This window comes from Salmo salar, chromosome ssa10 (genome assembly GCF_905237065.1).
Source record: "Salmo salar chromosome ssa10, Ssal_v3.1, whole genome shotgun sequence".
Lineage (NCBI taxonomy): Eukaryota > Metazoa > Chordata > Actinopteri > Salmoniformes > Salmonidae > Salmo > Salmo salar.
In genome coordinates, this window is record NC_059451.1 from 90,048,550 (window position 1) to 90,117,530 (window position 68,981).

The 68,981-nt window shown below is 39.7% G+C and overlaps 2 protein-coding genes across 10 annotated transcripts; one reads left to right on the top strand and one right to left on the bottom strand.

The window, feature by feature from the left end:
• Positions 1 to 2,991: 2,991 nt before the first annotated feature.
• Positions 2,992 to 15,576, top strand: LOC106561144 (repulsive guidance molecule A). Its single transcript, XM_014124789.2, has 4 exons — positions 2,992 to 3,617; positions 6,854 to 6,972; positions 9,393 to 9,910; positions 12,346 to 15,576. The coding sequence occupies exons 1-4, from the start codon at positions 3,604 to 3,606 to the stop codon at positions 13,048 to 13,050; spliced, it is 1,356 nt and encodes a 451-aa protein (XP_013980264.1). The 5' UTR covers positions 2,992 to 3,603; the 3' UTR covers positions 13,051 to 15,576.
• Positions 15,577 to 19,047: 3,471 nt separating this feature from the next.
• On the bottom strand, positions 19,048 to 60,288 carry LOC106561145 (chromodomain-helicase-DNA-binding protein 2). 9 transcript variants are annotated; one of them, XM_014124796.2, is made up of 40 exons: positions 60,071 to 60,288; positions 58,428 to 58,491; positions 58,221 to 58,280; positions 56,529 to 56,581; positions 46,295 to 46,520; positions 45,980 to 46,066; positions 45,701 to 45,762; positions 38,512 to 38,628; positions 37,670 to 37,825; positions 37,425 to 37,558; positions 36,959 to 37,184; positions 36,759 to 36,859; positions 36,524 to 36,565; positions 36,223 to 36,404; positions 35,950 to 36,074; positions 35,546 to 35,762; positions 35,356 to 35,445; positions 34,996 to 35,186; positions 34,672 to 34,860; positions 34,380 to 34,539; positions 33,992 to 34,144; positions 33,249 to 33,320; positions 32,670 to 32,819; positions 32,292 to 32,440; positions 32,085 to 32,181; positions 31,834 to 31,926; positions 31,537 to 31,710; positions 30,787 to 30,965; positions 30,519 to 30,700; positions 30,278 to 30,416; positions 29,183 to 29,333; positions 28,951 to 29,067; positions 28,642 to 28,764; positions 28,330 to 28,464; positions 27,985 to 28,098; positions 26,982 to 27,160; positions 26,707 to 26,806; positions 21,633 to 21,837; positions 21,238 to 21,496; positions 19,048 to 21,100 (listed from the first exon to the last, which is right to left on the bottom strand). In XM_014124796.2, exons 6-40 carry the CDS (start codon positions 46,064 to 46,066, stop codon positions 20,800 to 20,802), a joined length of 5,151 nt encoding a protein of 1,716 aa, XP_013980271.1. In that variant the 5' UTR covers positions 46,295 to 46,520; positions 56,529 to 56,581; positions 58,221 to 58,280; positions 58,428 to 58,491; positions 60,071 to 60,288; the 3' UTR covers positions 19,048 to 20,799. The 9 variants fall into 9 exon arrangements, 8 of the variants coding, with proteins under 8 accessions (XP_013980271.1, XP_013980267.1, XP_013980266.1 ...); XM_014124792.2 differs by lacking the exons at positions 56,529 to 56,581; positions 58,221 to 58,280; positions 58,428 to 58,491; positions 60,071 to 60,288 and adding exons at positions 51,490 to 51,558; positions 51,939 to 52,485; XM_014124791.2 differs by lacking the exons at positions 56,529 to 56,581; positions 58,221 to 58,280; positions 58,428 to 58,491; positions 60,071 to 60,288 and adding exons at positions 51,490 to 51,590; positions 51,939 to 52,485.
• Positions 60,289 to 68,981: the final 8,693 nt, after the last annotated feature.

Genomic DNA, 68,981 nt, shown 5'->3' on the forward strand with positions numbered 1-68,981 from the left:
GCAACATCCTAGAGGAAAACCTGGTTCAGTCTGCTTTCTAACAGACACTGTTAGAGGAGATGAATTCACCTTTCAGCAGGACATTAACCTAAAACACAAGGCCAAATCTACACCAGAGTTGCTTACCAAGATGACATTGAATGTTACTGAGTGGCCTAGTAACAGTTTTGACTTAAATTGACTTGAAAATCTATGGCAAGACTTAGCGATGGTTGTCTAGCAATGATCAACAATCAACATGACAAAGCTTGAAGAATTTAAAAAAATAACAAGGGGCAAATATTATACAATCCAGGTTTGCAAAGCTCTTGGAAAGTTACCTAAAAAGTCTCACAGCTGTAATCGCCGCCAAAGTGCTTCTACAAAGTATTGACTTAGGGGTGTGAATACTAGAGGTCGACCGATTTTATGATTTTTCAACGCCGATACCGATTTATTGGAGGACCAAAAAAAGATGATACCGATTTTAATTAGACAATTTTTATATAATTGGACAATATATATAATATTGACAATTACAACAATACTGAATGAACACTTATTTTAACTTAATACATAAATAAAAATCTATTTAGTCTCAAATAAACAATGAAACATGTTCAATTTGATTTAAATAATGCAAAAACACAGTGTTGGAGAAGAAAGTAAAAGTCAATATGTGCCATGTAAAAAAGCTAACGTTTAAGTTCCTTGCTCAGAACATGAGAACATATGAAAGCTGGTGGTTCCTTTTAACATGAGTCTTCAATATTCCCAGTTAAGAAGTTTTAGATTGTAGTTATCATAGGAATTATAGGACTATTTCTCTCTATACCATTTGTATTTCATATACCTTTGACTATTGGATGTTCTTATAGGCACTATAGTATTGCCAGCTTAATCTTGGGAGTTGATAGGCTTGAAGTCATAAACAGCGCTGTGCATCAAGCATTGCGAAGAGCTGCTGGCAAACGCAGGAAAGTGCTGTTTGAATGAATGCTCACGAGGCTGCTGCTGCCTACCACCACTCAGTCAGACTGCTCTATCAAATATCAAATCATACACTTAATTATAATATAACAAACATACAGAAATACGATCCTTAGGTCATTAATATGGTCAAATCCGGAAACTATCATTTCGAAAACAAAACGTTTATTCTTTCAGTGAAATACGGAACCGTTCCGTATTTTATCGAACGGGTGGCATCCATAAGTCTAAATATTGCTGTTACATTGCACAACCTTCAATGTTATGTCATAATTATGTAAAATTCTGGCAAATGAATTACGGTCTTTGTTAGGAAGAAATGTTCTTCACACAGTTCGCAACGAGCCAGGCGGCCCAAACTGCTGCAAATACCCTGACTCTGCTTGCACAGAACACAAGAGAAGTGACACAATTTCCCTGGTTAATATTGCCTGCTAACAATTTATTTTAACTCAGTATGCAGGTTTAAAAAATATATACTTGTGTATTGATTTTAAGAAAGGCATTGATGTTTATGGTTAGGTACATTGGGCAACGTCAGTGCCTTTTTCACGAATGCGTTTGTTAAATCATCACCCGTTTGACAAAGTAGGCTGTCATTCGATGATAAATTAACAGGCACCGCATTGATTATTTGCAACACAGGACAAGCTCGTTAAACTAGTAATATCATCAACCATGTGTAGTTAACTAGTGATTATGTTAAGATTTATTGTTTTTTTATAAGATAAGTTTAATGCTAGCTACAAACTTACCTTGGCTCCATGCTGCACTCGTGTAACAGGTGGTCAGCCTGCCACGCAGTCTCCTTGTGGAGTGCAATGTAATCGGCCATAATCGGCGTCCAAAAATGCAGATTACCGATTGTTATGAAAACTTGAAATTGGCCCTAATTAATCGGCCATGACGATTTAAGTGAATACTTTTGTAAATGTGATTTTTCTGTATTTCATTTTCAATAAATTTGCAAACATGTTTAAAAACATGTTTTCACTCTGTCATTATGGGGTATTGTGTGTAGATGGGTGAGGAAAATTTTTTTAATCAATTTTGAATTCAGGCTGTAACTATATGAATGCACTTCATGTCCCCAGTGTGTCAGGTTCAGATTGATAAATGTGATGGACTCAGAAATGTTGCACTATCTACAGTAGGACATAGCAGCTATCCAAGAGAAGCAATATATTTCTCATGTTTGACATGGCACTCAATGCACAAGTTTATAACACCATTTGAAGAACTGGGCTACTTCCACTGACATATTTAGTGGTTCATGTCTGGTAATATGTTCAGATTCATAGGCTACCTGTTTCTGATGCCAGCCCATTCTGGGTATTTTTCTGTCTAGCTACATCTGGAAAGAAGGCATAATAGCCTACACCATTGGAGCTTAGCAAATGTCTGTCCCATGACTCAGTGATATAGTTGACTCCAATCACCTGTTTGATGGATTTTCCTGATCACAGAGCGGTTGAGGCAGTGAGAGCCTTCTCCCTAGAGGGATGGGGTTGGAGCCCGGCCTTGTAATGGCTCTCTAGGAGGGGGTGGTCTGGTCACTCTGCTTGAGTTTGATCCTAAAACACAGGTGCAGTGTAATTCCCCTATTCCCCCCTCTGTCTTTGAATCTGATCCATCCGTTACCTTCCTGTTTCTAAATTTGGCCATATCCAAAGCTAGTTTTTAATATCTAATATATAGTCATGTTGGATTTGGACCCAAGCTCTAGTCTTGCTGTACTACTGTACTTGCTGTTTCCCTTTCTCTTTTAATCTCAGTGAAGTGAATGGTAGGCTATTTTGGCATAAATGTCAAATATTGCCTAAGGTAGCCTACTAAAACAGAGTATGCATCATTATTATTGCCATTTGATAACATAGTGGTTATAGTGTAGTTATTGTAGTGTAATCCAGAGTGGTGGGAGGTACGAAATGTGAAGGAGGAGCATGAATCTTAGTTATTGTGGTTTATTAAAATTAGTTGCAGCTGTTTATGCATAATATTTGGAGAATAAATCCCCAGTCTAAACACTCGCAAATTGCCTGAAACGGCGCGAGGTGTCGGGGGACTGAAGAGGGGTCCCAGCGGCGTCCTGTAGAGCCGATCATTGTCTCTCACACTTTCTAAGTATCCATTACACAACAGTGAGCAACGAAAGGAGTCGGGCCAGAGCTATCAGCAGCCCATGAAGCAGCAGCGGTGCCCGGAGGGCTCTTCCTCTCAACGTCAACGAGAACCAACTAAACTGAGAGCAGGAATACAAGCGTAAAGATGAGAACAACTGTTAATTATGGTAATATTTTATGAGACGTGAACGTTTATATCGTGGGAACGTTCAGTCGACGGGATGAGGAAGAATAGTATCCAAGTGTATGAGAATCAATGAGTTGATCGGGTGCTCTATTTCAACGCGAATTATTGTGTGCAAAAAATCACTTTGATTTCACACTCCTTATTTGAGACACCATCGAAGGAAACCATGAATGGAGGTCGGCATTTTCCACCAATTTAAACAACGGTATATGCGAAACATTTGGATTACTTTGCCGCACAACACCTATTTTGGGTGGAATTTCGGACTCGGACTTCTCGCCTTTGCGCCTTCCTCGCGTTCAGCAGCTAAACTTGGAGGGATCCATGCAGTCGCAAAGGTTGGTATTGGTCGTTTCTCAACAGCGAACAATTAGGCAATGTACAGTGTTTTTCCAGGCTAAAATCCAACATTATATTTTCGTGGAGGCTTCTCATGATATTTCTGTCAATGGGTCATTTTATTTTGAATTTTGTGTTTTTGACAGTGGACTATAGGAGACTACTTCTATTGTCAAGCGTAATGGTAATCTATATTGTGTGTTGATTACCCTTATAATACATTTGACAGGCATTGTGTGCTACAGACTTTCTTTACATTTTTGTGGCAAAAAAACGGCAATAGCCATAGTAGGCCTACAGACTACAAAAGTGAACTTGCAATGCAAGTTGTCCAGCTGTAATAACATGTTTTAAATGTTATTAGGCCTATAAGCATTGACATAGGGTATGGCATTGCTACACAACTAGGCTACTTGTATAGCCTAAGGTCTATGGGTTATAGTAAAATCATAATGGTCTTAATATGATTCTATTAGACAATATCGTTCGCTTCTCCTCTTTCACAATGCTAAAATCAAACCCTTTACGAATGCATTATTCAGGAAAAAAATGGAATTGGAAACCTATCAGAAAACTTCCAATGGAGCGCCTATCATATTTGTGTTTTGAATAAAAAGAACATAGAACATGGGCTTCTTTATTCGCTGTGATAGAAAGGAAATGGGGTGGTAGGCCTATCAATGTTGATGACTGACAGACAGTTGTGGGCTACAGTTGCACTAAACCGCCAAATAATAGACCTGTGCACACATTTAATGACAGATCAACTTGTCCCGGCACTCATAATGCCATGTGCGTTTGTCATGATGTGAGGCTTGATATCTAGAGTTAATACAGGCGCCATCTGTTGGAAAGTGTGAAGTATCTTCACCCGGTGTCGTATAAGCCAGATCATACAGTATGTGGCTATGGGCCAGATGCATTATCAGTATAGGTCTATCTCCCCAAAATATATAAAGAAAACATCTGGAACGCTAGGAATTTTATGAATTTAAATCGACATTTAGGTCTAGGTATTTTAAGCCTAAGGATAGTCCCTACGTTTATATTTCAAGGTCAGTGATGACTAAAATGAAATCAAAAATCATTTTGGCCAATGAGACATCTATTTGTTCTATGGACTGATTTAGCTTGGGGGGAGTTTGGTTTTAGCTGGCCTTACAGGAGGCATTACATGGGGGCTTTATACTGTAGGTCCCTGTTGAGATGTGATATTGTAGCCCTACAGTGAGATGTGATTGAATGTTCTACATGTCAGTTACCACACTACAAGTCTAGGCTACATGTCAGTTACCATACATTGTTAAGCAATCCAAAACATCTTCCAGTCCTTACAGAACATAAGTATGTTAAGAAACAAAGCACTATCAATGTAATATCACTCAAGTGGCCCAACTAAATGTCTAAACACATCCATGTGGTTTCAACAAACTATGCCGTTTTAATCTGGTTTAATAATCATATTCACTTATAGCCGTTGTTCTATCTCTTTCCAGACAAATAGTTAGTCTGGATGGTGTTTGGGGTTTTCCAGTAGGCTAATGTTCCCAGGGTTTTTTATCAACCCCAATAGACTAGTATAGCCTACACAGTATGTATTTATGCCTACATAACATCTTAGCTGGATATTATTCTTAAGTATTCTCATTGAAGTGCAATGGTGCATCAATATGTTCAATGTCTTAGGGCATCAGCCACCTTAATTGCCTGACATTAAGGATAAAAAAATGGATCAACATGGTCAGACATATTTTACACCACACAACGGACTTGACTTGCTTCAGTGACATTTCTAATGTAGACCTACAGAGCAAACAGTGTTGTGGAGAGCAGTATTGTACTGATGGGTGGTTGATCAACAGGTGTAGTAGTTCTTCATACAAGTCCTGGTGCATATTGCCTATTCATTATCCAAATCATGACATAATGTTTATAACTAATAGACAGACAAAAAAATTCTTAATGAACATCTGCTTACTTGTTTCTCAATTGTTTGCTGGCTGGCGTATGTTTTCTTTCAATTGTGATTTCATAAAGATGTTATGTATCATGTTACTAAAAGGTCAGTGCAAAGCATCAATGTTTGCTCCAATTTAAACCATAATAGCCTTCTATGTGTTTGTATCATCTGGATGATCAAATACCAACTATTGTGTTATGGAGGTTTCATTGACAGTGCACCAACCAGCGTAATATATCTTACTAGTTATTTGACACAGCTAAAAGAACATGTTTTGTTTGAGTACCTTTTTTGAGGAGAAATGCTATTATCCTTTTTTGCTGTTTATCTCCATTTTAAATTCAATTTCAATTCTACACAGATTGTCATGAATAACATCGGACAATAATTCTGTGTAGAAGTAATTCATTTTTGTAGGGAGTTTGTTTATTTCATCTAAAAGTGTTAAAACAGTGTTAAAAAATGGTTTGCAAAGATCTCCCAACACAATATTAAGTAGGTGTTCCTACATTTTGGTATACTCAGCGTATAATCAGTCATGTTATCATTGATTATGAGTCTATTAAAGAAATGCCACAAAGACATAACACAATATGAGTCAATAATACAGTATTAGCCTAAAGGGCGTATAGCCTACATGCTTGTAAGTGGTAACTTTAGACATAGCCTATTTGACATTGTCACGTATATGTTAATTTGTCTTTTGTACTACTATTAGCATGGTTAGCAAGGTTAAACATTTTCATAATGGACTAAGTCAAGGCGCAAGAGAAGTGAAATTCACCCATGCAGACTAACCTCTGCCCCAACATAGATTTACGCAACATAGAAATAATATTATTAAGGTTAGCATGTTATGTAGCAGCAAAGCAAAACACTTTTGTTCCCATCATACTGTTGAGGCCCAACGTGCTATACTGAACAAATCTACACGTTGAGTTGTAATTTGAGACTCAGGAGGGACCGAAGGCTTTAACAACGGCTCCTCATTGGTCCGGTGAGTAGTATAGACTGCACCTTCTTGACACTCCCTAAATTCAAGATCGATTGCCAGCTTTTACTGTTTGCTGAGGAATTCGAGTGCATTGAATCGGCTCCTAGAAAGAGGGCGAAAGTTACTTCGAGATTTCGAAACAAGTACTTGATCGAGGACATGACTGTATTACGTGACTTCAGATCTCATGTAGCCTACTGCTCCGTGTTATTCAACAAGATAGACGATAGGAATATCTCCTAATTCATTTTTCTTCCACCTTCTTGATTTGATTCGACCAGGGAGAGGAGAGAAGTGCGACCCCGTGCTGGATGGACGGTTATGGGGAAGGGAGTAGCAGGACCTTCGGCGCTTGAAGTCGGCAAGATCCTTGTTTTGTTTCTTTGCCTGTTTCCTTCTGGTAAGACTTCGCAAAACTTAGAGATACTATTTAAATCATGCGTGTTAACTGTATTAATATGATTATTATCTAGTTATTACAACCCTTGTTTTGCCCTATGGTAACCATTTGCAGCTCACATAGCATAAACAACCTGCCAGATGGATGTATAGACATGTACCTACATTATTTGTCAAACAAGACAATTAGTTGAGTTTATCAACAAAAATGGAAGACTGACTTTATAAATTGCATGTCAACACTGGTAAAACATATAATGTCAGAGTCCTGTGGAATCGACTGTGTCAGTACGAACCGCCAATGGTTTCGCGTTTCTTGTGCTCCATGTTGTGGTATATTCGTAATAAAAGAAATCGTCACATGGGAGTAAGACTTTTTTGTTTCTATTGAATAATTTTACACAGCTCAAGCCTATGCTACTCAAGCGGTAAACCCCGTAGTTGTGTTATGTTTTGGGGGGAGGGGATAGGGTTTATACATTCTAACCCTCTTTTCTAAAGTAACCTAACGGTACTTGCCTTTTTCTTTTTCTACCCGTATTGCGTCGGTCTAAAGAAAGTAAAGACAAATAGTTCGGGAAACCCATGAATCCCTGAATCACAGGCGTTTAGCTTATTTTTGGTTGGATGAACAATAAGCAATTCGTAACCATGCTTAGGTTATTTATTATTCGACCTGCATGGATCTTTCTAAGCAACATTAAAACACCTTGATATAACACAGGTTATAACGGTCTTACTTCAGCCCTTCTTCCTTTTTATGAGATCTCCATGGCCTCGTAGAACTCAATTTCCACATCAAGTCATTTACCGCCAAACAAAAAAAGTGATAATGCAAGTGTTAGTTGTTGTTGACGTTTATTCCAGATTAAGATTAGTTTATTGCCACTTATCAGATGCGTGATAATAAATGCCTTTTGTTGCTGTGACTGGGAGGAGGGAGTGGTGTCTGTGCTGTGTGGGGGTTGGAATAGTTGTGGTGGAATGGTAGAGTCATCAGTATTAATAACTGAAAGTGTGACTTCTAAGTGTTGTATAGTCATTGGTTAATAAGTTCTGAGGGAACGTTTGGTGCAGCAAAGTTACATGTAGACTCGTCCTAAACTGAAGTTTGTTTAATAGGGTGAAGTTAGGAGATCCAATTGTATTGGTATTTGCTTTGAATGACATCTATTCTTTCCTATGTAACCCCCGTACCATGCCACCCAAAGCAACTTCAATTTCAGGTCATGTCATTTAAGTCCTGGGGAATGCCTGTTGGAAGTTGCATTACTCTTTGATTAAGGCCTTCTGCAATGGACAGGTGGATATCTTATATCAAGTTTGACCTGTGGAATGGTGAGGCCTCTCTTCTGTTCCGCTCTCTGGTCCTGGAGCTAGTTTCTTTCCTGTCTGAACCCCCAGCCCCCCCCCCACGCCACAATCCATTGCTGATGAACAACCTGATCCCCTTACACAGGGCAAATTTATGACTGCTGGTCTCTTCACAATAGCAACTTACATTGCCCTCATTCAGAGCCGTAAGTCTACCCCCTCCCACATTGGCTCGCACAATCTCATACCCTTTCCAGTTCGCCTCAACAATAGCTAAATTCTCAAAATAATAATTTCCTCACTCCGTTCTGGCTTTTAACCATGCAACAGGAGGATGTAGTATAGATGCAAACATTAGGTAGCTGTGAATTTATGCAGTTAACACTTCTGAGTAGCTTGTTTTGACTAATTAATGATGTGTGTGTTGGTGTTTTTCCTAATGTAGCCCCCAATATCCCTGTTGAAATCAAATTTGTATATTTTTTATGACACCAATTATTATTTTTTATGATGCATGATCTTTTGCAGATTCACTGAATCTCTTGGAAAAGGTAAAACTCATTGTGTGCTGTATGAAGTCTCAGAGCAGACTTGATTTGTAATGAAGTGTGCATACACATCCAACTGGGCTTACACTCGTTGAATCAACTTTGTTTCCACGTCATTTCAATGAAATTACATTGAACAAACATGGAATAGATGTTGAATTGATGTCTATGCCCAATGGGATGATGGAGTTGGCAAACTGCAGCCACTTGGAATCCACATATTTGGTGGAATTTAGGTTTTCGTTACACTTGAAGTCAGTTATTTGATGGAAATAAATGCTCAATTTGTCTCGAGACACTGAAAAAACATGGAAAAACTCAAAGAATGCTGCAGGGCTTTTTTTTGATTATAGGAGTCTAAAGACTGGCCATTGCATAGGTTATTGTATAAGGGTTTCAAACACACAGATAAGACTGTATAACACATACTTTTCCTGTTTGTTTAGTACATTAATTGTTTGACACAATGTTTAGTGATTGGATGAACAGTCCATTGTGGGTATTGGTTTGCCATTGTTGTGTGATCTATGGTCCTAATGTTTTCTTCTTCTCTCTACAGTGAGTCTGCAGTGTAAGATCCTCAAGTGTAACTCAGAGTTTTGGGCCTCCACCTCAAGCTCTGGCCCGGAGGAGGAGTTCTGTACGGCACTGCGGGCGTACAACAACTGTGTACGCCGCACCGCACGCACTTGCAGAGGCGACCTGGCCTACCACTCAGCCCAACATGGCATAGAGGACCTCATGAGTCAACACAACTGCTCCAAGGAGGGACCTACAACCCAGCCTCGAGCCCGGACCCCCGCTCCACCCCCACCACCACAGCTCCAGCCTGACAGCCAGGAGCGCTCCGATGGGCCGGAGCAGTGTCACTACGAACGCAGCCTTCCTCGCCATTCCTCGCCACCCAACTACACCCACTGCGGCTTCTTTGGAGACCCACACCTCCGTACCTTCAGCGATGACTTCCAGACCTGCAAGGTGGAGGGCGCCTGGCCACTTATCCATAACAAATACCTGTCTGTTCAGGTGACCAACACACCTGTCGTGCCTGGCTCCTCTGCTACGGCCACCAGCAAGGTGAGAGGAGCCGCTACATCTCTCTATCATATTGAATCAATGTGATATTGACTGTATGTTGGGTACAGCACAGTTACAGAGTGTCTGGTGATGCTTGACATTGCTACTGATCCAAGTATTCTGTGATTATTTCATTGCTACAGACTGAATCCTTGAAAACTACTCTCTTGAAGTAAAATTTCACAACTTTCCTTATCATAGAAATACCAACAGACCTTGCGTCTGATAACACTGGTCTTCTCACCACTGTGGAGGAGTGTAGACATGCATCTAAGTAGAGAACAAAAATATAGCAAAAAGATACAGGTAACTGCCAAAATAATGGAAACATTTGAGTAAATGAAGGATACAAAGTATATTGAAAGCAGGTGCTTGAACACAGGTGTGGTTCCTGAGTTAATTAAGCAATTAACATGCCATCATGCTTAGGGTCATGTACATAAATGCTGGGCATGCAGGTCATTATTTTGGTTACCATGGCCATTTTAGGAAAGGGAAAGTTTTGTTGTCTCCTGACCAAGGCTGCTACTCCTCTGTTTTGCCCTTTTCTTACAAAGAAAGCCCTTTCAGGTAATGGGAGAGAATATTTTTGCTTTGTTTGAAACACTGAATGGAATGTTGTTGGACAAATTGTACTGCAGTGATTTATTTGTAAGAGCTCTCAAATCAAGAAATATTATCTTAAGTAAGACCTTCGTATGTAAGAGGTTGTGGGCCTCTTTAATGTGGCCAGAGAAGTAGGAGCAGCCGTGGGAATGTTTTACTGTGGACTCTGGTTAATGTTTGGATCAGTTCCATCGCAGACCAATAGGCAATACACAGAACAATTGTTGGGATCCTGATAAGGTTTACAAATTATGTGCCAGTATTATACCCGCAGTATAAACATCATGTGGACAGCCAAGTCTAATTTTAGGCCCACCCTATGTGTAGCAGTCCATACCCTAGCATTGTGTGTATGTTAGTTAGAAACTGTTGTTTTAACTAAGTGCTCAAGCCATGCAGGAAACTGCAGATATTTTCTGCACATTAGTTGGCCCTGATACCTCATAAATTATCATTGTTTTGTTTCTACAGTACATTGGACGGCCTGGAGGGCCACCCCAGAAATGTATTTCATTAGAACATGAGGCGAAAACAAAGATCCCTGAGCATTTGTAGTCTGCAAAGTCACTTAATATTAGGTCCACATTTGGTACGATTTTGGCAGTCGTGGTTGTGTGACCAATAAGCCTCCGTGCACTGTATCCTGACTGCAGGGTTTACACTGACATTTTGTCCTCAATCACATAAAGAGAGAGACCAATTTTCCATCATCAGACCTAATGATGCACTTTCAGCATTCTGGCTTTTTTCTGTGTGCTTAAGGTAATGATATTTTTACACAGCTGTACTTGGAAGCAAATTACACAGCTTTTGAAGTTATTCAGTCTGGACAAAGGGAAAACAAGGCAGAAGCCTATGCCACCTGTACAAACAAGACTGGGTATTGCTGTAGCTCTGTTTCATATGGGCTCCTGCTGCAGTGTATGGAATGGTCTGTTGTATGCACTACCTTCATTCAAGGGATGGGTTGATGAAACAGTTTGTTTCTTTATGCACAGGGGTTTTGTAGAGGTTTGTTCATATTCTTAGATCATGTTATCCTTCGAAAAGAGGGGTCAGTGGCAGGTTAAAAAAAAATGTTTTGGGAATGGTGGATTGTGGGGTGGGAGGATTGAGGGGTGGGTTGGGGGCTGGGTTGGCAGATGACTTGACTGGGTAATAACAGGGCATTTTGGTGCTCTACTTCCCGCCCCTGCCCCCTATTTGAGATCAGAGCCTATCGGCTGTCCCGGGGTCTCTTCTGAGACAACGGCTCACTGGCGTCCTAATGAAATCATGCAAGCAGAGAAGTGACCAGCTTTAGTTAATTAGCCACAGAGCAGAGCACGCTCTCCCCTCCTGGCTCAGTGCCACTCCCTGGAGCACAGTTCTGGGGTTCACAGGCAGGTTTTTCACCACTATGAATGGCTCGTCTTTGTGTCTGCACACTGAGGCCCGATTTAACATGGCCTATACCCGTGTTTTCTGAGAGCGTTTACTTTGGCCTCCCCCATGTTGAGGCAGAGCTGAAATGTGACACTGAACTGGGGTGGTGGTGTAGATGGGTCTGCATTACACAAACTACTGGTGTTCTTAATGCCAAAGCACAAAGATTCCCCTCAGTCATTTGTGTAGCCCTACCACTAACTCTTGTCCATATAAACATGTAAATATAGAGGTTCCATACATTGTTTTTTAATTCAACTGCTGTTCAATGATTTAATATTTTGATGTCTATATGTACCTTGCTATTTTCATCCTCAAAAGGCCTGACACATATTGAAACATATTGGCTAGTGTTGTGCTGACTGCTAATTCTAATATTCTCCCTTCTCTCTCTCTCGGTACAGTTGACAATCATCTTCAAGAACTTCCAGGAGTGTGTGGACCAGAAGATGTACCATGCAGAGACAGATGAGCTGCCTGCGGCGTTCGCCGACGGCTCCAAGAACGGTGGAGACCGCCATGGGGCCAACACGCTGCGCATCGTGGATAAGGTGCCTGGGCAGCATGTGGAGATCCACGCGCGCTACATCGGTACAACTATCGTGGTCCGGCAGGTGGGCCGATACCTGACCTTTGCTGTGCGGATGCCAGAGGAAGTTGTGAACTCTGTAGAAGACCAAGACAACCAGGACCTGTACCTCTGCCTGCACGGCTGTCCCGCCAACCAGCGCATCGACTTCAGGACATTCAGGGACCGTGCTGTGGAGGGCCACGGCCCGGCCAAGAGCAGGACGGGCAGCCAGTCCCATGGGTTTACCTATCAGGCTGCCATGGCCAAGTGTAAAGAGCGCCTCCCAGTGGAAGACCTGTACTTCCAGTCTTGTGTGTTCGACCTGCTTTCCTCTGGGGACATCAACTTCACCATGGCCGCCTACTATGCTTTTGAGGATGTGAAAATGCTCCACTCCAACAAGGACAAATACCACATTTTTGAAAAGAATGCTTTCGGGAGTAATGCAGCACCGAGGGGATCAGATATGTTCTCGCTAGTCCTCCTCAACTGTCTGGCTATGTTGTTGTGGATTGAGTGCTGCTGGGTTCATCTATAGTGCCCTGCCAACTTCATCCTCATTATGCTAGCTGTCAGTGGGTGTGAAACAGTGCCCTCACCGTGTCATACTTCACCTCTACTGCTCTGTTCTCAGTGGCTGGTGGCCAGTGTAGTCAGCAGGGCCGTCCATGCCTCTGAGGGGTCACAGCAGCCCATTTGCAATCAAACTCATCCCAGCCCATGGTCTCATCATTGTCGTCATCATGTGTTGACTTACATCTGGGGGAGAGGTGAGCTCTCTGTGCTCCCACCTATCATTGCGTTCATTCAGCTGGTTAAGGAGTTGTCCTTTGATTAAAGGAGCAGTGGTGAGAGAAGAGAGCCCAGGAGCCCCAGCACTTTGGATATCCAGCTGGGATTAAATCCTACATTCCCACTGGGACTGCATGCCTATGAGAAGCAAGACGAGATGATCTCTTACAGAAAGAAGAGTTTGCTGATCTCCTCTCCTCACTTGTGCCAAGCCAGTGGAGCTCTCTGTGGCTCATGGGTCTGGGCTAGAGGACATGACAGGGGCTTTTGTTAATGTCTGTCCAGAAGGAGCTCACTGTCTGATGAGCTTCCAGCTTTGGAAAAGCCGGAGCTTTTTGGAGAAAGTACTCGGGCCAAAAGGATGTCAAAGCAGTGAGTGACAGTCTAGTCTGCTGTGGAGGTTAATAGGTCATAACGCCAGGTCTTTTGTAAGATTGTGTGTGTGTGGTTGTGCCCCTCTGTGGTTTAGTGTGTCCGCCAGAACAGGCTGTCTTGAATATTGGCGTTTAAAGTGTTAATTATGATAATTGTATTTTTTGTATAGGGTGTAATTAAGATGTTCATAAGAAAACAGCCCTTTACAAACTTTACCAAGGGCACAGATAATGCAGAAACCCAGATCACGTTTACAGAGTATATCTCATCCCTTCATTCAACCGATCAATCAACCAACCAACATGTACCATGGCCAAGAACGGTCTTTTGTGAGTTATTTCTCTTTTTCTCGGCAGTCAACAGTTCCCCGCAGATGTAGGTATCATGGCCATGTATTTGGTTTGAGAAAGATAGTCTTTCTGACCACTCTGTAGAGAGTAGGTCCTGTATCAGAGGAGGCTGGTGGGAGGAGCTATAGGAGGACGGGCTCATTGGAATGGCTGGAATGGAATAGCTGTCAAATCTAAAAGCAGCACCCGGCGTTATACCTATTGCGGACATTGCTATTGGATGCGTCTAGTCGCATAAGTAGAAATCCTATGCAGCTGTTTCAAGTTCGAACACTTGCATGGGTGATGTAGCGCGGGTTAATGCTTGATCTGATTGAATCTAGGCCTAAGTATTTGAACTTTTGATTGTGTAGAACGCTGGACGGTGCTAAATGGATAGACATATTCAGAGCAGCATATGGCAAATAAGCTGTCAGTTTTCGGTTTTGAATTGTACCTCTAGTCATATGCAGGACCCGTGTGATGTGCATACATCTACAGTACCATTTTGATTTGTTGTAGTTTCCCTATTGCATTGTTTGTGTTAATAGTAATAATGTCATTCACCAGTAAGCCTAAATCTTGAGGCTGAGGTACTAATACTCCGAAGGCCTGCTATTTATGAACAAGACATTTAACCTAAATTCTGTTTTGATCTTTATTTTAATTATTTGTTGTATACCCAAGTAAAGCTCAAAGGATACAACCTTGTCAGACGATTTGCTTCATTTTTTCCCCCTTCTATTTCATCTCGGTAGAATATATTTAGATTTGACTATTCCCTTAGTACTCATCTATCCAACAACTTAACAAGGTAATATATCCCTACACTGAAGTGTTTGGCAGGCCTAACTACATGTACTGGTGCCGTTTGTTCTTAGTCTGGCAAAAAAAAAGTTGTTCAAATATACAAACATGATTGTAACATTGAATCTTGTTTTTAGAGATGTAACTTGTATTTTGAGTTTTCTATATGGTTCTACATGTGTAGTGTGAGATTGTATATACGTTTGTGTGTAAAATATTGTATTTTATCTGTATTGAATTTCACTACAGTTTTGAATATGAGAAAGGGTTTGGTGAATGTGACCTTTTTATTTTAAAATAATTTGATGAAAACGTGAACACCACAAAACTGCACATCACAAAGCTGTAGGGGGTCTTTAGGGCCTAGTGTTCAGCTATCTATCAATGGCAGGGATCCTATCCTGGTTACTGTAGTTTCAGAGCATTAATTTGCTTGCTCAGGAGCAGACACAAGTTAACCTGGATTCCATCCAGGTGGATATCTAAAAATATGAATACAAGAAAGTGTCCCTTTTTTTGGTGTCCATGTTTTTAATTTTAAAGCACTTTATGTTCTTTTCACTTAGCTCTTACTTGTTTGAACTTGATTGTGAATAGAGGTTGTCAAATTTGTAATGGTAGAAAATATGGCATTAAAACACTTGGCCGAATGGCAGAAGCCAGAAAGATCAAACTGTGTTTGTATGTAGGACAAAAGCGGTGTGACACACCAACTGTTTATATTGTAAATTATTTATTAAATAAAAGATGTGTCTTGCTAACTTTTGTACTTTGTTTCATAGTGATAACGAAACACTAACCAATGAAGAGCTTTTTTTTTTTAAATGATCTAGATTTCTAGTGGAGGTTAGGCTACTTGATTTGCTTCGTTACACTGCCACCTAGTGTAAGCATTGTGTAAGGATATGAATACATTTAAAAACAGCCCTGGGGAGCCCTGACATTCTTATCATACAGCAGTGCTTGATAAACCATAATAATCCAGGTGGATGCTTGTAGTGATAGCCATGTATGTTTTATGTATTAGCATAATTGTTGTGGGGAGGATCAAGATCCCCAAAGGCAAAGACATTTATTATAACCAGACCGTTTTAGGCTGAGGCCCAATTACAAGTGTCAGACTGTTAAGGCTTCCGCATGCTTTGGTTCGGCTGACGGAACAAGTGCGCTCGCATAATTCCCTTAAAAGACCTTCGCTTGAAAAACATGAAAAAGTGTCAATAGCAGTTTGTCTGTCTTGAGACGCCGTAGTCAGTATAGACTTACTCAAAATAGTCAATCTAAGATGACTCAAGAAATTTGTTGCGCAATTTTACATGAAAATGTTTGGTGCAGTATTTCTCAAGTGAAACATGTGCATGAAAACGAGTCATCTATCTCAATGACAACACTTAATTGAAGAATTCCTCCTATTGACCGAAATTCAGCAACCGAAATTCGGCTTGCCTCAAGATTGTTTTGTGTGCACGAACAGCCGAAAAAACCCTTGCTGGAGACCAAAACGAAGAATAAAAAAAGAAATATATATATATATATACACACAATGTATCAGTCAAAAGTTTTGACACATACTCATTCCAGCGTTTTTCTTTCTTTTTACTATTTTCTACATTGTAAAATGATAGAGAAGACAAAACTATGAAATGACACATATGGAATCATGTAGTAACCAAAAAAGTGTTTAATGTCTTTGAGCCAATCAGTTGTGTTGTGACAAGGTAGGGCTGGTATACATAAGATATCCCTATTTGGTAAAAGTCCAAGTCCATATTATGGCAAGAACATCTCAAATAAACACAGAAACGACAGTCCATCATTACTTTAAGACATGAAGGTCAGTCAATCCGGAACATTTCAAGAACTTCGGTAGGTTCTTCAACTGCAGTCACAAAAACCAAAATCTGTCCTTTGGTCTGATGAGTCCAAATCTGAGATGCAGAGTAGGTGAAGGGATGATCTCTGCATGTGTGGTTCCCATCGTGAAGGATGTGTGATGATGCTTTGCTGGTGACACTGTCAGTGATTTATTTAGAATTCAAGGCACACTTAACCAGCATGGCTACCACAACGTTCTGCAGCGATACACCATCCCATCTGGTTTGCGCTCAGTGTTTTTGTTTTTCAACAGGACAATGACCCAACACACCCAGGCTGTGTAAGGGCTATATGATGGAGAGTGATGGAGTGCTCTATCAGATGACCTGCCCTCCACAATCACCCGACCTCAACCCAATTGAGATGGTTTGGGATGAGTTGGACGGCAGAGTGAAGGAAAAGCATACGTGGGAACTTCTTCAAGACTGTTGGAAAAGCATTCCAGGTGAAGCTGGTTGAGAGAATGCCAAGAGTGGGTAAAGCTGTCAAGGCAAAGGGTGGCTACCATGAAGAATCTCAAATATATTTAGATTTGCTTAACACTTTTTTGGTTACTACATAATTCCATATGTGTTATTTCATAGTGCTGTCTTTGCATTATTCTACAATGTAGTAAATAGTGAAAATAAAGAAACTCTTGAATGAGTAGGTGTCCAAACTTTTGACTGGTACATACACCTTAGCCAAATACATTTAAACTCAGTTTCACAATTCCTGACATTTAATCCTAGTAAAAATTCCCTGTCTTAGGTCACTTAGGAACACCAATTTATTTTAAGAATGTGAAATGTCAGAATAATAGTAGAGAGAATGATTTATTTCAGCTTTTATTTCTTTCATCACATTCCCAGTGGGTCAGAAGTTTACATACACTCAATTTGTATTTGGTAGCGTCGCCTTTAAATTGTTTAACTTGGGTCAAACGTTTCAGGTAGCCTTCCACAAGCTTCCCACAAAAAGTTGGGTGAATTTTGGCCCATTCCTCCTGACAGAGCTGGTGTAACTGAGTCAGGTTTGTAGGCCTCCTTGCTCGCACACACTTTTTCAGTTCTGCCCACAAAATTTCCATAGGATTGAGGTTAGGGCGTTGTGATGGCCACTCCAATACCTTGACTTTGTTGTCGTTAAGCCATTTTGCCACAACTTTGGAAGTATGCTTGGGGTCATTGTCCATTTGGAAGACCCATTTGCAATCAAGCTTTAACTTCCTGACTGATGTCTTGAGATGTTGCTTCAATATATCCACATAATTTCCCCCTCTTGATGCCATCTATTTTGTGAAGTGCACCAGTCCCTCCTGCAGCAAAGCACCCCCACAACATGATGCTGCCACCGACGTGCTTCACGTTTGGGAAGGTGTTCTTCGGCTTGCAAGCCTCCCCCTTTATCCTCCAAACATAATGGTCAATATGGCCAAACAGCTCTATTTTTGTTTCATCAGACCAGAGGACATTTCTCCAAAAAGTACAATCTTTGTCCCCATGTGTAGCTGCAAACCGTAGTCTGGCTTTTTTATTGCGGTTTTGGAGCAGTGGCTTCTTCCTTGCTGAGCGGCCTTTCAGGTTATGTCGATATAGGACTCGTTTTACTGTGTATCTAGATACTTTTGTACCCGTTTCTTCCAGGATCTTCACAAGGTCCTTTGCTGTTGTTCTGGGATTGATTTGCACTTTTCGCACAAAAGTACATTCATTTCTAGGAGAGAATGCATCTCCTTCCTGAGTGGTATGACGGATGTGAGGTCCCATTGTGTTTATACTTGTGTACTATTGTTTGTACAGATGAACGTGGTACCTTCAGGCATTTGGAAATTTCTCCCAAGGATGAACCAGACTTGTGGAGGTCTACAATTGTTTTTTTCTGAGGTCTTGGCTGATATCTTTTGAAAATCCCATGATGTCAAGCAATGAGGCACTGAGTTTGAAGGTAGGCCTTGAAATACATCCACAGGTACACTTCCAATTGACTCAAATGATGTCAATTAGCCAATCAGAAGCTTCTAAAGCCATGACAATTTTCTGGATTTTTCCAAGCTGTTTAAAAGGCACAGTCAACTTAGTGTATGTACATTTCTGACCCACTGGAATTGTGATACAGTGAATTATAAGTTAAATAATCTGTGTGTAAACAATTGTTGGAAAAATTGTGTCATGCACAAAGTAGATGTCCTAACAGACTTGCCAAAACTAGTTTGTTAACAAGAAATTTGTGGAGTAGTTGAAAAACAATTTTCCGACTTCAACTGTACACACAAACTTGTCATAATATATGCACGAACTGTCCCAGATGCTAAGCATGCAGATGGACACCTTTAGGTCTTAGACTATACTGGATTAATAAACAACAGTGAACATATGTTTTATAATGTAGCAAAGTTTAATACATATGTCTATAAACATATTGACAGTATATTTTACGTAGAGTGGCTTTCTCACAAATATAAATTATTTAGGCTTGTTTTCAAGAACACAGGTCCAGGGACTGTAGTGTGGTGGAAAGGAAGGTGTTGTTGATTGGCTATTCCTTCTAACAGATCTGCCCAGAGGACATAACACTGATTCATCTGTGTAAATCCTTTTTCCCAAGATCTTTTGGGGAGTTGCAGAAGAACATGACAAACAATATAATTTTGTTCCCACCACCAGTCTTCGCTTAACAAGCATGCCACGTTACACAATCATCCATTGAGAACAATCTCAAAACATGACTGTTTAATACTGCATCATCTCTGTAGTAGAGTACAGTAATGTCCATAACCCATCCCACTGGGCACACACACTGGTTGAGTCAAAGGTGTTTCCATGTCATTTCAATGAAATTACATTGAATTGACATGTGTCCAGTAGGATATACAGTATGAAAATATACACAGAAATAAGGCACAAATGGAGAAGCACACCAGAAATCATAAGAATCACAGCAGGGCCAGTCTCTGGTTTGGCACTAAAACAGAATGACCAATAACAGCTTGTCATCAACCACATCCGTAAACACTCAAGTGACCCTTAGAAAATCTATCAGTGGTTACACTGCTGTCACTGGGAATCACAAAACCTTAACTATAGAAAGTGAAAAAATTATTTCCAGATTCTTCTCAAACATAGCGCAATACTTTTACGGGTTGAATAAGCCGGTAGAGTGCAGTACTAATTGTGCAATGTAAGATGCAAAAGTACCATTCATACATAGGATAGAGAGAAATATGGTTTAAATGGCAAATTCTTTGCACATCTACAAATAAACATTGTTAGGGATAGCTTTAACATAGTCAGTGTTCTTCTGAAGCTTTGGACAACAAATGACCTTAAATAATGGTTATAAACATGTCCTTCTCATTAGGTCCTTAACTTATTAACAGGTCAGTGGTTATCATAAACAAAAAAAGACAATGGCAATGAATGTCTTTACAGAAGAATTATTATCAACACTAATGACAAATGCTCATTAAAACATTTTAAATAGCAATTCTGAGAACTATGTACTGGCGTGACTAACTTACTATTCGTCTTCAATTTTGACAGGATTGATTCGGGAAAGAAGGGGCATCTAAGAAATTATGATAGTTTCATAACCAGGTCAAGATCAATAAACATGACTTTTATTATTATAATGGCATAAAGCTAAACACAAAAAATAACGAAAGTATTTGGGAATAATCCCATACCGCTAACATTTAAAAAGGCCAAATACTTCAGACACTTTAATGTTTCCAAATCAGTCATCAACCTTTCGGGCATCGTAATCTTTCCCCACATAATAGTCCATAGGACTAACTATACATAGGCATTCTACAGACTCATCACTAACACTGACTGATTATCTGTCATTTCAACAACAACATTTCTTAGTGTGATACATATTTCATAATCTTGAACACTTTTCTACATGGGCACAGACACAGATCGTTACCACAGTCACACCTGGGGGAGGGATGTGGAGAGTTTGGTGTTCGCTGGTAAACAGAGTATTTGTCAATTCCGTTTCCGACTGTGAGGTTATGTCTGGCCAAGCGAAACAGTGAGTCTAGCCAGCCCAGACCTGTCCTTCAGCAGCACCACTGTGTTCCTCACCTGCACACAACACCTTTCCAATCAGTGACAGACCAGACCTCATGTCTTCCTGTTGTTCCAGTTTAAATCAGCCCCAGCTGCTTTATGCTCTGCGTTTGGCGAGCGCGAGTCCTGGGGGGACTTCTGAGCCTGTGGGGAGCGTGGGTCCAGCAGGGGAGGGGGTTTGTTGTCTGGATAGGGCCTGGTGAAGTGTTCTTGCCCTGTTGGCCCCCTTTGCTCCAGCATCCTCCCCCTGAAGTCCTGGGGATGGCCTCCCCCACTCCTGAAGTCTTGGGGAGGACGGAAGTCATCGCCGCGTCTCCGCTTCGCGTCTGGATGTCTGAAGTGAGAGGGATGATGTCTTCAAAGCTTATGACTACAGAGCTACAAGCTACCACAACACTTACGGTTTTAGCATTACATTCCAATACTGACAAATACAAAATCTAGACATTATTGGGTTTGAAAAGATGAGGCCTAATTGTGAGTGTTTCTCACCTGTCGTAATAGGCCCGGCGGTCCCTGTGATCCTGGTCGTTGTCATACTGGTCATATGGCCTCTTCCGCGGGGAGTTGCTGCCGCCACTACGGTAACTACTACAGCTACTACGGTAGGAGTCTTCACGTGGACGACGGTCGCCATAGTGATGGTCCTTATACCGATGGGCGTCATATGGATGATGTCGCTCGCCTTGCCAGGATTGGTTGCTATTTCCAGGGTAGTTGTATTTACGATCTCTCTGCCAATCTCCTCGATCTGTCATCATGAGATAAAATACAGTGGGCCATGAGATATGTTGTGCTCATTTCTAAAATTACAAATCCTCACAATTGCTGCCAAGTTGTAGAATTTTATACTTCAGATTTGATAAGACCAAATAAACAGCTCTTACCATCATTTCCAAAGTGTCTGTTGTTGGATTTGTTATAGCCTTCTCTGTGGTGACCTTGGGGGGATGTGGGAGAGGGGCGAGGCATGCCTGGATGAGACTTAGACGATGGCTGGGTGCCGGTGGAGTCTCGACTGGAACTAGACGCCTCTGCTCTGAAAGACTTCTTCTTGCCCGACAGGTCATCCCCCTTTTTTCTATGCTCCTTCTGATAATGAGCAAAGGACAATGGAAGAGTTAAGCAGAGGACTGAGCAAAAACAGATAAATGATTGGCTGACTGTACTTGTTACAAAAACCTGAAAGTTTTGATTAGTGCTGAGCGATTCATGCTTTTTGAGGTCCTTTTGATTCTTAACCTGTTGGGGCTCGGGGGCAGTATTGAGAAATTTTGAAAAAAATATGTGCCCATTTTTAACTGCCTCCTACACCAACTCAGAAGCTAGGATATGCATATTATTAACACATTCGGATAGAAAACACTCTGAATTTTCTAAAACAGTTTGAATGGTGTCTGTAAGTATAACAAAACTCATATTGCAGGCAAAAACCTGTGAAAAATAGATTAAAAAAAATGTGAATTTTGTGACTGTACTATTTAGTGTCATTGTTTTATAGATACCATAGTGAGAAAGGATTCATTTCGCAACACCTACGGCTTCCACTAGATGTCAACGATCTTTATAAAGTTGTTTGAAGCGTCTATGATAAACAGAGAGCAAATTAGAATGCAAGGAAGTTGACATGTCATCACTTCATTTTTTTGCGCCTGCGCATAAATCTGAGAAGCGTGAGTTTGTCATCATTGTTTATCTAGACATAGGATAGGTTGTGTGAAAATATTACTGATGTTTAACGTTAAAAATGGACCAAAAGATTAATGCTAAGCAACGTTTGACATGTTTGAACGAACGTAAATAGATTATTTACTCGTTTTTTTAGCTTTTCGGCGTGATTTTACACCCCCCCCACCACGTTTTGTGGGAGCATAATGAACGCTAACTACTTGTTGTTATTTGGACATAAATTATGAACTTTGTCAAAAGAAACCACATTTCTTCCGGACCTGGGATTCCTGGCAGTGCCTTCTGATGGAGATAATCAAAGGTAAGGGGATATTTACAATGTTATTATCGATATTAGATGATGCTAACTGTATAGCATAGCTTATTGTTCTTAGCATAGCACCCCGTTTATTGCAAAATGTGATTTCCCAGTAAAGTTATTTTGAGATCTGGCCATTCGGTAGCAATTACGAGATGATAATATATTATTCTTTGAATGCCAATATTATAATTTACCAATGTTTTCGAATAGTAATTTTGTTATGTTCACCGGAAGCATTTCAGAGAAGAAAAAAATCTGAATTTCACGCTACTGTAAAATGCTGTTTTTGGATATAAATATGAACTTGATGGAACAAAAAATGCATGTATTGTATAACATAATGTCCTAGGAGTGTCATCTGATGGAGATTGACAAAGGTTAGTGCATAATTCTAGCTGGTTTCTGCTTTTGGTGACGCCTGACCTTGAATTGAAAATGGATGTTTGTACTTTTGTGGCTATGTACTGTCCTAACATAATCTAACTTTATGCTTTTGCCGTAAAGCCTCTTTGAAAATCGAACAATGTGGTTAGATTAAGGAGATGTTTATCTTTTAAATTGTGTAAAATAGTTGATTGTTTGAGAAATTGAAATTATTAGATTTTTTATGTTTTGAATTTCCAGCCTTGTTAGCAATCCCGACTCGGGGTTCATTGCTAACCTGTAGCCCCAACAGGTTTTAAAAGGTAATCATGGTTTTCAGTTTCAATAAACATAAAATAAATGTATTATGAAATAATGACAGTATAATGATTTTAGACATTTTAATGGAAATTCCAAAGCAAAGAATTGCAAACATTAAATTGCCAAAAACATAGAAGATACTCCATTGTCTCCATCAGGTCCACATTGTGTAGACAGGTAGGAAGACAGATAGTAATTTCCTAAGAAATAATAAAAAAATGTCAGTTGTGTATATTATTTAGTTTTTATTTGATTACTATTCTTTCTCATTCCTTAAAAGTAATCATCTCATCTCAGGCACTAACAGTCAGCCAGCCAGGCCACACAACGCGTGCGTAAAAGTGTATCCGTCCAGAGATCTGTATACAATGACGAGATGTTCATGTCTATGCCCTAATAATGGTAGTCGTCATCCGAAAGGCAGGCTAAAAGTTCAGGTCCAAAATAAGCCCACAGAAACGCATTGGGTTTATTTTGGACAGATTTGGTGAGAGTGTAACCCTCTAGCGTCGCCTCTTCCTGTCTGATCTGTCTATGAGCCGGAAAAAAATGGTGCAATGATTATGGCCATTGTAGTTGATTACAACGTTTCTGTACTAAACTAGGTTGAATATTTAGGCTCCCAAAAAACAAACCTAAATGGAATTCAAGTAATTGAACCGATGCCGGTCAATTAGTTGTTTAACTTGTTATCGATAGGGGGCAGTATTTTCACGGCCGGATAAAAAAACGTACTCGATTTAATCTGATTATTACTCCTGCCCAGAAACTAGAATATGCATATAATTAGTAGATGTGGATAGAAAACACCCTAAAGTTTCTAAAACTGTTTGAATGGTGTCTGTGAGTATAACAGAACTCATTTGGCAGGCCAAAACCTGAGAAGATTCCAAACAGGAAGCGCCCCCTCTGACCATTTCTTGGCCTTCTTTGTCATCTCTATCCAAAACAGGGGATCTCTGCTGTAACGTGACATTTTCTAACGCTCCCATAGGCTCTCAGAAGGCGCCAGAACGTTGAATGATGACTTTGCAGGCCATGGCTGAAAAACAGTAGCGCATTTGGTAAGTGGTCGATCTGAGAACAATGAGACTGGTCGCGCGTGCACGAGACGACTCCATGTTTACATTTTCAGTCTTTGAACGAAAACAACGACTCCCGGTCGGAATATTATCGCTTTTTTACGAGAAAAATCGCATAAAAATTGATTTTAAACAGCGCTTGACATGCTTCGAAGTACGGTAATGGAATATTTTGATTTTTTTTGTCACGAAACGCACCGGGCGCGTCACCCTTCGGATAGTGTCTTGAACGCACAACAAAACGACGCTATTTGGATATAACTATGGATTATTTGGAACCAAACCAACATTTGTTGTTGAAGTAGAAGTCCTGGGAGTGCATTCTGACGAAGAACAGAAAAGGTAATCCAATTTTTCTTATAGTAAATCTGAGTTTGGTGAGTACCAAACTTGGTGGGTGTCAAAATAGCTAGCCCGTGATGGTGAGCTATCTACTCAGAATATTGCAAAATGTGCTTTCACCGAAAAGCTATTTTAAAATCGGACACCGCGATTGCATAAAGGAGTTCTGTATCTATAATTCTTAAAATAATTGTTATGTTTTTTGTGAACGTTTATCGTGAGTAATTTAGTAAATTCACCGGAAGTGTTCGGTGGGAATGCTAGTTCTGAACGTCACATGCTAATGTAAAAAGCTGTTTTGATATAAATATGAACTTGATTGAACAAAACATCCATGTATTGTATAACATAATGTCCTAGGAGTGGCATCTGATGAAGATCAAAGGTTAGTGCTGCATTTAGCTGTGGTTTTGTTTTTTGTGACATTATATGCTAGCTTGAAAAATGGGTGATTATTTCTGGCTGGGTACTCTGCTGACATAATCTAATGTTTTGGTTTCGCTGTAAAGCCTTTTTGAAATCGGACAGTGTGGTTAGATAAAGGAGGGTCTTGTCTTTAAAATGGTGTAAAATAGTCATATGTTTGAAAAATTGAAGTTTTCGGATTTTCGAGGAGTTTGTATTTCGTGCCACGCCCATCATTGGATATTGGAGCAGGTGTTCCGCTAGCAGAATGTCTAGATGTAAGAGGTTAACCTGTTGGGGCTAGGGGGCAGTATTTGCACGGCGGATAAAAAACGTACCCGATTTAAACCGGTTAATACTATTGCCCAGAAAGCAGAATATGCATATAATTAGTAGATTTGGATAGAAAACACTCTAAAGTTTCTAAAACTGTTTGAATGGTGTCTGTGAGTATTACAGAATTCATATGGCAGGCCAAAACCTGATTCCATACAGGAAGTGCCCTGTCTGACAATTTGTTGTCCTTCTGTTGCATCTCTATCGAAAATACAGCATCTGTGCTGTAACGTTACACTTTCTAAGGCTCCCATTGGCTCTCTAAAGCCGCCAGAAAGTGGAATGGGGTGTCTGCTATCTCTGGGCGAAGAACAGCAGGAGAGTTTGTGAGTGGTCAGCCTGGGGACAGTGAGACTGAGCTGCGAGGTCAGGAGAATTCTCAATTTTTTTCTTTCAGCGTTTGAATGAATACAACGTTGCCCGGTTGGAATATTAACGCTATTTTACGAGAAAAATAATATAAAAATTGATTTTAACCTGTTAGGGCTAGGGGGCAGTATTGACACGGCTGGATAAAAAACGTACCCGATTTAATCTGGTTACTACTCCTGCCCAGTAACTAGAATATGCATATAATTATTGTAATTTAGTAAATTCACCGGAATTTTTCGGTGGGTATGCTAGTTCTGAACATCACATGCTAATGTAAAAAGCTGGTTTTTGATATAAATATGAACTTGATTGAACAAAACATGCATGTATTGTATAACAATGTCCTAGGAGTGTCATCTGATGAAGATCAAAGGTTAGTGCTGCATTTAGCTGTGGTTTTGGTTTTTGTGACATATGCTTGCTTTGAAAATGGCTGTGTGATTATTTTGGGCAGGGTACTCTCCTGACATAATCTAATGTTTTGCTTTCGCTGTAAAGCCTTTTTGAAATCGGACAATGTAGTTAGATTAACGAGAGTCTTGTCTTTAAAAATGGTGAAAAATAGTCATATGTTTGAGAAATTGAAGTTATAGCATTTTTCAGGTATTTGTATTTCGCGCCACGCGATTCCACTGGCTGTTGACTAGGGTGGGACGCTAGCCCAGGGAAGTTAATAACCGGAAAAAAAGCCAAAGTTCGGTTTATCGCTCAGCACTAGTTTTGATACTGGGAGAAAAGAGATCAGCTCACGTCCTCCTCCTGAGACCGCTTCTTCTGAGCCATCTTGTACAGCTTGTGAAGCTTCCTCGCTCCGAACTCTGTGAACTTGGACACAAAAATCCAGAGATTCCTGCCAAACAAAGAGACATCTTGGTAAGAGCTACCCTTAATATGGAGAACAATTTTAATGAAACTCAAATGGCATCAGAATTAAAAACATAAGACTGACCTAAATGACCACGGAGTAGGTTTCATAATCAAACCTTCAGTGCACATAACTAACTTATGGTTGAATAAGGGCTTACCGACGCCATGTTTTGACATGCTCTGGGTCGCTGTAGGCTTTAAGGCACTCAGTGATGCGGTCTCCTATCTTCAGCAGGCAGGTGCGCGTGTGTTGGAGCTGCTCCTGAACAGATAGGCCCTCGTCAGGCTTATCCAGCTGTTTCAGGGCCTTCTTCACCGGCCTCATACGCTCCTTACACTGGACGAACACACAGTTTACTCAGCTAAGTAAAAGCGAGCTCTTAGTAAAAAATGATCCATATGTTTCAACTATCCTCCCCTGTATAGACAGTTTGCTACAGCAGGATAATAATCCTGCAGCAACAGTAAATGTGAATTATGTGGATTATAATTAATGGACATTTTTGTAGGGATTTAAACATTTTTTCATTAGGGCAAATCAAATCAGATTTCTAAGTTGAAATTACAAACTTTAGAAGCCTTTTAAAAACTAAAACACACCACAAGTTTGCATTTCCTGCTGTGCAGGACAATTCTCAACCAAAAAAAGAATGATCAAATGAAGATCTTACATTTGTAACGGCACCTCCATTATGTTTGACACGTTAAATGGCTTATGGTTGGCGGCAGGTAGCCTAGCTGTTCAGAGTGTTGGGCCAGAAATTGAAAGGTCACTGGTTCGAATCCCCAAGCCGACTAGATGAAAAATCTGATGCGTGTAATTGCTCTTATAAGTCGCTCTGGATAAAAGGGTCTGCTAAATGACTAGTTTGGCTCCTGGATGCTGAAAGCCATGGTATGAGAGACAATTTACCAAGGTTATGACGCAAAACTAATTGTTTACTGTTCTAATTACGTTGGTAACCAGTTTGTAATAGCAACAAGGCACCTCGGGGTTTGTGTTATATGGTCAATATAACACTGCTAAGAACAGCCCTTAGTCGAGGTAGGGTCATATAACCACACCCCCTCGGGCCTTAATGCTTAAATGTAGTCTTGTATGTAGTGAATAATATATCCTTATCCTGTCCACGTCAGTAGGGACATGGTGTAATAACTCACAATGCTGAAGGTTTCCTGGTCCAGCTCGTCGTCATCCTCGCCGATGGGAACAGGGTCACTCCCAGCAGTAATGTGGACCGGCCCCTGGGGCTTCTTCCCTTTGGCTCCTTTAGCCTGAAACACAGACAAACAACAGACACCACTCAGCAGGGCAACACAGATCTCCACACAAACACCTGCACATTGACACTTCAACCTGCTGGTCCAAGAACAATCTGATAACCTAGTCTTTTGATCCACCTTCCAACAAAAGTTCCCCATTTGTTCAGACACAGGACAGGTTAGTGGGTGTGAAATTGTATACTACCGCAGCACAATGCATAAAGTTCACGACTGCTAAAGTACCTTTTCTTTTTTTGTCTTGGGACGTTTTTTGTCTTTTTCCACCTCTTTTTTAGGAGTTCCCTGTTTTTCTTTGTTCTCTTTGTTATCCTTTTTCTTCTGTCTCTTCTTTGAGGGAGTTTTTTCTGTCCCATCATCCTGGTTAAATAAAAAGCAGAAAGGTAAATAAATAAACCAGTTCTGGTGGACTACAAAGACTGCATCATGTTGCCATTGTGTTCTCTATCCCGGTATTCTGTAACCAACAGGAAATTCCCTTGTGAAAAGGCAGGTGGTTTATAGGCAGGTTGTGCTGGGTCTTTTGAGGTGACTTACCCTCACCTCCCCTTCCTCGGAGGGGTTGTCTGACAGGCGAGGGGAGGAAATGTCATTTCCCTGCTCATCTTTAGGGGCCTTGTTCTCTTTCTTCACCCGAGGCTTCCTCTGCTTCACTTTGGCCTGGGGGGGGAAGATATGATCAGCTAAGGGGATATGTGCTCTATTGTGAAGAGACCAATACCAGACAGAATGTAAGGAAGAGCATTATTGAATGGATTTGCATATAGATAATCCAAGGGGTTGAGATGCCTAGGCATTACCATTCCCTATGGTCCTGATAAACAGAGCAGCGAGGTCTTTGCTTACCTCGTCCTTAGTGACATCTTTACTGTCCACTTCTTTCTTCAACGTCTTCAGAAGATAGTCCACTCTGCCCTGCAACTGCTTCCCTTGGGGTTTCTTGTCTGGGTCATCGGGGAGAATCTGGAATACAGATTTGAATACAATTTGTCACCAGAAGAATAAAATGCACCCACACAGCTTTATTGAGTTCCACAGCTATCTGAGAAATGTTTGATTCTGACATTCTGATGGTTACCTTGTCTGCAAGTTTGAGATCCGGATCGGTCTTCATCAAATCCCAGTTGCCGTAGCCATGCTCATAGACCCCCAGCAACAGTTGAGTGTCATCCTGCAGATCCCAGTCCACGTCAAAGTGAGGCACCTTCACTCTGCAGGTCAGTTGGAACCTATGGCAGGAAGAGGAGGAGAGGTGGTCAAACCATCTGCTACTGCTGCCCATCAAGATGATGCTCTGGTGTCTGCATCAGTTGTTACAACTTTAAACCTTTACAGTAGAGGGAATTGGCCTATATGGAGAGGGATAAATTGAAATGTTTCTTACAGAAGAAATATGGAAATGCATAACCATGGTAGCAATTAAAAGGGAACAGTATGGAGATTATGGTAAATTATTAGACTAGAGGTACAGACAAAAGTTCACCTGACAAGACAATCCAAACACTACACTGTTGATTTTATGTGGATTTTACATTTACTGCATTAGACGTATTTGTTGATAACGAAATCTGAAAATACTCATAGTCAGTAACATGGTAAGAATTCTGTTGGAAAATGTGGGGTAGTTGCAGCATAAGACAAACAAATGACACGGGTTTGAGAGAGAGAGATCAAACTGGTGTCTCCAAGTGGCCACACACCTCTCCAAAGAGTGCACAGTTCCTAAGTCATTTCAATGCACTTTTATGACTCAAAGAAAGTCTTCAACTATAAATTGTTTTTTTGAGCTCTCCTAGCTGTGCCGTTGATGAACTAGAGTAAGCACACTTGTAGTTGTTTTGAACACAGCCCTAAATCCCCCCCATCACATAATTACTGTTGTTTACGCAATTCAAAATCTATTACAAAATCGCAATCTGCAACTTCAAGTTGCACGTAGAGGCTCAAGTTCAGAATGGCCGTCAGTCAAAACCCATACAGAGCTGTGAAGCGGAGACCCTAAGATCTGTCGTCATGTATAGCATGTTACTGTACAACCACTGCGTTTCAATTTACTCACTTATTAGTGTCCAAATCTACCATTTTCAACCTGTATAGGAATATTTATTTTCTGTGCATATTCAGCTGATAAAATGTTTCACATGCCTCAGATATACCTGCAATGGTATCTTACTTGTTTCTCTCAGCAGGATTAGCTGGCACAACTTTGTGCAGTGGCTCAAACTCCTCCTCATGCTGAATGATGGACTTGGCATTGACCTGCACTCCTGAGATCTTGATGTTTATACCTCTGCGCTTCCCAGGACCTTTGGCTAAAGGAACAGGGTATACATGAGTAAAAACATTACGACACACTTGTTAGCCATAATTCCCCAAAAACTGAGTCATGCAAACAGACAGTCAGAATGTCACACCTTCACTGGGGTTCTCTCTGAGGTGCTCTTCGTGCTCTTGGACAGCCGTCACACAGCTGTTGTGGATCAGCTCTCCCAGTCTCTTCAGGTCTGCCTGGGATTTTTCCACCAGCTCAGAGTCCCGGGCAATGCACTCCAGCCTTTCAAGCGGAGCTGCAAATTTCTTGTAAGCCTTGATGAACCTGATAAAGGAATTAGTAAAACATTAACCTTAACCATTCAATGAAACATTGAGAAACCATTCAGTTTAATGTATAAAGACACCTACATACTGTACCTGCGGATCTCTGCATCAGTAAAACCCTCCACGTTGTTCTTGCGGGCTCTGGGCCTGCCTCTTCTCTTTGGCTTCTTGTCATCGCCGCTGTCGTCCGTCTCGCTCTCAGAACCTGAGGATCGGTGCTTCAGCTTGGAGCCAATGTCACTGTCACTGTCGTTGGCCTGGGCCTGCAAGACACAAGACAACCTTCAGACACAACAAGCAAAACCTAATTCCTACTGAATGTAGTTGCCAAGTGCCTTTTTGTGTTATGGATACTTCTGAATGCTTAAATTATGCGTGTTTACAATAATAAGAAATCAAATCATGATCAAATCAAATCATCAATAATGATAATTTATCACCATATTTCGAGATGACTCTTCCATGCATTTCATGAATTTAGATCTTCAACAGGAGAGGATATTATCTGTGTGATAGAAAGACCCACTGAAATAAAACCTAATGATTTATTAAGGGAAGCTTCTTATGTGGTAGATTCACACACAGTGGAATCACCTACACCGAGGCAGGCAGTAAAAACCTCATTACTCATGACCACCCCATCATATCCCCCTGACTGAGAGCAGTAGAGTACACAGCTCAGCAGCACACTAGGGGAGCCCCTTCACTCACTCACTCACTCACACACACACACACAGCCGCCAACTGTGCTGCACCATGGAGCAGTCACGTCGCACTCCTGCTCTAGAGAGAAGACCTAACATGAGATGTGTGTGTGTGTTCTCTCCTGCTTACCCTCTTGTTGGAGCTCCTGCTCCTGGGCAGCATGTAGATGTCCTCCATCTCCTTCTGCTTCTGCTCCTCCTCCAGCTTCCGCCTCTGGTCCTCAGGGATGATGTCGTCCCAGTCAGGCACCGTCCGCTCCACCAGGTCTGGAGCACTCTCCTCCATGTTGGAGAAGTTGGCCACCTGGAGGGACACAGAACACATGTACTGTCTGAGACTGGGAGTAGAGTGGCTAGTGTAGTAGCTAAAGGTATTCCTGCAGATTTTGTTCAAATCAGGCTCAGAGTTGGATCAACTTCTAGGTACCTTGAACTGAGAGAGAAGCTCATCTGTGGCACTTGATCCGTGGTCGCTTTCTCTGGTTTCAGCCAACCGCAAGATCTCATCAATATCCATCTCCTGCAAGGGCCAAAAGAGAACAGCACAAGGTAAATTACAAGTAACACAGACATTTGGCAAATATGGAAGTATGAAAATCTGTCATTAACACTCTTACGCAATACGGTTTCAACTCTTTTCCAAGCACATAATCAATAGATGTGTGTGTCTCTATGTACCGTAGGTTCAGTCTCCTCTCCTTCTGCCTCTTTGAACAGATCTTCAGCTCCAAACTTCAGGATGGCAGTCAACTCATCTTTGTTGAATGGGTTGGAACTGTGAAAAGAAGTTGATGTTAAGAATCTGAGGAACCTCATGTTTTCAGGAGTTACTAGTCAAACAAAGCTATATCCAGACTAACAGATTCCATGTTAAAGTTTCCTTACTTAGAATTTCCAGAGTTGTTATCCAGTACAGTTCGACCAGTGGTGTCCATTCTCTGAATGACAAGATGGTCCAAAACCATCTTCTTCTTGGCTCGCTCAATAATGTCTTCCTCCACAGATCCCTTTGTGACCAAGCGATAGATATTCACCTGTTCAGCGAGACAAGGAGATATTTCAATCAAATCAAATGTTAATTGGTCACATTCACATATTTAGCAGATGTTATTGCAGCATAGCGATATGCTTGTGTCTTACTAGGAAAGTTGGCAAAGACCAACATTTCCATGACGGCTCTGCTCAAGTTAGCAGAATCAAGCCAGCTTGTGCTTAGCCAAGCCTGCGCTCCATACTAATCACTATAGGTCTAGTTGTGGTTACCTGTTTTTTCTGGCCAATCCTATGAGCCCTAGCCTGAGCCTGCAGGTCGTTCTGAGGATTCCAGTCAGAGTCAAAGATGACCACAGTGTCTGCAGATGCCAGGTTGATCCCCAGCCCTCCAGCCCTGGTGGACAGCAGGAAACAGAAGTCCTAGATAGAGAGGAGAAATTATATTTAAAAAACTACCCACCTTACATAGTGCTTCACAGCCGACCTGATGAACATCGCAAAGGGATTAAATGCTTGAAGTTGAAAAACATGTCAAGAGTGATTATTGTTTATGTGGCTTTAATTGTATGGGTAATTAGATATGTTGTTAACACTTCTTAAAATAATTTTTTTTTTCTTAACAGAATATCATAACTTCAACGTGGAAAATCCTAACACTCAAAGAAAATGAGATTCTAGTATCAATATGGTAATCTTGGCGATGTATACATCTCCTTGCGCATAATCATTCACAGAGTAACAAACATAATAACTAAGCTCTGACGCAGATACAGAGCTGACATAAACACTGAAATTATCAACCCCTCCAATCTGCAACAGCTAAAACATCACATAGTTCCGATTACATACCTCAGAGCCTTCAGCATTAAAGTGGTCAAGTGCCTGTTTTCGTATTTCTCCCTTTATGGAACCGTCCAGGCGCTGAGAAGAGGGAAGGAGAGAAACCTCAAACCTTGGAACCTTGCCGAAACTCCCACCGCCCTAAGATGCCACTGAGCGACGCTCAGCTATACATGCCATTATACGATCCATCAGGCAAGCAGCATATTGTCAAAGAGCAATACAGCAGTAAAACTATGTCTATAGTGATTTAACCGTGCTAAAGCCTAGCATGAAGACAGTGGGCACTCTGGCTTTGGGGACCAGCCAGTCCCCATCAAAAATAACTTGAGGATAAAAATAACTTTATACACCAGTCTGCCAGTGCACATGTGCTGCAAAACTGACACATGAGCCGGTTAACACCAGAGTTGACGCCAACACTGCTCCAATATCTCAAGAGCTCCTCTACTGTAAACGCAGTCAATATAATAAATATGGAATAACATTTTTTTTATTTCACCTTTATTTAACCAGGTAGGCTAGTTGAGAACAAGTTCTCATTTGCAACGGCGACCTGGCCAAGATAAAGCATAGCAGTTCGACATATACAACAACACAGAGTTACACATGGAATAAACAAAACATATAATGGAGATGTAAAAGAACTAACAACAAGGAGAAGTCAAACTGAACACAAGAACAACAGAAGGTAGACTACTGAAGGTTTGGACCTGCTGCCTTGCCATCCCCTGGGCTGTGTTATACCCTACCTGGAATGGGTAACGCTTCAGGGCCAGATACTCAGCCAGGATGTCCAACATCCGCACCATCTGGGAGAAGATGAGGACTCGGTTGCCCCTCTCCCGAAGTCTGGTCAGCAGCTTGTCCAGTAGCACCAGCTTTCCACTGCCCCTCACCAACGCCTGAGATTCACACAAGGTAAGAAGTCAAATCTGTTCTCCACCGGTAAACAAACCAATACATTAGTGTGGGTTGCATGGAATCATGCTATTCCATTTTAATCAATGTATTTCTCAACGTTCAAAACAGCAAAAACAGAGGAGATAATTAGTTCAGTCTTATCATTTGCAAGGTAGAGACTAATTCACATAACACACCTTTTAATGCATTGAGCTGAGCTCTTATTGCTGGTCCTACCTGCAGGTGCTCCTGTTGAGTGTCACACTCCTCCTCGGGCTGCCTGATGAGGAAACCATGGTTAGTGCACTTCTTCAGCTCCATAACGATGTTGAGGAAACCAGAGGAGCTGCCTCGGGTGCCTTTCTGCAAGGCTCTGAAGTTCCTGGTCAGAATCCACCTGAAACAATCACCAAACACATCACCAGTTAACTTCAGGGACAAGGAGTAAGACAGTTTAGATGCTGCTCAAATCATCTGTCCAGACAGGCAAACATTGATAGAGCGAAAAGCTACATATGAGGGAACATACTTGTAGTACTGCTTCTGCACGGCGGACATGTCCACACGGAGGATCTGTTCTACCTTGGCAGGCAGGGATTTCTCCACATCCTTCTTGACACGCCTCAGGAGGAAGGGCTCAAGGACTTTGTGGAGGCTCTGGTAGCCATTGTCAGTCCCTTTACCATGGTCGCTTTCAAAATCTTCCCAATTCTCAAACCTTCAGGAGGTGGAAAGTACAATTGGATTGGGATAAGATTACTGTAAATTAATATTAATGTATAGGCTGTTCTTCTCAAAGTCAGAATTTGCCAAAGTTTATCTGATGTATTTAATAGAGAGCAGAAGTACATACTTGTCAGGCATGAGGAAGTGCAGAAGGGACCACAGCTCTTTGAGAGAGTTCTGCAGTGGGGTCCCTGTGATTAGAAGTCTGTGGTTGGACCGGAACTCGATCAGGGTTTTGTACAACAGGGAGTCGTCATTCTTCAGCCTGTGAGCTTCGTCCACACCCAGGAAGGCCCAGTTTATGTTCCCCAACACTGCCTATGGACAGATCACACCAATTGAGTGAGCGGAGAGTTCCATTCAATCAAAGAATTCACATTTTATTTCCATAAAAATAAAAATGTGTACTATTTTGGCAAGTACAAATCCAAGTTCATATCTAAACATATCTGTATGAAAATACTTCCAAACAATACTGATGCCTTACCTTGTCTTTCAGTAGAATTTCATACGTGGTTATAAGTGCATTGAACTTTATTCTCTTCGTCTGATGGCATACCCACTCATAGTCACGGATCTGTTCAACACAAAAGCAAATAATTGGGGAACATTTACTTTTGGTTGGGCACAAGATGACAACGTTTCTTTAGAGTTCTGTAAAGAGCAGATTTCCATACCGATTTCCTGCTCATCACATCTCCCAGGTAGACCACCACGTTCATGTCGGGGGCCCAGGTGTCAAACTCTCTCTGCCAGGAGGTGAGGGTGGACAGGGGCACCACTACCAGAGAGGGCCCATACAGCTGGTGCTGGTGGAACAGGTAGGAAAGGAATGAGATGGTCTGGATGGTTTTCCCCAGACCCATCTCATCAGCCAGGATCACACTATTGCACCTGAAAAACACCGACCATGGAGTCTTAGTGTAAATGAGTGTTTTTACAAAAATTATATTCAAACTATCTAAATTGCAGGTAATTGACAGTACACCTCAGTAAAGCATCAGTATATCCACTAAATGTGATGTTCCAAACCATAATAATATGTTTCTCAATACAGCATTCCTCGTGACTTGATGTGTACCTGCACCAGGAGTGAGCCAGCCAGTTCAGTCCATCTAGTTGGTAATCTCTCAGCTGCAGGTTCTCATCCCCAATGTACAATGGCTGGTTCTTCAGTGCAACAAATCTGGGCCTCTGTTTCAGCACCTGACATTAGAGTTACAAAATCACTGCACTGTTCTAAAATGACTATAGCTATAGTGCTTGTGTTCTAGCTGATAGTCAACTTTAAATAAAACATTTGTGATAGGATACCATGTGCAATCCATCTAGTCAGAACACTTTCCTCACTCACTTTGCAGTCTTTGGAGGGGACTGTTTTGCTGGAGTTCCTGTTGGTGAAGCAGTCTATACAGTGCTGGAACTTCTTCCCCAGCAGAGCTCCATCCTCCCAGCTGCACTCTGAATAGGGCAGGCCCATCCACTTACACAGGTACTCCGGCTCATTGGACGATGACGCATTCTTGTGGCTGTGAGCTGATATATAGTGAAAATAACATCTTTAGTTGAAGTGCTTTTCAGAATCAAAATGTGCTGAGTATGATAATGATGAAGATATGATCATGATAATGTTGATGAGGATATGAGGAACTTACAAGGGAAATCAGAGGGTCCCTGTGTCTTCCCTGTTTTAGTCGCTGAAAATAAATATTTTTGATTACACCAGTTCTCTAAATATATGATACAGTATGTGAAATATTTTTGATAAGCAAGAGGGTAAGTCTGTTGTAATAGTCACATTTTGTCAAACAAATCTAATTTAATTGTTGAACCATTGCTGCAAGTCAACGAAGACTAATTTCAAAAGGCGTTTAGAGTTTATTTTTTTACCAATGACTCTTTCCAAAATTTGGAACTGCTTATTTAAGTCAGTGGTTAGCTCTTGTTGGCAGTTGTAGTATTCTGAATCCTCAGGGGATGCTTTGTTCAACCTTTGGAAGACAATCAGTGTCAGTAAGTAACAGAACTCATCAACAGTGAAAGGTAAAACTTCAGTGGTATGTAGCTATGTGTACAAAACAAACCCTCACCAAGCATTGAGCTCATCATTTTTCTTCTTGAAGTTCTCTAGTTTCTTCAGTCCCTTGACCTTCTGTTGAGTGAGGGAGTCGATGCTCTCCCAGGTGTTGTGGATATAGGACCAGCCTTTCCACTTGATCAGGTAATGGGTCTCTCCTTCATCCTTCTCAGGGTCAAAGTCTGCTCCGGGGTCCCCGTTTTCCTCCACAGCATACTGGGTAGTGGAAGCCCCACAGGCTAAAATAGATACACGCACAAAATTCTGACATAAATATTTTCAATATCTGATTTTTATTCACAATTTAAATTCCTAACCAGGCAGCAGCCTTGAGTAAACATGTCTCGTCTATCAGGGTAATATCATCACCTCTTCTGCTAGCCACAAGATTTTTTGCCTTCTATTTCAACACCTGCTGGCAATGTCTAACTAGATGGGTTAACACAATACAGGTGAGATACCAAGTGAGGATGCATCACCTCCTTTTTTGCCTGTTCTGATGTCCATGATCTTCTCAATGGTCTCACTGTCATCTTCCGGCTCCACCTCAGCTCCCTCCATCTCTATCAGGTCATCAGAATCTGTCTCAAAGTCATTCTGATCCTCCTTGTAACTGGAACAAACCAACACAACGCATGTAATGCAAAGTAATGTGACAGAAGCAATGTGGAACAGCAACACTTTCCTTCATATTTTAGATTGAACTAGTGACACAATGACATACCTGACTTTGGCCGCTACCCTTCGCCGGGTTTGTCTCTTTGGGGTATCTTCATCATCGTCATCATCATCATCTTCCTCCACAGATGACTCTTGTTTCCTGGTTTTCCTTCCCTTTGGAGGCTGCTGTTTTTTGACTGTAGATGATTTGGTCTGTGGTCTAAAATATTGAGTCAAATACACACATGTATACCACTTCTAACCACTCTGCAAGACAGCCTACTTACTATTTTTTTCACTAACAACTCTAGCTTACTATAATCCCTCCTAACAACCTGACTCACACCAAAGGCCTTGAGACAACTTCCAAACCTCCAACCTCAGCAATATGAATAATATTGGTGTTAAGGTTACAGGTGAGCGTCTTCATTAAATGCCTTCAGAGCACTAAGTGCTCAATTGGGGGAAATCCTAAAGTCAACCCACAAAAAGTGACACTGCAAAAACACTAATAAGACATCGCCCGATTTTTGGGCCACGTAGCTGGTATGTTAGCGAGCTTTCATCAGAACATCATTTGGTTGACTTTGGGATTTTGACATGTTATTTTTTTGTCATCCTTCGGAGTCTAAATTCAAATATTCACTGCAATATAGAATAGTAGAATGGATATCATAGCTGACAACATTAAATGCTCAGTAATAAATACATAAAGTTTCACATAATTATCAGATTTGAATTTACAGATTTCATATTTCGTTAGTGACTGAAGGCTAAAAAGAAGCCCAGTCATGCAGCACTTTGAAAGCCAAAAAAGCACTAATATAGCTAGTTTCTGATTTCACACAATGGAAATGAAAGTGTACAGATTACCTGTCTGAAGGCCAGGCTTCACTATATCCTTACCTTCTAGCAGGAAGTCTTCTGGATCTAACTTTCTCTTCCTGCTCACTGTCTGCACTGCTGGCATCCTCCTCCTCCTGCTCCTCCTCCTCCTCCTCGTCGTCACTCTTCCAGGTATTTCTTACAACACAGAAATACCACAAGTTCACCCTTTGGGCTTATTATGGCTGTAGGGTGATCTGGTTAGTTAGGTTTGATCAGATATCTAAACAAACTAAAGTTCTGAAGACCACCTCAGTCTGGCTGGCTGGAACTCCTAATGAGCCACTTTAGACAAGCACAAACGCATGAAAATAGAAAGGACACAATACTGACAACACAGAAAATAATTTGGCAACATAATAATGACAAATACAAACACCACTGAATTGAACAATACAACTAAATAAATGTCATGCACTTACATCCAAATAGTCATGGGATACTATTGCGTGTGACCAATTATTCGACTGGTCGATTGTTTGGTCAACAGGATGTTGATCAACAAAGACTTTTTGGGGGTCGAGCAGTAGCAAATACACACGTCTTATTCACGGCCATCTCAGTGAACTAATCCATTGTGGAGGCTGCGGGGTTGGCATAGTCCAAGAAGGGGAATGTGGCTGCACAATGCACGTCTCTCTCCAGAATGTGCTCTCTCCCGCCAATTTGTGCACATTCATGGTTTTTATAAACTAATTGTGTGAATTGTTTGCATTTGATTGTTATTGTCTATCAATTCCCCATTACATTTATCATCAGTCGTACATGTACTGTTAATTCCTATCATTTCTAATCTACAATGTTTTTTGGGTTGCGGTAATGTCTGTTAATACACTCAACATATTACTATTCCAGTCTTTTACCGTTGTCATTGTTGGAGTGAGTGGACACATTGTTTGCAGAGCGCACAACCTATGCTACACTTGTGAGGAACAAGTTCTGGTTTATTTCATTCCATTTACGAGTTTTGTCAATTTAGTCATTGTCTTGTTTGGAGCGCTCCTCAATGACGTGCAACCTGATTACGCATAGAAGTAGGCCTCTATAGGCTACCTGGCCTGCTCGCAAATGTAGGCATATAAATGGCTTAATGCACCACCACTAATGAGCTGCGGAGCTTCTCAAAGTAAATATTTTCTTCAACCGCAAGCTAACAAAGTTGGTTTTTACATCCATTGAGAATGACAATTCCTCAATGTATTTGAAAAAAAATCATTCCAGATCTCTCCCTTTAGACAGGGGCACAACTTTCATTGAGGATGGGGAGGATGTTCCCCCGACATTCTGAAATTGCATTTTGTCCCCCCCAAGTTTTATCCTTGGAATGTGATACAAAACGAGGCAACAGTGTGCTTTAGGACCATGCGGACGCCTCCGAAGGGTCAGATCCCCCCCACTTCCAAAACCAGTGGCACCCCTGCCTTTAGATAACCACTCAGCATGAAAAAGGGAAAAATGTAATGCTCTGATCCAGTGGAATCTTCAGAAAATAGGTCTACCTGATAACTTCTTATCCCTTGCACAAATGGCCTATAGCTGTGTCACTGAGCTCACTGGCTCGGGAAACTCTGAGGGCCCAGAATATTTTATACAATGTTGCAAGGAGCTTCAGGCTGAACCCAAGTTAATAGTCGTTTCAAGTTTGTTGCAGACAGGCCATGCATAGCCTCTGTGATTTATAGGATAATTATTTTTTAAATCTGGATATTTTCTATCTGCGGGCTGCAATGTTTTTATTTGTTGGCTTTATTGGCTGGTTTTACATAGTTGGCAATAGAAGTTACTTTTTAGGTTCGTATCATTTTCATTACTTGGATAGAATTTAAATTACCGCATTATTTTGCGATACGAAGATATTATAAATTAAATGAAACTGCTCCAGGAAAATGTGCATATGAAAATCATAACTGGCACACAGATCAGTAGAAATGGTAAGATAAATTGGCATTCCACATAAGTGTTTTAGACTTCTCGCGTAGCTTAATACCGGCAAATTCAGGAGCGTAACGGCAGAATCTGCAAAAGCCAGTAAGAGTGGGAGGAGGATGGTCGGGACAAGTTTTTTCTTCTTCTGGTTATCTTGATCTCTGTCTCCCACTTGAGTCATTTGTGTCTTATTTTATCAAACAATGAGCTTAAAGCATCAGACAAGCTCAATGCATATATTGTTGATTTTATTAAAAACCTGTTGGGGCTAGGGGGCACTATTGAGAATTTTGAAAAAAATATGTGCCCATTTTTAACTGCCTCCTACACCAACTCAGAAGCTAGAATATGCATATTATTGTTCAGGTTTGGATAGAAAACACTCTGAATTTTCTAAAACTGTTTGAATGGTGTCTGTAAGTATAACAGAACTCATATGGCAGTCAAAACCCTGAGACAAATTCTGACAGGAAGTGGATACCTGATGTGTTGAATTACCTTTAAGCCTATGCCATTGAAACACACAGGGGCTTATTAATCGTTGAGCACTTCCTATGGCTTCCACTAGATGTCACTAGTCTTTACAAAGTGGTTTGAATCTGCTACTGTGAGATCTGACCGAACAAGAGCCTTGGAACGGTGGTGGCCGATAAGACTCTGGCGCGCGAGTTCATGTTGGGTACTCTCGTTCCAATACGTTTTAAAAGAGAATGCAATCGTCCGCCTTGAATATTATTCATGTTCTGGTTGAAAAAGGTACTAATGATTTATGCTATACAACGTTTGACATGTTTGAACGAACGTAAATATTCTTTTTCCCCTCTTTCATGAGGACAAGTCCGGCGGGCTTAGTTCATGTGCTAACGACACGGAGCTTTTTGGACATAAATTATGAGCTTTTTCGAACAAAACTACATTTGTTATGGACCTGGGATTCCTGGAAGTGACATCTGATGAAGAGAATCAAAGGTAATGGATTATTTACATAGTATTTTCGATTTTAGATCTCTCCAACATGGCGGTTAGTCCTTATCGCAAAGCGTATTTTTCTGGGCGCAGTGCTCAGATTATTGCAAAGTGTGATTTCCCAGTAAGGTTATTTTTTAAATCTGGCAATCCGGTTGCGTTCAAGAGATGTAAATCTATAATTCTTTGAATGACAATATAATATTTTACCAATGTTTTCGAATAGTAATTATTTAATTTGTTGTGCTGATTGACTGCCGGTTATTCGAGGGAAAAGATTTCCTCAACATCAACGCCATAGTAAAACGCTGTTTTTGGATATAAATATGAACTTGATAGAACAAAAAATGCATGTATTGTCTAACATAATGTCCTAGGAGTGTCATCTGATGGAGATTGTCAAAGGTTAGTGCATCATTTTAGCTGGTTTAATGCTTTTGGTGACGCGTGTCTTTGCATTGACAAAACATTACACACAGCTATTTTCAATGTACTGTCCTAACATAATCTAACTTTATGCTTTCGCCGTAAAGCCTTTTTGAAAAATCAGACAACGTGGTTAGATTAAGGAGATGTTTATCTTTCAAAGGGTGTAAGATAGTTGTATGTTTGAGAAATTTGAATTATGACATTTAATTGTTTTCAAATTTGGCGCTCTTGATATATCACCTGTTGTTGATAGGGTCTACCAGGGGTGGGACGCTTGCGTCCCACATAGCCCATAGAGGTTAAAACACATAGGGTGTGTCTATATTTGGAAAAATACACGTTTAAAAACTTAGACCAATCGATTGGTCGAAAGAACAGACAACTTTTGGTTGACCAAGATTTGTTTTAGTCGGGGACAGCTAGGGCTGTTGCGGTGACCGTATTACTGCCACACCGGCGGTCACGAGTCATGAAGACAGTCAAATTACACATGACCGTTTAGTCACTGTAATTAGGCTTCTCCAAGCTATGATGCCGCTGCTGGTCATTAGTAGCCTACCAAACTTGCTGCCTGGTACTCAGCACTCTATTGTCCCTCTAATCACTCTGACATCAATGCAACTGTATTATAAAATCTAATCAAATACTTCATGAGAGCCCATGTCTCATGTTGCGCAACATTTCTATAGGCTATGCAATTGCGGGAGAAAACAGAGTGATGGCCGCTAATAAAAAGAGGATCCCATAAGCTTTCTATAGGCTAGGCCTACTATATTTATTTATCAACTTCCTAATAGTAAGAACATTGCTTATATTTACAACAGGAGTATAGCCTACCTGGCTGGTATAAAAATAAACCATGGGGAAAAGCATCCTCCATTCGCTAGATAAGTGCATAGATGACATGTATTTTTTCCCGCTGCCCGTTTCGATACAGGTGCATGATAATGGTCCATTCTAAATCATAACAAAATGTCACACATATATTATTTAGTATATGTAAAGACAAGGTCACAGTTATGAAAACGGACACTAAAGAGGCCTTTCTACTGACTCTGAAAAACACCAAAAGAAAGATGCCCAGGGTTCCTGCTCATCTGCGTGAACGTGCCTTAGGCATGCTGCAAGGAGGCATGAGGACTGCAGATGTGGCCAGGGCAATAAATTGCAATGGTCGTACTGTGAGACGCCTAAGACAGCACTACAGGGAGACAGGACGGACAGCTGATCGTCCTCACAGTGGCAGACCATGTGTAACAACACCTGCACAGGATCGGTACATCCAAACATCACATCTGCGGGACAGGTACAGGATGGCAACAACAACTGCCCGAGTTACACCAGGAACGCACAATCCCTCCATCAGTGCTCAGACTGTCCGCAATAGGCTGAGAGAGGCTGGACTGAGGGCTTGTAGGCCTGTTGTAAGGCAGGTCCTCACCAGACATCACCGGCAACAACGTCACCTATGGGCACAAACCCACCTTCGCTGGACCAGACTGGACTGGCAAAAAGTCCTCTTCACTGACGAGTCGCGGTTTTGTCTCACCAGGGGTGATGGTCGGATTCGCATTTATCGTCGAAGGAATGAGCATTACACCGAGGCCTGTACTCTGGAGCGGGATCGTTTTGGAGGGTCTGTCATGGTCTGGGGCGGTATGTCACAGCATCATCGGACTGCGCTTGTTGTCATTGCAGGCAATCTCAAAGCTGTGCGTTACAGGGAAGACATCCTCCTCCCTCATGTGGTACCCTTCCTGAAGGCTCATCCTGACATGACCCTCCAGCATGACAATGCCTCCAGCCATACTGCTCATTCTCTGCGTGATTTCCTGCAAGACAGGAATGTCAGTGTTCTGCCATGGCCAGCGAAGGGCCATCCCCCCCAGAAATGTCCAGGAACTTGCAGGTTCCTTGGTGGAAGATTGAGGTAACATCTCACAGCAAGAACTGGCAAATCTGGTGCAGTCCATGAGGAGGAAATGCACTGCAGTACTTAATGCAGCTGGTGGCCACACCAGATACTGATTGTAACTTTTGATTTTGACCCCTCCCTTTGTTCAGGGACACAATACTCCATTTCTGTTAGTCACATGTCTGTGGATCTTGTTCAGTTCATGTCTCAGTTGTTGAATCTTGTTATGTTCATACAAATATTTACACATGTTAAGTTTGCTGAAAATAAACTCAGTTTATTTTTTTGCTGAGTTTATGAGCAGCGTGTGAGACTCAAGTTTGGGGAAGATCATTTTCACCTTTATAATAAAAGCATTACATGCATAATTGCATTTGCGGTCACTTTTGATAATGGTGTTTTCCGCTAATGGAACATTCGCGCTTATAGCCTAATACCATGTGTGCATTGCTGCGCTTATAATGTGAAGAAATAGCCTAATAGTTTATCAACATTTTAAGTGAAATGTTCTGATCTGTTGCGTCAGCCACATTGCATAAAACACGTTTTTTGATCTTAGTGGTTTTATTAACTTGGGATCTATCGCATTCCACAACTGTCCCAGACTGTTTGGAATATTTATTTCTCACACAGAATAGGTCAACTTTTGTACTATGGGGGATAGTAGATTGACATAGGCTAGTGCTTTTGCTGTTCATTAGGCCTACTCATCTTGTTGGCTGACAAAAAGCAAATGTGAACAGTTCATCCAATATCTTCAACATGCACCTCGGAATTGGATAAGGATGTGTCAGTCTTAACTTGTAGCCTGTAAGAAAGACTTGATCACGTGACTGAAAGCCGTGTGATTGAAAGACGCTTCAGATTGTGCCGCACACTCTGGTAGAAGGGCACAACGCAGCACTCCAGACCACAAAACACAGATTTGTTTTTAGGGTGCATTACAGCCACAAAGGGGATGCCGGCATGAAGTTTGAGGCATTATCAAGTGCTTGTCAAATTGTGAATGCGAGACTGACGAATTTTGTACAGGCTGCGCAAAAAACAAAGCAGAGCTCATGCCTTTCAAGTGACTTAAAAAAAAAATCGTTGTTAGTCTAATCATGCAGCCTTACAATGTATTAAAAATCAAACATATAGCCCAACGTTTGTAGAACAACTAAAGTTACATTAATAAATTAATCATATAGGAGTACCTATTTCTTTGTTAAGCGCTCAACACAGAATAGCCATACACACTCCCTCAAATCGTTTGGAGAAAATGTATATTTTATTCAGGTTTGTTCAATTGTATTCTTCATACAATTAAATAATGCCACGGAATTATAAGGAAATCTTGTCTGCTAAATGAACTAGTGTAGCCCACAGCCATTTGGCATAGCTACATCAGGACAACTCAGAGTACGCTATTCTTTTCTTCTGAAATAGACTACATTTTCTTCATATCATGCTTCTTTAGACGTGACTAAAATTAATGGATTTATTGTGAAGGTTTAGGCTATTTTACATGGATTTATTAGACTTTTAAGATGGAAGACAGGAGATGCTGTATGTGTTTATGTTAATTAATGGTCAATTACCATGAGACCGATAGTTATTTGCTTGACAATCACAAGCTGACAAAATTGTGACCGCCACAGCCCTAGATACTATATATGTTCATGATATCAAACAAGAATGTGAGACAAGACTATAGCAGAGAGTCTAATTGGATGACAGCAAGTGTATTTTGGGATAGCCTGTAAGGCAAACATATGCTATAGACAACTGACCACTTCCAATTGCTTTGACGAGTAGGCTACATCATGATTTAAATTATTTCTTGTGTTATTACAAATAGCATAACTTTGAGCAGCATTTGACACAATATAGTACATTTATCTCTTGACATGATAGATTTTAGTTGATAAGACTAATCAAAATACATAAGAAACTGAAATGAAATAATAAACATCAGATAATCTCAATACTCACTCTTTCTTCTTTTGACGTGTTGTTTTTCTTTTAGGACTTTCACCTTCTGAGTCACTGCTACCCTGCAAATGTGTTGAAATTGATTAAATCTCAATGAAATATTAGGCTTTGCCGTTAGGGGATGCAGCTAGTGAATGAGACACCAATAAATCCACATCATATACACTAGATGGTGCAACTTCTGAACGTGCAAACCCCTTTGAGGAAAAATACATTTTTAGTAGGGTCGGACTTTTAGTACATGGAAGTTTTCAGTATATTTCATGTTGCACTTCTTACCCCAGCTCCAATATTGAGACGAGCAGGTTCTTGCCTACTGCGATTTGATCGCCTGACCCCATAGACATCTGGATGCTCTTCCCACATCTGGAATCAAAAACCAAATTGGATCATTGCATCTTTGCCTCCACTTTCTCCTTGACATTTTCAGTCTCCATCTGAATTGAGGCATTACTCCCTTTCTAAATATGCACAGTGTCCATGCATCAATGCTGTTGTATAATTGGTGTGTAATATATTTCTTTCCAAAACTTCAAGGGCCTTTCAGCCCTACATAATACAACCAGTTTGGAGTACAGGCCCTGCTTTGTTTACCTTCTTTACATCTGCCAGATTGTCTTTCTTTTTAACTGGTGGTTTGTCGTTGACCTCTGCTGAGGCTTGCTGGGATTCACTCTGAGACCCAGACTGGCTCCCAGATTCAGAGGAACTGTTGGACTCTCCAGAGTGGTGCGATCTTCTCCTCTCCCTGCCCTGTTCACTCTCTGACTGACTCCCAGACTCCGACCCAGAGTGGTTTGATTCTTCAGAGGCCGAATTGCTATGGTATCAAAAATGTGGAGTTTGTGTAAATAAAACATTCCTGCACTACTATATATATATATATATTATTTAGTATAAGAACATTCAATTATCTGCCAGCAGCTCTGATGGACATTCCAGCTGTGTAATGTAATCATGCTTATTAATCAGCTTCTTGATATACCACACTTGTCAGGTGGATGGATTATCTTGTCGAAGGAGAAATGTTCACCAACTAGATGTAAACAAATTTGTGCACAATTTGAGAGAAATAAGCTTTTTTGTGCATATGGAAAAATTGTGGGATCTTTTTTTTCATCTCATGAAACATTGGACCAAAACATGGTGCACTAATATTTTTTTTTTCAGTATAGTATCACCCTTTTATAGTGCTGGATTTTCATTTGGGAAGCTATACAATCATTGCCTTTTTCAATAAAAAGCCAATTTTATGAACAGTTTCTCCGACCTCCCACCTATTGTCAAACACTGATTTGGCTCAACAAATTATGATTTGGATTAATAAAGTGATCCTATTGTACACAAGGTCTAATGGAAATTTGACTCCCGCTTCATCCCAACCCCTATGAAAGACACACATACAGGTTGGCGAGGTCAGAGCAGGGGGCTGCCACACTGGGTACCCATGAAGCAGTTGTGGTGGGTTAAATGCCTTGTTCAAGGGCACAACAGCAGGCAATGGAATCTAGGTTTAGTATGTATGAAATGTTAACCTAGGCCAGGGGTATTCAACTATTACCCTACGAGATACAGAGCCTGCTGGTTGTGTGTTCTACCTGATAATTAACGGCACCCACCTGGTGTCCAGGGTCTAAATCAGTCCCTGATTAGAGGGGAACAATGAAAAAAACAGAGTGGAACCTGAGTTCGAGGTACAGAGTTGAGTTAGCGGGACCTTGGCCTATACCACAAAGTAGAAAAAGCTGCAGAATGTGTAACATGTTAAATAGAGTATCGAGTTCCTGTAGTACCGAAAAGACTACATACAACGCTAATGCCTTTAGTGGAAAGGAAACCGAAGACTCATCACCATAGTGTGCTCAGATTGGGCTTGTTATGACAAAGTTATTCTCTCCACCTCAAACCAATCCTCTTACACTGATCTTTACAAATACTTAACCCCATGCAAGAGAACCTGCTGGAGGTCACATAGATCAGTGGTTCTCAATATGGGGTGCATATTATTATTGTCATGCTGAAAGACCTTTCCACAATATTTAAAACTTCCCTACACTAAAATTATATTTGCATTCATTCAATTCCTAAAATAGCCTACAAGCTTTCACAAACAACCATTACCCGTTGTAAAACAGTAGAGGGCGCCAAATAAGTCCTATGGTTGCCAATGACACACAAGGGCTACGATCAGCACGTTTTTACGTTCTGGAACGTTCATTTTCGGAAACGGTGCTGTACTTTACGACCAGTTGAAAAACGGGGCGGGGTTGTGGTTTGGGGAATGCTGTCAGCATGGTCACTGCCCTTTAAATACATCACTCATTGGTTCAAGCCACACCCACCAAACGGGAGCAAGTACCTCAAAAGTCTGTTCAAGACAGTTTTGGCAAACGTGTCGTTCAGTACAAACCGTTCAGCAAACGTTCAAGCGATCTGAACGCACCTCAGTACACAGGGCCAACAGCAACTCAACCAAACAACATGAAGCACCTACTGAGATTCTGTCAAACAACCATCTAGATCTGAAATAATATTCACCTCAAGAGCACATCACAACCTATATAATTTGTCAATGCAAACATCATTTAACTAATGTATGTAAACAATGACAAAACCATGCCCTGATTCATTGAAAACACTCCACATTAGTGATCTAACCAAATATTCCATATTCATACTGTAGTTTAGCTTGAAAATGTTACATGCAACTAAAAACATAATGACATTTAAATTTCATAAGGAAACCTGAAAAAAAAAATCACTGCAACATGTATTTATTTAACTGTAATTCTTACATCCTAAACACAGCTACACAAGGGAGTAAACCAGTCTATGCCCCACATTGCATTAGTTAAGTTTGCCATGATGGAATGTGCAGTACCCTGAACAGACTATAGGGGGTACCTAATTCCAGATCAAATCCAGTCAAGACGACCTTGAATGGTTCAAAAATGGAGTCGGCTGCTACAATAGAACGAACCAAAACAATTTCTTCATTTGAAGCCATGCTTTAATACCATTGTTTAGTCACTTATGACATGTAATTGCTGTAGTTATATGAATACAGTTAATAACTACAGGGTAAATTAGGTCAGCCTATAATTCATATTATCTATCTTACTAACAATGAAATGTTAATATAAATATTCAGATAAGAAAAAAATGGGGGGAAAGATTTGAATAAGTTCTTGTGATATCAAAAGGTATTGGATTGTGATATTAAAAAGGTATTGTAATGTATCCACCACTCAGTCACCCAACAACAAATGCTCAAACCCCTTCCTCTAGTGAGAATGCAACTGCTGCTGACCAAGCAAGCGCATGAGTGGGTGACTCCATTTAGTGAGGTCAGACATGGGCGGGACAATTTTTTTTAACCTGAACTACTACAGGCTGGTGGGTTGCTAGGTGAGGAATGAGCCAATCCCAGCTCAAAAGACAAGCCTCTGACCTTTGAAACACTTCCTGTTCCCTGTTCCTGTAGTTCTGAGCATACAGTTCTAATGCAGAAAGTCATACAGTCTATGCAGCACAAAGCAAGAGCCATTTTGTGACTTAAAATTGGACTCCACTTCATGCAACGCATTTTAAAAGAACATTTAATAAAGTGATCTGCTCTCACAGTGTATCTTGCTTCTATGTACTTGAAAATAATCCTCTATCAGGACAAGAGCAGTCAAAAGTGTGATAGATTAGGATTTTTGAGGACAGACTGACTGTGCATGGTTACTAAAATGGCTGCCAACAGGACAGCAAATGCACTTGTACAGCATTTCTTGGTTGACAGCATGTCTTCATGTCATGTTTTTCTGACCCATTATCAATTACATTCAGAACTAGGGGCAGTTAGCTGAAAAGTTTGCATTGACAAAATCTAACAAATGCAATGCTTATCTCTTGAGCAACCCAACCAGGCCTGTAGTTGAAGCATTCATGTAAGCCTATAGTTGTAGTAGTTGTCAGTGACATCTGACAAGTTACAAAAACTGGGCCAAATGTCAAAATATAGGCTATGTAATAGATGACAAATATGAGGTTGGCCCTATTAGGCTTTAATTATGATATGCAGTTACCAATTATACATTGGCATTAGTAACTTCCATGACTTAAGTCAAACTATCATTGGTAGACCAGAGGTGTGAGCAATGTGCACTTACCATCCCCCAGAGTATGAAATTATTTAAATATAATGGAAAACCATATTGTCATATCTCATGTTAAACTCAAGACTACTATTAGATTATGCAAGCAAGAATGATTATTTGACAGTACAAACATGACTATCTCCCACATGGCCTCAAACTAAACTGAGCACATGAGGTCCTTTAATTAAGAAGATTTAATTACATTGTTTTGTGTACCTTCTGTTTTCCAACAATGAGAGATAATACATTTCAAACATTTGAATCCCAACTTTAGATTATACCTTTATCTGTAAAATAAAACAAATTCTAAAGTCCGTGAGACCATGAAAACATCTGCAATACATGTTGTTTACCATCTTGGCACTTAGGCTAATAGCTGTTCCATGGTATCAGAAGCTAAGAGGAACTCATAATCACCAATACAGTTGATGTTGTACAAACTTCAAAACTAGTGCACAAGCACAGCTGAATTAAAGGGTTATTGAGCATTGAGGACATCACTCAATTTAAATCAGAATAAGCTGTCCTATAAAATCTCAAATGTAGTTGGAGCATTGCCACATAGTTGATATTCTATTCATACTCAACATAACAAATAAATTAGTGAACACCTAAGGTGTGCAAAATTGAACATGTCAATGGTTAGTCAGATGTGTGCAGGTCAAGATCCCTTCAGAAAAATAGAGATTCATTGATGCCAATAACCCCACTGAAATTGTTCTCTGAATTAAATGGGAAAACGCATCAATAACATTGTTACCCCATATAAGTTAACGTGAATAGATACTTTCAGTATAAACCTAATTGAATAACTATTTGAAATGGCTATCCATAACAAACATATTGTAAAAGTGAAATAAAACGTTAAATGTACAAGAGGACTGACTATCAGTGAAACTAATATTGAGCTTCCCTTTCTTGCTGAGAAACACATTAAGTAAGTTCTGAGAACAAGATATCCAGGAGGTAAATAGATCAACAGGCCAAATAGAAACTAAAATTTTGTGAACATTCAGTCAAGAGTGATTGTATGGCCTACTATACATTAAACAGTTCTCATTAAAACACAGAATAGTTTATGATTTAGGCTACCAAAATGTCTAAATTAACATTTGTTTTAGTAGTCAACTGTTTCAAATGAAGACAATGGTGTCTTAAACTTAAACTGCATAACGTTAGTTGTCAATGCAGATGAAACAAATAATGCGCATTAGATATTAATTTGAATATTTCCCTACGTTAACATTAGTAAATCAGAGGTTTCAAATGTATAAAAAATATAAGCATTGTATGTTCAAATGGTGCAATGCAGTATCGACTAATAAGACAAGGTCATATTACATTGTAACGATTGAACAACACATACTGATATCATGCATTTCTTCTTGGGGAAGAAGCCATAAACTTCTAGTTTGTATACATGTGGGTAAAGATGTAAATCAAAGAGCCTGAAAGTCCAGACTTTACTGTAACAAATGCTAAGAAAAAATAGGGTGTGGCTATTAAAAACCAAGGTCATTGATTTGAAACTGGTACAAATCGGGAAAACTTAAGTAGCAAATATGTTCACAGGTGATCAACCATGCTTGTCAAGGTAAACAATCAAGACAGATGTCAAAAAAGTGAAAATATAGAAGATCGTACCTTGATGCGTTGCTTTGAGTCGAACCTTCATCTTCTTGCTTTTTATTCTTATTCTTCATCGTCGTTTATCTTGAAAACGTTTGATTTGATGATATTATGTCCTGGTATTGACTGTCAAAAGTTAGAGGGATGGACTACCATAAAACTCCCATAAGATTGTTTTGCTCAGAGGACAGTAAAAACCTTGACGTTATGAAATAACAGACATCAGCATTGTGTCTGACGTTTAAAACTGGCATTATATTAATATATACATTATCGATGAATAAATGACAACTGATGACATCCTGTGATATAATAAAAGCCAAGTGTTGAGTGTATTTCAATTAAGATTCACCGATCTAGCCACATGCACAAATTCTAACTGCGTCACCAGACAAAGGACGACTAAAATGTGATAAATGATAAAACAATCGATTGTTGGTAGGTATTATAAAACGTCAACATACCTATTCCATGTACAGGAAGGTATAATGAAGTTAGATTCACATCCGCAAAAGCAGACTTTAATACTTATGACATTAAAATAAAAATAAATGCCATTTAAAAAGGTTGAATGAAAATAAACAGGCACAAAAAAAACTAAACGTTAATAATAGGATAATGAAACCTCACAAAAGTGATAGTGAGACGAAATGCTAGAGCTCTTCACAGAGCACACTAAAAATGGAGGGGCGCCATGGCTGCCAAACCTAGGCAGAGAAAACAACGACTCGCGCATACACGCTGCAAAACGGATCTACACGACGAAAAACGCATTAAATACCGCAGAAAACCTAATTCACTGTTCACTATAGTAACACGTTATCTTTTAAATAAAAAAAAATATTAATAGAGCGTCATATTCCAGCTTGATTTCATGAAAAAGAAAAGAGCTGACGAAAGCCCAGTTAATTGTTCCCCTTCCCAAGGCTCATCCGCCATCTAGAGCTCCTTCCTAGCTCTGAAAGCTTTGCCTTTGATTGACGTTATTTCCATTTACCCCACACTCAGGTGATGTCCAAAAGTCCCACCCCCTTTATTTTGTATAAAAACGGCAAAACTATATTACATTTTTATATTAAAAAAATAAAGTTTCTTCACTTCAAGAGGATATCCTTTGCCAAAGTTAGATACATATTGAAACAAAGATGGGTTTGACGTTGAACAATAATATTTAAACAATATTTAAAAACACTGAGACCCATCACTTCCTGTTCAGACAGGAAATAAGACTTCAGGAGCCATTTTAGACGCAAAGAACCTTGGACACCATTTCAGTTCTTGCCAAAAGCAGTTTTAACTCTTTGTATTATGTAGAACTGCAGTGTATAACTTTTATTGGTTTAATTAATAGTCTGGATTAGCCAGACACTTCACCATGGACTGCATCAATCACAATAAGCCATACCCTTTAACTTGACTTCAGTATAAATTTTGGGGCTAATCACGCAAGTCAGATTTTGTGGACAGAAGTCCTACCTAAAGTGTATAAATGGTACCAAAAGTGTATGATGTAATTAACTTGAAAGGAAATGATCCCACCAGGGATGTAGTGGTACACAAAGGTAGGTTGCTAAGTATTGCTCGAGATGGAGACAAGTAACGTAAACACTTAAGCAAAAAACTTTTGCGTAATAGGTGTGTGAAGATTCCCAAAATAAAAAGTTGCGTAAACTGTGTTACTTGCGTTTACCTTCTACTACATCCCTCGATCCTACGTAAAGGTAGTAATTACTAGCTAGCACTATTTATGTAATTTAACATTGTATTCCTTCCACTAACAGGATGCATTCAGAAGCTCCAGAAAATACCAGAAACGTCATTACGTTTTTGTGAAATTGATTCGAAGTTTGTACTTAGAATTTTCACATTTAGCAAATAGACAATATTGTCTGGTAACAATCTTGGGTAGCATATTGACCAATGAAAGAGTCAGAATAGTGAAAAAAACATTGTTTTATTTAATATAAATAACAGCGCATTAGGAAGTCACAGAAGTAGAAAAGTACTCCGTAATTGAATGCAGTAAAAGCAACTATTACAATAGCCTATTCAAACAACTGAGTCCAAAGAATCCCCAGCACAAGAGTCCATGTGAAAGTTTAAATAATTCCAATTGACACAGTCAAATAAAATCCAGAAAAATCCAAGCAGTCAGCTTTTCAAAAATCCAATTTGCTCCCAAATCCCAGTCGCCATCTTGATGACAAAGCAGTTGTCTCCACTTCAATGTCCAGTAGAATTGGGTCTTTAATGGAATTAAGAAAAAATATGAAATGAGTAAAAAAAATATATAACATTTAATTAATAAATAACTTTTGTCCAAACCCATCAGTTGGATTTTTTTTGGCCAAAATAGCATCAATAACTCCACAAAAGATTCAAATTCTGAATCTAAAAGCTAAAAGGCAAGTTGGTAATGAAACCCAGAAGTTTAAAATGTCTGTATTACTGCAGTATCCGGTGACAAATATCGCAATTCGAATCAATGAAAAATAAAATTATAATAAAAACCTATCTAAGAGCATTAAGGGCTGAATCCTTACTCCCCATACATAACATGTAATTTGCAAACAGATTGGACAAAATATAAATATTTCAGAATTCTGACCCATTTGCCAAAATGGCATTGTGTGCCTTTTATCGCTTTTAAAACACCAACAGAGATGCTCATGCTTTTCAAACATGAACCTAAGACAATGAAGTGAATAAATATAAGGAATACTAAAAGTAATGCAAGTGTTCTAGTAGGAAACTCAAAACTATCTGAACTGGGAAACTCGGGAGTACGGCGACTATTTCCTACTTGGGAGCTTGTTGTGATCGGTTTTGGATGTCGGAAACTCGTAATTACGGCGATTCCGGGAGCTTTACAGAGGTATCCCAATCCTGAGTTTCGAATAATTCCGAGAGCACATGAACGCAGCATTATGCAATTTAATAGCAACCATTCAACACATTTTAGAGTTGAATAATTGGAAACAACGAAAGACAAAACAGGAAATACAACAAAATTGCATGCACAAGTAAAAGCTAAGCAAATGGAATGTTCTAACATCTGTTAATTGAAACGTATCACCGTTCACTATAACTTATATTTGAATGTGGATCATGTAAATTAGTTATTTCTCAGATAATCATCAATAAAACGAATTATGCCATGGTTTGTGATCTACTTCTGGGATTACACCATGCTTTTTAGATATCAAATAAATTGGTAACATTAACTTGATACGGTTTATTATTATTTTGCTGTCAAGCTAGGCAAAACTACTTAAACTGTCCATTAGGGGGTCCACCAGAATCACATTGAGCACACGTTGGCATGAGTTAATCTCATAATCCTGCAAAGTTCCTTTTCCAACACTTTTGGACAACTGACATTGCTGAACCATTACGGTTGTATCTAAACTATTGCAGCTTGATTTGTAAACAATACACAAAACTACAACAATAGTAATCATACATGAGTTAAACTGCACAAAATATGCTAAATGTGCTTCCTCTGCATGCACTCTGCCTCCAAAATTTCCAAACATGACCAGCAGAGATTCACCAAGGAAGAGATGAAATAACAAAAATCAGCATGTGCTATGAGAATAAAACCATTTTTTTCTCAAAATGGATTACGCATTCATATGTACCAAGAAAAACAAGGGGCAGGTTCCGACCCAATGTCAGTTCTTGACCAGCAGGTGACAACAAAGTTAGTTTTTGGAGGATCCTGCCAAGAAAACTGAATTCTTACAATGAAAAGTATAAGGACATATCTCTTTAGTTTCCGTTGGACATTTAGTTTGACGTTATCATTCAGCAGACAGTGGGGCCATGCACAGAAATCCATTAGTAGAGGTGGGTTGGGTCTAATTAATACAGGGTTAGTCCCCGTTTCATATTTTACTAAAGAAAAGAGACTGGATTTTTTTTATTTAACTAGGCAAGTCAGTTAAGAACAAATTCTTATTTACAATGACGGCCTACTGGGGAACAGTGCCCCTGATCTGCCTTGTTCAGGGGCAGAATGACAGATTTTTACCTTGTCAGCTCGGGGATTCGATCCAGTAATAACCTTTCTGTTACTGGCCCAATACTCTAACCACTGCCTGTCGCACCACCTGCCGCCCCAAATGTATCACAGGAGACAGTGTGGCCTAAGTGTGACAGTTTCACTATTTTCTAACATTGTTGGAAAAGTCAATCATAATGGTAGTAGTAGTAGTATCTAGGTTACTTTATTATCCCAGATGAGAAATGGACAGAGTACTATAGAATAATAGTCTATGCATTGTCAGAATACACTGACCTTACCATAGAGATGAAGTGAAAAATCTTTTATGATTAAGTTTGTTAAAAGAAAGACCAAAGGATAGATTTGGGCAGTTGTGAATAATCATAGTACATGTTGGCCTGGCATATGTCACAGGCATGAAAACAATCAGGGAATATTTGAAAGATGAGAAGAAGCTATCAAGAATGAATGGAAACTTTCAGCTTCTAGGGAAAATATGCTGCTTCTAGGAGACATATGGGCATATTTTGTGCAAATGTTTAAAAAAAGGGGAGGAGTAAACTGTCTTGAATTATTGTGATATGATAAGATGCCCTTGTACAAGGCTTCTTATACCAAAAGGGAGAGATGAGCAACTTTAAACTGATTTAGCTAAAGTGTTCTAACTTTCACTGGAATACACATCTTTCAATAATACTGAAAGATGAGGTACAATTCCATGGTGGGAGATCTCTGTTGATCTCAATTGGTTACTATATATATATATATATATATATATATATATATATATATATATATATATATATATATATATATATATATATATATATATATATAAATAAAAACTGGGAACCCTACTCCCATTACCAATAAATAGACCTACCTCTGGATTGTTATATGTGCTAAAGATCAACCTTTACTTCAATGTTATGTAACAGAAGTAAAAATGTTTAAGAAATCGATTTAGTACAGTATTGAAAAAGTGTTATAGCAGATATTTCATGAAACATTCCATTTGTTACAGCACAGAACAAAAGACATGACTTACACATAGCTGTCTTCTTATTTCATTGGGAGGGAATGACAGTTCATGCCTTGATTCTGTTAGGGATAAGAGATTAAATTAGGTAACCATCAAATACACCAGACCATGAGTTGTTTCATGAATACTCAGTCATACTGGCCACATAAAAATGTGGTCAACTCTGGAATTAATTCAAAAATCTAGGCTTTTACTTGGATTAAGTTCATGCAAACCAAAGATATGTTCCCCAAAATGTCACCTCTGAAATTATCAGGTTTCTTGGAGCTATGCTGTATACTCCGGTCAAGTACTGTCAGCTAATAAAAAAATATTGGTTTCCAACTTTTTATTTATTTATTATTTTACATTTGAATGACTCGCCAAAATGGAATTACTAAATTCTACAACCCCAGTTTACGAGTTATGACATATTACTTTTCACCTTTTCAAACATATAATTTAAAGATTGTCATAAAATAAGAATTTTGTGTATTATCAATAATTATGATAAACATGTATTGTTATGAACAGAATACTAAAATGGCATCTTCTTGATTGTTAATGTAGCTAATTTGACCAACTGTCAACATTAGCAAGCTAGCTACTTTTTAAGCAATCTTAGCTATCTTATTAGTATAAAGCTTACTACATTAACTCATCTCATTCATCCCAACTTCTAAAGAACATCAGGCTTAAGTCATATAGCAACTTCAACAACTTGGAAATACTAGTTTCCAAGGAGCACTTGAACGGATACTTTTACGATCATACGTTTTAGGCCTAGGCATGATTGAGTTGAGCCAGATGAATAGGCACATTTTAAAAATACCTTTAATTTGCAGTGTTCTTTAATTGTCTGAGATCATATATTTACCCGCTAGCTAGCTAGCTAGCTAGCTAGCTATTTTTCCCTTCTGATGTATGGATGTCAGTTACAGTTCTCCTCAAAAGGATAAACAGCACATTTTGCAAGCACTTAACAGAGACCTTGTGCACTGCAATGTAACCATATGCATCCAGAATCAAATTCCGAAAATAAGTCACAAATCGCAAACGTAACAGGAACCCTCTCCGCTTTGAAGATTTGAAGCAGCGTCATGTTAGCAGCAAGAGCTAAACGTAAGTGAATTGTGTTGCCCTCTTGTGGTCTTAACGAGCATAACACTGCCCGCAAGTGTTTGCTTATACGCAAAAACACACACCCACACAAATCCTATTAACTCTTTCTTGTTGTATTGTCATGATACCAATATATGGAAGTAACAAAGCAAAGGAAATAAAACATGAAGCAGACTACATTTCTTGAGGAAAATGACTGACGTCACCCAGAGTCACAATTGTTTATTTTGCAAGCTATAGAACACAATATTTGACAAAAGTAGGTTTTTAAGGACCTTAGAGTTAAGTCTGCTTTGTGTTTTCATTTTTCCCAAGGAAAATCTGGTATTGTAGTATCGGACACTACTTTCTTATGTTTATTTTGTTCTTCTTTCAAGTATTGAACGGGCGCAGACTAATGCCAAGTGTGTACACAATGCACATTTCTTGTTACAATGTACTAGTTTTAGGATACAAGGTTTATTAAACACATCCATATCATCTTTCACATTAAACATTTATTTCCCTCTTTTTTCTTTAATGTTATTAAAATGTGTCATGCATTCAGGTTTTATTATCTGCTCAGTCTTTAATTAAAAGGAAACATTTTATACTTACAAGTCTTGGTCATTCCAATCCCCCTAGTCATAAATTTGGTCGACCATCCCGATGACAAACCTTCAAAAGTACAAATACAAAAGTGAAAACAGGCCAACAGCCCAACCTATTGGTTAGTCTTATATAGCAGTAAGGAGAATCATACTCGCTTAATTAAACACTCACGGTTAAATCATTAATATTCATAAAATACCCTCACAAACTTACATTTTTTCAAATATCAAAACATTGGTATTCTTCTTTCAGCCCATTTTTCTAACTTCAATGGTTCCTGAAATAAATAAAATAGGAAAATGTATTATTATAACATGTTAGATTAAAACAATTATAAAATGTCACTAAATATGGCAGAATGCCATCCATTTATCTGATTCTTTACAGAATTGTATAATCAAATATGTTACTACAAATGCTAGAGGCAACCATTTACATGATTTTAAGTGGGTAAAAAAACCTACTAATATCTACCCATAATTAATTGTTGATATAAAACCACTTGTATTAAGGCAATTGATCTGCATTTACACATTTCAAATGCATGCATGTCAAAACAATACTATACATTCATCTTGAAAAACATAAATATGCATTGTGGCCATTGATCCAATCACTTGTGTGTGTATCAAAATTAAGACAATTTGTAAGAATTGTTATTGGAATACTAAGATGAAAATATTTTTTACCAATTTATGACCACCTTATAGATATAATCTATCTCTAAACAGGAAGATCTTTAGACTTTCTCAGCACCAGAGACCTTTATGTTAAGCTTTAATTAAGGTGATAACACAGCATCAAGTTGATTACATGAAATATCTATGAAACAAATCTCATCCTCACTGTATGGACACATTTCAATAATCTGGCCAGGACAGCATTAGCTTTTGTGTCTTGGAAAAGGGTGCATGTCTTAATAATTCCTCTATGAATTGTGATAAAGTGAATAGTTTTGTATTTGTCAAGTGTGAAAAAACCTAACGTTACTCCCAAATCGCATCTTCATAACAGCTAGAAACAATAACCTAAAAACGATGTATGAAATGTTTTCAGTGGCTTTTATTTCCATTCTGTACCACAACGAGTTAAAAGGCAACACCCTATTTTACATTTTCGAAAAATAGTGTATATATGCTCCTCAAGACATGGCAGTTTCATTTGAACATAATAAACCTTTGGTGTTATATATATATAAAGTACATAAAGAACATTATCGAACATATTGATTTACCTTAATTTTAATTAATTATTAATTGCTGTTAAAATTTGGCAAAATATTACGTTAGGCATAACTACCTGTCTGGAATGTTTTTCTACACGTAACTCCTAAACCTGGCAATAAAGCCTTTTCTAATAGATTTTTTATTTTTATTAATTGTTGTATGGAAAAACATCGACATTCACTCATAATATATTATCTCTTGAAATCACAATAAAATGATTTATACTTTCATCTTACTCTCGACCCACTCAAATAAAAAATGAATGTTAAGGTGTATTCAATTTACTTAAATTTCTCTGTCCATTTCAGACAAGGGCATTTGCCCTTTCAAGGACAAAGCACATTTTAAATGCGTAGGTTCTATAACTCGAAAGTGTACCCAATCATATATGTTGCTTTATATTTGACTTAGGCTAACACAACACATTTTTCTCTACTCATCCCACGAATTAGAATTTCAACCACACCGACATCCCGTCTGAAAATCGTTTTTCCTTTTCATTCTTGGCAGTGGACCCACCATGGCCATTTTTACAACAGACTGTCGAACCCTCGCTCTCACCACCATATTGCCACATCTTCTAACCGCGCCTTTACAGGGGAAAACTATGTTTTTCTTTCAGATACTTACCCATATGTGAGACGGGCGTTATCCCTTGTCTTCTACCCGCGCGGCCGCCGCATTTCTTGCTGATTTTCGTATTTTATCGGGATCTTCTCCCTGACAGTTGTGCTTCTCTCTGCCATGCTGTGCTGTGCTGAAGGCTCGTCTCTTCGGTCTGTCCTTCTCACTACGTCTGCCTGAACTGTTATCCTGTTCAGTACAGCTCTGCCCCCTCTTTTTCAACATAAGCGCATACTACTTCCTCTGAAACACACCGGCATCCTGGGTAGCAGAGCCTCTACGCGGAAGGTTTACATTATTACAATGAATCTATTAATTGAAGTCAATATGCAACATTGTGCTCAACGTTTTGAAATGTATCTAATGTTAGTTACAAGGCGGAAGGATATATTGTTGCAAGATTCCCCTACATTACCCAAATATGTATTCTCAAAGGGTTATTTATGTATGTTATGCATTTAAATACACATTTTTTTTGTGCCTCCTAAGAAATGTGTTTATGAAGACCATTTAAAGGCAAGATGTAAACAAACTTCAGTAGTGAAATAATTTGTAGTTTTGAATATCAAACACAGTTTTGTTTTAATTCCTCGTGTCCTGTATATTTCACTAAACATTTCAGTAGACACTTATTACATCACGTGTTGCATAGCCCTATATTCACCTCAATAATTATTGAACAGTGTACATACATATACACACATATATATATATATGTCAAAATATACCAGTGTCAACTAATGTAGACTCAACAGGGAGTTCAACAAATGAACTACTATCACATTTGTAATTGTTTACCAAAGATGGGGTGATACAATTGCTAATATTGATAATGACTTGTATTGATATCACCAATAATATGCATTGACCATGTAATAATCACTTGCATACAGATATAATTGAAGAATTCATGGATAGACTGTAACTGCATTGCTTTGCAAGAAGCAGCAATAACATAAACGCCATTTTGAATGTCCTGTTCAGTGTTCAGTCGTTGGTACTCCACCCCCATCACCAACCAATAAGATGAAAGCCAGAATAGCTCTTGCTGTTTTGCAGTGGAAGGTTTTCTTTAAAAAGAACCACAACCTAGCAACAAGCACTGTAAGCCCCTCCCTGCTTGGGAGGACCACTGATCTCGCCAGACTGAATAACCCCCAAAAAACATGGTGCAAATCATGCTTTATACTATTAGATAGTGATCATCCCAAAGAGAGGAGACAGGGTGTGCAGGTCAATAGTATTGTAATCAGACCAGAATCGTCTTTGCACTGGAAAAACAAAAAGGGTGCCAGATGAGCTTGAAGTAGAAGTTACACGTCACTACAGATCTTGGATCAGATTACCCTACCAAACCCTAACCTTAATAACTAAGGGAAGAACAATCAGATCCTGTATCAGTGGTTAAGGGCAGTAGCGGTGCGTTGGTGAAATCACTTGGGAAGCCAGAAAAAAAGGCATTTTACAACCTATGGGTTGCAATAATTGCGTTGTTTGCTCTATAACCTGGTAATTCATATGCCTTGCGACCATGATTTTTAAGTGATAATGCCAGAGAAGCCAGGGTTTGGAGGATATATTGGCACAGGAGTTGTTAGGCCCAAGGCGAAGTTGGCTACGAGGACATTATCACTTTTATACAACGGGTTACCAACATATTCTAATAACGATTTACATATTTGCAAGAAAAACGTAATTTTTATTCATTCTATTTCATCCTGACACAAGATATAGTCTCGACACAAATCTAGAGTTGATATCCAAGCCGGCTGGTCGTTCGTTCTATTGCTTCGGTTGCCAGAGACACGACCCAGTCTTTTTGTTCTGCATCTATGGACGCAACCCAGTCATTCGTTCTAAATGTTCTATTGCCATACTGGCTGGCAACAATCGTATCCCTTGCTTGCTAGCTAGCCAACTAACAGTGCAGCCAGAATAACAACAAAGTAGTTGCATTTGCATAAGGTGTTTTCTAGTGACATTTATTTGGATACATCCATAATAATCAGCTAATGAGGCGCTATTTCACCTGGCATAGAAAATGTGCTCTCTCGTCAGGACACTGTTGTTCAGAGGAGCTAGCCAACAACACAGCTAACACAATCACTTCAAACTGAATCTGGAATGACTGCAAACTAGCTGCACTTTGTTTAGTTTGATCTGTTTTCTATTGATATTTCTTTGTATATATCCATAAAAATTGATGCTGATTCATGATTTTGACTGGCTGAGAAAAGCTGCCTGCCTGTCTCATCCCAACTACCCACATTTTCACTACTATTCGACAGCTGGAGATCGAATTTGAATATTGAAACAATGTTGCAAATGTCAGAGACATACAGCAAGGTTTATACAAATCTCCGCTGTTGAAAACTAAATGTTAGTCTAAAAGAAAAGTGAGATAATATCTAGATGCTTTTTATAGTGGCGATCAAGTTTATAAATTGCCTGGCTGAGCTGATGAGACAGTGGATTGGTAGACAAATGGAACAGAGTAAATAGGCATTTTAATGTCATAGATTTAGCCGGAGATAATGTGGTTTAACCAATCAGCATCAGACCCACCCGTTGTATAAATAGGCCTAAAGGCCGAGACAATAAGACGACATTGGCAGAATAAATTCAACCACACCTTTGTTTTATCACAAATTGGATAGCAACCTCTGTCCGGTTTAGTTCACAAAGCATATTGCATGTAACAGACAGTTACATGACATACAGCATGGTCAAGCAAATGTTTCTGACATTTTCGGACCACAAAACAAGTATTGATTTAGAACCACAGTTACCGCAAGTCGCAAAAAAAACAAGAGCAAGAAAACAGGAGCTGCCTCCACTATTCCAGCATCATTTCAACATCATTAAATCACCTCTGCTTAGTCTAATACATTGACAAGTAAAATATAGCAAAAACAATTTAGTCCAATCAACATAAGCTAAATAGGATGTGGCTCCGGTTCTGACTTCTGTGTGCATGCCAGGGGCACAGCAATGGATGAATTAATGGTTGGATCAGAATTGCTGTTATATTCATTAACGAGTACAGAGAATGAAGTAAAATCACAAGTCCAAATCCCTATCTCCATTCATGGCTAATTTAAGAAAGGGACAATTTTAGCTAGCTAGCTAGCCACCAGAGGGCAACAACACAACGAGATGCAACAATTCAAGTTGTTTATGTCAATTGACTTATGCTCTCAAACTCTCTAAGTTGGCTTCCCTTGACACTTTGTTTGGTGCGCCAGGACCATTCACAGTTGAGCTAGCTCAGTTTAGCTCAACGCTGATTGGCAAATTTTTTATACTTTTGTTAATCAAGGAGGCCAATTGCTCACTGGCTTCTCTTGCATTCCATTCAATGCTATGTTCGGCAACAATGTCATACTCGTTTGGACCAGACAGCATCAGATAGATGACCTACACGTAGAGAGACAGAGGGGCGCTGTTTCGCTCGCTCGGATGCTTTCTCCGGTGAGATAAATTCAGCCTCTTGCAAATTGAAGGAAAATTATGAAACACAGAGACAAAAGATAAATTATTTTATTTGGTTTTTTTTGGTAAGCCTGGCTTCTCTCGACATCTATGAATACACACCACTGGTTAGGGGTCAGCTCTACTGCTGAAATCTAGAAAGACACTGCACATTCTAATGGACAGAGGAGATATGAATGCAACATTGATCAAACTTGTTATTGTTAGACATTACAAAATATAGCTTACATTTTTTACAGTGGCCTATAAAATCATGATGGTACCTGATTAAAAGTGCTTGTTTACACATGCTTTAGAAATAAAGAATTGCTCGTCAATATGGCTATTTATGTAGATTTTGATTATTTTAACTGCTATGCTTGTCTTGTATTAGACTGAAAGACTAGGCCCCAGTTCCCTGTCAGTTGTTGTTGCTGAAGACCTCATTAACTGGTTTGAATACCAGGTGTCCAGGAAACAGTAACCAGATTTATTCGTTTTCAGCCTTGGTGTCCGACATAGAATTACTTCCAAACGGACAGACAAATATGCAGACATTTTATTTTGATAAAACCAATAGTATCAAACAAAGCTGCATTATATTTCTGTAAAATTCAGAAATAGATCTAAAAGCAGCATTTGACAGTCCATAGTCATCACCATTCCACAATTCAAAGTCAACAGTAAGTCTACAGGCAAGTTGTAATGTAACCGGGCACCTAGAAAACATTGGTACATCAATATTTTGCCAGCATTAAATGATATTTTACAAAAACAACCTGGTAGTCACCTTTATAGGTTTGGGTAACTTTATGGTCTGATATTTAAGGGTTATTCTACAAGTCAAAATGCAGGACATTGTTCTTATAAACTTACTTAGAGCTTCAGCACATCCCAGAGTGACATTCCACCCCTTAAACAGTTGGGAAGCAAAGGGCTATGCGCCTCCCAGTGTCATGGTGAATAAATGCCGCCATCTAGTGTCTATTAGAGCGCAATTGGTTATTGATTTTCTTATTTTAATATGTTTGTTCAATAACCTTCAACTTTTTGTGGAACAATACAAAATGTATCAGCTTGTAAACAATATATACCCTTCTTTGTGTTGCAAATGAATGCGTAACATGTAGTGCTTTTTTTTCATTCCGGCCTGCTATGACCGGCTGGTTAAGGTTTGCAGGATCCAGCTAGAGGCAATGTAAGTGGGATTAAAAAGCAGTGCTCGTTCAGTACTGACAACAAATATAAAAGCATTGGATTGGTGTAGGCATGGGCTAGAACTAGAGGGAGTTTCCATATACCAGTCATTTCCTTTCAAATATTATTTATTTTACTCCTGAATTAATTTAGGCTTGCCATAAAAGGGGTTAAATTTCAGCTTTTCATTTTTAATGAATTTGTAAAAATGTCTAATAACACAATTCCACTTTGACATTATGGGGTATTGTGTGTAGGCAATTTGTAAAAGAAAATCTCAATTTAATCCATTTTAAATTCAGGCTGTTACACAACAAATCGTGGAAAAAGTCCTGAGGTGTGAATACTTTCTGAAGGCACTGTAACTGTGTGCTAACACTGCACTACCCCTTGCTTATGTAGCACATGGGGATGCGTGAAACTTAGTCCTCTGCCTGAAGCATCCCCACTTGTGCCGGCGAATAGCTAGCTGCGCGGGTGGTGCTGAATGGTAAGAAAATTCAGGAGGACGGTTACGTGTGCTAGCAAGGCATAGGTCCCGAGTTCGCGCCAGGTATAGGCCGAATCGGAAAGAAGCTGTACTCGCTAAGCAAGCAGCGTAACGTCCTTCACAGTGGTGCCGTGACCCGATCTACATTTGCGTTCAACGCTGGGATCACTGTTGAGTATGTTTGAGGGGTGAATGTGTGAAACTTACTCCTCCGCCTGAAGTGTCCCCACTGATGTCCTTTACACTTACACCTGTCAAAACATCTCAGATCTCCACAAGTGCATAGGGTGTAGGATTTAGGCCTAGGAGTCGATTTGGGATTGGGACGAGCAATCAAAATTGCAAGAGAGGAAGAGGCGAAATGAGAGGGTACATTCCTATCAAAATCTGTCCACTTGGTAATACAGCGATAAGCAGACCGTGTGCCTTCCTGCCTTTGTTAGGGCGGAGACAAGACAATCTCGTCAATATATACAGTATCTCTGGCCATGCTCTGGGCAAACAGGAAACAACCATACCTCTGGACTGCGTCACTTCCTGTCTGTGGTGGCACCTCAAACAAAACAAAAGAGTTCATAAATCAACTAGAGCCCAATTCCATTTCTCCCCTTCCCCAAAGTGTTAACTTGTGCACAGTGTACTCCACTTCAATGATTTCTAATTATTTAAAGCATTTGATTGTTCGAAGTATAGGCTAGCTAGGGACTTTCAACCATAAAACCAATCCTTTATTTTTTAATGCACTAGGGGGGCGTGAGAGTGTACTTGGAGAGAAGGGGGAGAAACAGAATTGGACTCCCCTTCTAGACAAGCCAATGAGATCTCTTGGTTATTTACAATTGGTTCCACCTGTGACAATAATCTGTTCCAAAAAATCAGCCCACAGACTTGTTTCTAAGAAAAGCTAAATTCTAGGTAAATACTTGATAAAATGAATAGGATGTAGAGATTGCTAGAATAATGTGGGCCCATTCTAACAGATTTCAGATGACAGCTACATGCTCCAGCTGACGCTTGGCTTTGCGCATGGTGATCTTAGGCTTGTGTGCGGCTGCTCGGCCATGGAATCCCATTTCTTGTGCTGACATTGCTTCCAGAGGCAGATTGGAACTCGGTAGTGAGTGTTGCAACCAAGGACAGACGAGCTTGTGTGGCCTACCACTTAGCGGCTGAGCCATTGTTGTTTCTAGACGTTTCCACTTCAAAATAACAGCACTTACAGTTGACAGGGGCAGCTCTAGCTGGGCAGAAATTTGACGAACTGACTTGTTGGAAAGGTGGCATCCTATGACAGTGGCACATTGAAAGTCACTGAGAGCTTCAAAACTTGCACTCCTATAGATATTAAATAATTGGATGAAACTTGCCAGCCAACCAGAAAAGCAAGGAGAAGCAATTCAGGCATTCTTGAAGTCAGTACAATCCTTGTCCTGCAAACTAACATTATTTTTACAGTTACAAAAAAATGTACTTTGCAGTAGGCTTTTAGAATTCTTCTATGAAATAATGGCGGTCCGCAAACCATCGTTAAAGGTGCACGTTGCCATCTACTGTGCTGGAGTGTGTGGTCAATCACAGTTTCCAACATTTCTAAATCCTCCTACCTAACTCAGTACTTCTGAGAAAATAAAAAAGAGCCCTACTAACTTCTAATAGACCCTCTCCAATCCCCGAAATCCCTTCCAAACTACCCCAACCCCGTCCAACCTCAATGACCCTACACTTCAATTCCCTCTCTTCAACATACTTACAACAATATAACAACACATGCTCCACCGTTTCATCGACCATACAATCCAGACAAACCATTCACATGCTTGTCAACCAGATGTAATGACGAGTTCAATGTACAATGTCCTAAGCGCAACCGAGAAAACACCACCTCTTCCTTCCTAATCTGACCTTTGAATCTTAGTCCACTGACCTTTCTTTGGAGGGCATATAAATGTTGGCCCTTGTGCTCAGAGTCCCATCTCTTCTGCCACACATCTATAAAAATAGTTTTGATCTTAAATTTGGCCTCACCTCTACACAGTGGAACATTCATATCAATATCTAGTTTCAAAGCGCTTTTGGCTAACTGGTCTACAATTTCATTCCCTTCATTTACATTTACGTCATTTAGCAGACGCTCTTATCCAGAGCATCTTACAAATTGGTGCATTCACCTTATGATATCCCTTCCACATCCAAATGTCCTGTGAGCCAGCAGAATCTCACTACTACACCCATTCTCTCAATTCTCCATAATAACATTAATACCTCCAATAGTAGGTCACTCCTATTAGATTTACCAGATGATAAACTATTCAATACAGACAGAGAATCTGAGCATAATTCAATTCTAACAGGTTGTACGTCCTCCACCCACTGGAGGGCAACTATTATCACCAATAGTTCAACTGAGTATACTGACAGTTCATCTGTTGTCTTCTACATATCTGCACATCAAATTTAGGAATGTAAACACCTGATCCTGTGCACCCACAATCTGGGTCCTTGGATCCATCTGTGAACAGCGGTAAAAAAAAGCATGTAATTGTCAACCAGTTTCCCTATATCACTGACTTCTGACCAATCTTTCCTTTTCTCTACCACGGTTAGATCAACAACAGAATCTGGGAGTAACCATGGAAGAACATCCCCCCCCCCATCACCACAGAAGGGCAAACCTCTAACTCCCTCGAACCACTCTCATCAGCAAGCTTTCCAACTGTCCAACCAAAACCACTGCCTTGTCTACTAGTATATTTCCTACTGTCATCTAGAACAGTAGCAGTGGGATGCTCAAACTCACAGCTTTTCAACCTAATGACAATTTTCTTCGCCGTTTATCCAAAGGCATCTCACCTGCCTCCACTAGTAAGGCACATACATATCCTTAAAGCTATATACTGGATTCTGTCCAGCTTCTGAAGCCAAGTCTTTGCCGCAGTTCCATTAAACTATACACCCGTAATCAATTGTCGTCCTGATCAGAGCTCTATAAATATCCATCAACGACTGTCTGTCAGCACCACATTCATAAGACTCACCACCTTCTTACACTTTGTTTGAATATTTATGACATGATCTTTCCATGTATATTGCTCATTGAACCATAGACCCAAATATTTGTACTTAGAAACCCTCCCCATAGGCTGTCCATACAGAAACAACAATATATTATCAGTAACTTTCTTCTTCGTGAAGAGCATACAAGACTTCGCCACTGACAATTTATAATCCCAGTCAATCGACCATCTTTCAACATCCACTATAGCTTGTTGAATAGATTTGACCACAAGAAACATTCCTTCCCCTCTTCCAAATAGCTCCATCAGCATATAGGGAAGCCCCAATACACCTACCTACATTCAAAAACACATAGTTAATTATAATGTTGAACAAAATAGGACTGATAGCACTGCCTTGTGGAATACCATTGTCAACTCCATAGGCATCATAAAATGGATCCTATTTTAACTCGAAAAGAGTGATTAAATAAGGTCAAAACCCAGTTATATAATCTCCCACCAAAACCAAGTCTTTCCATCTTAATCAGTAGCCCTTCTCTCCACAAAGTGTCATAAGCCTTTTCAATGTCAAAAAAGTCAGAAGCCATTACTTCTTTCATGACCAGAGTTATTTCAACTTCATTCCTCACCTTTACTAATGCATCCAAAGTAGATCTAGCTTTATGGAATCCACTTTGACATCGACTCAATAAACCTCTATGTTCAAGGAAATATGACAACTTATTGACTATCATCTTTTCCA

Coding starts and splice junctions, on each gene's coding strand:
- LOC106561144 (XM_014124789.2), top strand. Junction 6,973..9,392: donor TCTTTGCCTGTTTCCTTCTG/GTAAGACTTCGC, acceptor TTCTCTCTACAG/TGAGTCTGCAGTGTAAGATC. Junction 9,911..12,345: donor CTGCTACGGCCACCAGCAAG/GTGAGAGGAGCC, acceptor CTCTCGGTACAG/TTGACAATCATCTTCAAGAA.
- LOC106561145 (XM_014124792.2), bottom strand. CDS start 51,548: ATGAAGAATAAGAATAAAAAGCAAGAAGATGAAGGTTCGACTCAAAGC. Junction 32,441..32,669: donor GGATTGGCCAGAAAAAACAG/GTAACCACAACT, acceptor CTCGCTGAACAG/GTGAATATCTATCGCTTGGT. Junction 28,465..28,641: donor CCGAGGAAGGGGAGGTGAGG/GTAAGTCACCTC, acceptor TTATTTAACCAG/GATGATGGGACAGAAAAAAC.